Source organism: Gopherus flavomarginatus, chromosome 4 (assembly GCF_025201925.1).
Source record: "Gopherus flavomarginatus isolate rGopFla2 chromosome 4, rGopFla2.mat.asm, whole genome shotgun sequence".
Lineage (NCBI taxonomy): Eukaryota > Metazoa > Chordata > Testudines > Testudinidae > Gopherus > Gopherus flavomarginatus.
The window spans coordinates 84083469-84149009 of NC_066620.1; the positions used below are offsets into that span (position 1 = coordinate 84083469).

Consider the following 65541-nt stretch of genomic DNA (forward strand, 5'->3'; position numbering starts at 1 on the left):
GAAAAGCAACTGTGCTGGAGGAGCAAGAGATATGACTGGCTTATGCTTGAAATAAATTCTAGTAGTATCAGGAATGTCGCCACATTCACAATATGACAAACCAAAGGACACCAGTAATTGTAAAGTTAAGGCTAAAATACTGTGGCAAAGGGACATGTATTGCTTTGAAGCAGTATGTAGAACCTCTACTGGTAACAAATGGAGTTCTGCATGAGGGTCACGCTCATTACATGTCTCTGACAGGATGCAGGGCTGCTGCTAGTTTGCTGCTAGAAAATGGGATTAACCCAATTAAGCTTCTTCCTCCCCTGGCACAAAGTGCTCAAGGGCAGAAGGAGGAGGGCTGGATGCTACAAGCCAGAGTCCCCAGGGAGGAAGACAGGAAACTCTTTAAGAATAGTTTGTTGGGTGACAGAAGGCCTTGGAGCTATAGGCTGAGGTGATGGCTGAGACTGGAATTTTCTGGTTTAGATCTCTGATAACATAATATCAGCTTGCTTTAAATAGTGCACTCTGAACACATGGGGGAAATGTATACAAGAGGAACACAAATGGCCAGAAAGATGTTTGTGGGTTGTTTTTTCCTATTCTACCTGGCAAACTACTCTGTCTATTTACAGTGGCTCTAAGTACCGCAGTGGTCTGAGATCAGTACATAATGTTATGTCTTATACTGTAGGTGTTGTGATTCCCACCATGCTATACAAGTTACATATCGAAGGAGCAGCGAGCTAGGGATGCCTTTACTTCCAATTACTCTACTCTGTTTCTGTCACTGTTCTCATGGGGCTGGACTGAGGGCAGGAGTTTTCCAAGCCCATCTCCAGCCTTTGTATATCACCCTTGTCTTCCTTGTAGGATGAATGCAACCCTTCCTGTGATGAAAGGAGCACTCCAGGTGCTTTCTTTGTTGTCTGTCAAAACCAAGTCTTGAATTGGCCAAGGTCTAAGAGTGGTGTTCCCTTTCCCACCCCTCCTAAAAATGTATTATGACTGGTCCTTGCCATCCTGAGTGTCAGGGATCCAAGCTGAAAACTAGACCTTATTTTAATCTGTGACTCTCCTTACTTTATTTACCAACATAGAGTACGGAAGAGAGCCATCCATGAAAGTATAAGGAGGTGGAACGATAAGGCATAATGGAGATGCTGCAAAACCCACTGGTACATTCATGACAAGTGTCCTGCTGGGTCCTGCAATTCTATAATAAAAAATGAAGGTGGTGCTGGGGTTTGTGGGGATGGTGGCCGAGGAGAGTCAAATACCACACTACTACTGCCCTGAGAGTTCCTGCAGTAATGCAGAACGTTAATTTCTTAAAGATTCATCCAGATGGTGACACCTGACTAAGGTATGGTAAAGAACTAAATATTTACTTCACCACATATTTGGTACAGACATGGGGCTTGATTCTGCTCTGGCATCATTTTTACACTGGTGTAAGTCCATTGACTAAACAGAGTTACTCCAATTTACACTGATGTACAGGAGACCAGAATCAAGCTCCATGTCTTCACCAAATACACGGTGAAGTAAACAGGTTAGGACCTGTGTGTGTCTAATCAACATTTAAACATGCTATTACAACTTCAAAATTATTACTTAATATTTGGGTTTTTTAAAGGGAGGGGAAGGGGATTTTGTGCATTTAACATATGGTAGCCCAACCCAGTTTTATCTCAACAAAAGCATTTTCTCTAGAAGGAACTATTACATGCACTCAAATTGTCTATCAAACCCTAACTGCTAATTAAGAAAAAAAATGACTGTGAAATTGCAATATAGGAGCCATTTAATTTTACTGGAAATTCTAGGCCTTTTCTGTCAGTGAAGTAACACCTCTCATCAGCCCTGCAGACACCAGCAATGAGTCACCTCTCCTTCTTTGGTTTTTCCAATTAATGATGCAGACTGTTTTCATACACTTGCCACTGATTAACTATAGTTGACTGTTTTGTGGTTATATTTGGTTATGCTACATATAATTTAGCAAACATGTCAGACAGTCAGAGTGCTACAGAGGAGATTTTTTATTCTGTTTGTTTGATGATTTTTTTATACAAAGGTACTGTTTAATATTTGCAATGAGAAACTTCAATATCAAATGAGACTCCCAAGAGGCTCTTTGTAAATATTCAACACCATGAAATATCGCCTTCTGCTTTGTTCATGTCATACCAGCAATTACTAGTAACAACATGGCTGATTCAAGCATTATGTGCCATCTGAATGTATAACGAAAAACAATAGCAACTGGGAATCATTTTCTCTAATATAGATTTAATTATTAATCAAAGCCAAGATGTATACTAAATATTGGAAGAATTTCTTGACAGCTGCAGGAATGTAGTTATCTGTGGGATGTTTATAGTCCTTTTCATTAAAAAGAGACATCCGAATACCTTCACAGCAAATTTCGGCCATACATACTTTTTTTCCTCCTCAGTATATTCACGGCGTCCTTTCTTTTATCTAAATACAGAGCAGTCAAGAGTTTTTCTGGGAAGTTTTTACAGTACTCATTAAGTTCTAGATCACATTTTACAAATAAATTACATCTAGCCCTTACATAGTTCTATCTCTTTAAAAGTATTTTCAATAAAGACCACATAAGCACTTACTATTTGAGATGTGTTTTCACCAAAGTCAAGTAAGTGCTGTGAAAAGCTCAAATCTTAACCTCCCTGTTGATAGTAGTAACTAGTGACAATTGTGGTGCTAGTTTTTGTAACACAGGAATATCAGGAATGAGATCACAATTATTTCATAGGCTATTTAACAGCCAACAGACTGATTTTGAATAATGGTTTAAAGATTTTATTTTTTTCATCCCTTTTAAATAAAATAAAAGGACAACTTGATAACTTTTGGTTACGTTCACCTTTAGTGGATTTTAGTCAGTAATCTAGAGTTTAAAGACCCTATGCTGCTAGCAATCACTTGAGATATTCAACAAACTTTAAATACGTTTTCTGATTTGTTCTTCATGCACCCCCTGGAAGTCTCACCAGCGTCCTTCCCACAGGATATGATGTACATGTTATCCATTCATCATTACAGGATTTAACTCCATTTATGTAATCACTGATGTCAAAGAGCCAAGTCTTGATGCAAACCCATGACTTCCAAATCACCAGATTTCTGTTGTGATCTACAGTACCTGGACTTAGAAACCAAATTTTCACCTAATAGTGCATTTAACAAACACCACTAAATTGTCTTTCTTCACTACGGTTAATTACACTATCTGTGAACCTTGTATGTATCTTAATGCTAACTGCATGATCATGTTAAGTTCAATCTTATGAATAGTGAAAATTGCTTAATAATAGGTTAAAGATATTGTCTATTAAAATGTAGTCAAGGTGGGGAAGGAAATATGGAGGTTTGGGACACTCAAAGCTAATCTGGGTGAAAACTTAATTGTGTTTCTAAATGAGATTGACCCACAAGTCTGTTCAAAGTTCAAAATGATTTTTAATTAACTTTTACATTTAGAATTTAAACTAAATTGAAGCATACACTGCCTTTATAAAAATAATACTAATATAGGTGCTTCTGTAGTGTCTGTCATTCAAAAATCAAAAAGTTCTTTTCAAACAAAAATGTATGAAACCTCATAACAAACCTGTAAAGTGGGTAACTACTGTCAGACCCATTTCACAGCTGGGTTAATTCAAGTATAGATGTAAAGTGACTTCCAAAAGAAAATACAGCAAGTCTGTGGCAGAGCTGGGAATAGAAGACTCCTGTCTCCCAGTGCTCTTCTACCTGTTAGACACACTGGGCTCAATTAAGAATGAGCTATAAGGTGTAAAGTTAGAACCTCCTGCCATTTATTATAAGGGAGTTAAATGAGTGCATGTATATAGCATTACAAAGGGATCTCAAACAGGATTAAGATTGATCAATTATACTATACAAATGCCTCACAGACACATTACAAATTGGTCTGTGCTAAACACAGGTTAATTATCTTCCTGTAACAATAAGACAAACATTTAGAGCAGTGAGGGATTCTAAGTGATGACAAATTACTGCAAAATAGCTAATTACATTGGCTGAATCATTGTTTCTCACAGGAATCTTAAACAGTAAAAATACTATGCACTTTTAATGAATATCAGGCTTTTTTTATGCTTTTAAACTTTAGCAAAGTTGGTAGTGGCTCTATAAAACAATACAGCACCTCAAATAAAGTGTCTCATCTTCCTCTTGCCTTCCATCTGTTAGTGTCTCCTAAGATTTTGTCCTTAGACTCTGCACTGTCTTTCCTTCACGATCTTGTCTGTTCTTATGGTTTCAGCTCCAGCCTTGATGAGGATGATTCTCAAATCTATGTTTCTTAGAACTGTATGCCTTCTGTTCAGTTCCTTATCTCCAGGTATCTTTCTAACAACTCCTCTTGGGTGTCATTACAAGCTACCATTACAAACTCTCCAAAATAGAACTTTTTCATCTTTTCTTTCAATACTTTTCCACTCTGTCTCTTCTCTATCTCCATCAAAAATACAATGATTAAGGATTTGAGAGACGCAAAATGGGAAATAACATGCATTATTTTTTATGAATATGGTGCATGGCTCTCCTTATTCATAGACTCATAGACTCTAGGACTGGAAGGGACCTCGAGAGGTCATCGAGTCCAGTCCCCTGCCCTCATGGCAGGACCAAATAGTGTCTGGACCATCCCTGATAGACATTTATCTAACCTACTCTTAAATATCTCCAGAGATGGAGATTCCACAACTTCCCTAGGCAATCTATTCCAGTGTTTAACTACCCTGACAGTTAGGAACTTTTTCCTAATGTCCAACCTAAATCTCCCTTGCTGCAGTTTAAGCCCATTGCTTCTTGTTCTATCATTGGAGGATAAGGTGAACAAGTTTTCGCCCTCCTCCTGATGACACCCTTTTAGATACCTGAAAACTGCTATCATGTCCCCTCTCAGTCTTCTCTTTTCCAAACTAAACAAACCCAATTCCTTCAGCCTTCCTTCATAGGTCATGTTCTCAAGACCTTTAATCATTCTTGTTGCTCATGATGGAGTTGCTATGGTGTTGGAGTTAGATCAAAAGGCATTGTTAAAAGAACCAAGCAGAGAAGGTAAAATAATGGGCTAGAAAAGGAGCATCCCACCAAACAGTAAAACACAGTAGCCAGGTTTATAGCCACGAAGACGTGAAGCCTATGTCCCAACCCTAGTGAGAGCTGTTTGGCCAAGGCTGATGAGAGAAAGACCAAAGGGAAACACTAAGCCATCACAGGAGCATGGGCCTAGAAAAGGGAGGAGGGTTAGGTGAGCAAGGTGAGGCTGCCCAGAGAGAATCAATGAAAGCTGATAGGCTAAGGGGTACACAGAGACAGAGAGAGCCTGCTGCAAGCAGGAAAGTGTATTTTTCCCAGCCAGAGATGGGGATTAGCTAGGCTAACAGGAACCTACAAAAGCTGATGAGGAATGATGAAGGTGTAGGTCAGAGCATGTATCTAGCTTTTTTATTGTTTTTACCCTTTGCTCTATGTGCTTTGTACCTCTGGGGAAACAAATGAATAATACTTTGTTTTGAAGACCCTGTTTTGAGTCACTTTAATCAACTCCCTGGTCACAGGTTCCCAGAGTGAAAGGGCTTACAGGTTCCAAACGCTGTTCAGCCTGTGTCAAACCTGGCTGGGAATCAGGAAGGCTGCAACCCAGTGACCCAGTCCCAGAGCGGTTGGACTGTGTGGTTCTGCCTGGATTGAAGTGCAGGAAGCCAGCCCTGTTACCTAACAGGTGCACATGAGAGGGAGGGACTAAAAGAGGTCCAAGGTGCCGTTCTCCCTGTAATTGTGACACTGTCTCCCAGATTTACAATCACAGTGGTATATTTACACTTCTCCCCATATACTTGTCTCTACTAAGCATGCCCTTTTTTTCTCTGTAATATAGCCATCATTCCTCCCCATACCCTGAAAACCTGTGTCCAGTTCTTGTCCATCATTATCTTGTTTTAAACTTCTTCTCTAGACCTTCCCACCTCTCCCATCTTTTCTCTCCAATGAAATTCATATAGTGTTTCCAAAATCATTCTTCTCTCCTGTCACTCCAACAAAATTGCTGGCCTCTGAGAAAGCCAATGAAAGGATTCAATCTGTACTTAAGTTTTATATCCTAGTCTTCAAAATGTTACATAATCTTGGCCCCATCTGTATATTGCCTCTCATTTTGTATGCTATTCCTGAACCTCTTTCCTTACTGCTCCTTTCATTGTTCTTCTCGCACTCATGGCTACTCATTTCTATCACATTGCTCCTGTGCCAAGAACAATCACAAACTCCCTGACCTCTAGCAAGCCCTCTTTCTGCTCCTTGCTCCAGGAAAGCTTGCTACTTTCTCCTCCACCCAAATCCTCCTCCCATCTTTTCTTACTTGAGCTAGTGTTCCATGGCTCATCATGTCTTTGGCTTGTATAGCTTAGATTGTAAGCTCTTCAGCGGTTACAAAGAATAAATACTAACCCAAGACCCCAGCCCAACCAATTTCTTCTTATACTTTTTACATTTATGCTTTCTGAAGGCTAATTTCCGTTCTCAGCAGAATCACTACCTTTGGTGGAGGTAATTTATTTCTATAAACACAATAAGAGGATTAGACAACACAAGTGAAAAGAGAGTCTGTACTTTTAAAGTTGGGAAATTTCTACATATGTAGGTATGGCAGATGGCTCTGTAAAAGTTAAGCAACCTTTACCCAGATGCTGGATGGCGTAAGCAGCCTTTGAGTTCTTTCAGTATTTTATCCAAGGGCTTTCAGCTGGAAGAGAATCAAATATCCAATTCTCTTTTATGGCTATTTACACTCAGGGCCAGTGCAAGGATGTTTCGCGCCCTAGGCGAAACTTCCACCTTGTACCCTGAAGTGCCTCCCCGCCCTTCCTGCAGCAGCTTCCTCCCTCCTCCCTGAGGTGCCCCCCCTTGCGGCAGCTCCCCATCCCTCACCCTCCGCCCTGAGGCACCCCTGCTCTGCGCACTAGCACCCTGAGCACGTCGTGACTGCTTCACTTCTCCCGCCTCGCAGACTTGCGGCGCCTAAGCTGATTGGTGCCGCAAGTCTGGGAGGTGGGAGAAGTGAGGCAGCTCACCCCTGCCCCGCCTCCTCCCCGAGCACGTGGCTGCTTCACTTCTCCCACCTTCTGGGCTTGCGGCGCCAATCAGCTTAGGCGCCGCAAGCCTGGGAGGTGGGAGAAGTGAAGCAGTCACGGCATGCTCGGGGACGAGGCGGGGCAGGGGTAAGCTGGGATGGGGAGTTCCCTTGCATTTCACCCCCCCCTTACTTGCTTCAGGCAGCCCTCCCCATGCTCCCCTGCCCCAGCTCCCTCCGCCTAAATGCTAGTGGCAACCGGGGTGGCCGAAGATCCGGCCGCCGCGGTTGCTGCCGAAGAAAATGGCACCCCCCCAAATCCCAGTGCCCTAGGTGACCGCCTAGGTCGCCTAAATGGTTGCACCGGCCCTGTTTACACTGTATGCAGGTTAGATCACATGGTAGATGCCACATGATGCAACTACTGAATATTTAAAAAGGAACAATAGCCAGATTAGACATCTATAATCGATTCTGACTGCACATGAACTCACATTTAATTTGACTAAATAGATCATGTTTGAAAGTGCAGATTTGTGTTGGCTGTTACAAGTGTTCTACTTTGTGCACTAGACACCTGCAGTGATATGTGTACATTATAAAACTCAGAGATTAGACTGATAGAGCTAAGCACATGACTGTTTAAACATTTAGTCTAAGATTAAATTTATAGGACTTATCTCACTCCTATTTAAGTCAACGGAAGTCTTGTCATTGACTTCATCACGAACTGGATCAGACCCACAGTGAATGAGCACTATGGGAATATTTTAGTAAACCACAAATGTCCACATTAGCTAAATTCACTCATTTCCACCTTACTTAACATACCCAGATCATGCTAAAATAAACTAGTGCTTTACATGAAGCTGGGAGATAAATAGTTAATCTATGTAGAAAAAGGATATGAATAAAACTGTCATCCAAGCTGCAGACTGATGTTTGGAGTTGATCTTCTAATTGCACCAGTTTCTCACTTATTGCTTCACATTTTTCTCCCAGTTCTGCAGAAAATAAGTGGAAGTCCTAGGAGTTGAAAAGGAAAAGAAAAGGTGATTGCTATTGATTCCATTAGTACAGTTCAAATTCATGGCAAATTAAGGATAAAATAAATATTTTAAAACAGTAAGACTGGATGGCTCAGGGAACTGGTAACAGGATACAGTGCCTTGCATTGCTAGGGCACTTGTTCAAACCATGGTCCAGTTTGTACTGACTGAAAGCTGTTTTTGTATGATGATTTGGTGACCTAGGTGACGTGAAATGAGCTGGTGGTCTCAATCTATCTCCAAGCAGCAAAATACGTCAAGATAATTGTCACATTCAGCAGGGAATTAAATAGTCACTGAGACAGAACTGCCCTCTCACTCCCAGCCCTTCAGTGAAGGGGAATCTTGCACTGCCTATGCTGTGCATGTTCTATCGTTAAACAGACTACAGTCTCTAGGGGTACAGTTTTCAAAACCACCAAAATACTTTAGAAATCAAAGTTCTATTTTTCAAAAGTCACTTAGACATTTAGGTCCAATGAATTTCAGTGAGACTTTCTAAGTGCCTAAGTTGCTGTTGAAAACATCACTTGGGCTTCTAAGTCACTGGTATTTTTCAAAATTTTACTTGAAGGCTATAAATGTTGACATCTCTTTCAAGCACTAAATTTGCTAAAAATATTTTGAAAAGACTAAAAAATCTGGCTAAAGTGTTGAGAGACTTTTTGAATAATTCAGAATTTTGGGCGGGCTTGACATATGTACCATTATTTAAAGTTTTTCATCTTAAGAACACTGAACATGTATTGATCTTACTAACCAGGGGTGGCCAACCTGAGCCTGAGAAGGAGCCAGAATTTACCAACATACATTGCCAAAGAGCCACAGTAATACGTCAGCAGCTCCCCATTAGCTTCCCAACCCCTCACTCCCAGGACCTACCGCCCACCGGCTGCTGCTCAGCGCCTCCTCCTCCTCCCTCCCTGCACCTTCTAATCAGCTGTTTTGTGGCATGCAGGAGGCACTGAGGGGAGAGGGGGAGAGTGAGGGCATGGCAGGCTCAGGGGAGGGGCAGGAAGGGGTGGAGTGGGGGCAGAGCCAGGGGTTGAGCAGTGAGCACCCCACAGCACATCTAGAAAGTTGGTGCCTGTGGCTCCAGCCCGAGTCGGTGCCTATACAAGGAGCCACATATTAACTTCTGAAGAGCCGCATGTGGCTCCACAGCCACAGGTTGGCCACCCCTGGTTTAGATTAACAGTATTCTGCTATTGCATTACAAAGGAAAGCAAGAAAATATAAGCTTAAAAAACTAGTTGTTTCCCACAATTTTTATTTCAATCACAGTCCATTTTAAAATGTGTAGTGCTACTTCCAGTTACAGGATGGATCAAATTTTGCAATTATCCAGGTTTAGAATATTCGCTATACATATTTCCTTGCAGTGTCATTCCTCATTAGGTGAATGACAGATTGGCAAATTATCATTTTGGAAAAAAAAAGTTCTAAAATTAAATTGTAACAGTGACACACAAAAAGGGCAATTGTGCTATTTTAATCTGCACCTGCATCTACAGTGGGTGACTAGGGGCGGCTCTAGGCATTTTGCTGCCCCAAGCACGGCAGGCAGGCTGCCTTCGGCAGCTTGCCTGCAGGAAGCTCCCGGTCCCACGAATTTGGCGGCAGCCTGTGGGAGGTCCGCCGAAGCCGCAGGACCAGCGGACCCTCCACAAGCAAGCTGCCGAAGGCAGCCTGCCTGCCGCCCTCGCAGCGACCGGCAGAGCGCCCACCGCGGCTTGCCGCCCCAAGCACGCACTTGGTGTGCTGGTGCCTGGAGCTGCCCCTGTGGGTGACATGGCAGGCTCGGGGAAAGCAAAGTATACATAAATGGGTGATTAGGTACCAGATCTGAATTTCCACAGTATTGAGACAACCATGGTCATTCACTAACCGGTCAGCCTGAACTATTCTTCTCTTGCTGCATCCCCTACAAATTCATCTAAACAGGTGATGTTAATTTTACACATGCAGCTAGTGTCCTGGCTCTTATATGAGCCTCAGAATCCACAATGCCAGCTGCTGTGATGCTTCCTTAAATCATGGCATAAATAATGGCAAAGGATTCTGAGGCCTATACAGAAACCCAAGCGTTCACTAATAATAAGCTAAACCAGAAATGTCTTCCTTGAGGAAAAATAAACGGGGGGGGGGGAAAGCTACAGTGAGGTGGGTGGGTTGGGACGGGGAGCAACTGAGACAAGCTGGGGTGACCAAACAGCTTCACTGCCTAGGTTACAAGGTAGACAGGGCTTCTCTTATGCAGCATGTGTGCTCCTCTTCGCTGGGGTGTGCTGTTCAATGTGAAGTATTTTGATTCCCAACTGTATTGGTTCTGTGGATCTTTAGAGTATTGGCATAGTCATCCATGGTGTTACAGTGAATTTATACCTGTGATGAATTTGGCCCATTGTTTTTAAATTCAGAGGCAGGTGGGGAGAAGGTGGCATCTCTCTCTATTGACTGTAAACGTCCTTGTCTCAGAACTGGGTAAAGAAAATGAGTCATCCATTGAGCTGGTAAACTGTTATTCCGTACACCAGCAAGCTCTTGTATGTTTTTTTTAGGGAGAGGGATAACCTGAGCAATTTACACAACTGGAAGGCTATTATAGAATAGCTTTGTGAGAAGCATACAAGAAAAGATTGCAGCATTCTAAGTAAACTTTAGTATCTCTAATGCTAGAAAAAGAAAAAAGTTAGTAAATCATTGACAGTCATTGCTCTGAAAGTATATCTAAAAATGATGATTACCTATTGAAAGTTCCATCTTTGAATGCCAATTTTTTTTCTAGAGAAGTTAACCAGTCATAAGAAAATTAGATGTTCATATAGCCATCATTTCAAATGTGTCAATGTTGCACGTGTGCACGGGGGGCCGGGGGAGGTTGGTGCAGTGATGGTTTGCTCGGTACTATAAAGTACGAGCACTTGATTTAGCTTTTAACTAGGATTTGAAAGCTCTTAAGTGCAGATTTGCTTTGATGGATAAAACCATACGAAGGTGGTTTTCCAAATCAAGCTATCACTGTGGACTGTACGCTTAGGTAAAATAAATTACCACAGTACAGAACATGAAGAAGTGCTGTTTTAAAGTGACATGTAAACAAAATGCAGGCTCTAGTTCCATAATATCAATATATTGAGTACTTTGTCTGGATCAGACTACAGTACGTTGCTTTAATTAAGGGCTATTAGTATATTAGATTATAGATCAGACTCATGCTGCCAAAAAACCATGAGATTTCCAAGGCTGGTTTGAAAAAAATCATCATTGGAGGCAAAAGTTAAAAAATATTGTGTAGATTAAGTGATTGTATTTGAAAATGTGTGTCACTATGTTTAAGCAAAGTGATACAATAAGGTTGTGTGTTACATTGGGACGTCCCCATTTTCATATGGGTTAAGTCAAGTCTGAGGTCAGAGTGTTTTCCTAGAGTACTGCTGCATGGCCAGTTTTAGCCCTAATATCAGTCACCTAACTAGCACAATGGCTGAAAGACAGGATTGGTTTCCAGAGTCCCTTGAACCCAACTCCTTTCTAAAGTTGCCTTCATCTGTGCTTCATGGTATACGAAATACACAGGAGCCTTAAGACATCTTAACTGCAGCATTAACTCAGGTGATTGGCACCTAGGTCTGAGCATCTGGGTTGGTCTAGCTCAGCTGTGTGTGGCCACACTGCAAAGCCTTACCTGAATTACTCTGTCCTCAGTGGTGTGCACTTTCCCATGGGTGTTGCTAGGACTGCTGGGGCATATGCCATGGTTCTTGGCACTGCAGTAAACTGAGCTATGCTGTGATTCTTTCTCAGTGGATTGTCAGAGAACTTGTCTGTCCATCTGGGTTCATGGGGTAATTGTGGGAAAGCACTGGAGGACTATCAGCCCTCAAGTGGTTTAGCCTGCATCCACAGTGCAGAATGAATCCAAATGAAAGCCTCCTCTGATTTTAAGCTATCGCCTCAGACAACCCAGCTAGTCCAGGCGAGACAATTGTGTGTGTGGATGAGAGGGAGGTTGAGGGCCATACCCAAGTAAAAACCTGTGTTAACTCTGCCATGAAGAAATACACTGGTCAATGAAGAACTATTCTGTGTTGTTCTACTTCTGACAAGTTTTACTCTGTTGACAACATAGGTCATCTCATTTTGCTCCAGATCATCTCCTAAAGTCACATGCAAAAGGAGATCTTCCACCACACCCTCTCATTGTAGCTATGATCTGTGTATTAGTTGAAGTGGGCTCCTAATTAGACCTCGCTTTCCCTTTTGTTTTCTGATTCAGCAGTTACAGGAGAAAAGGTCCATCTTTTGGTATACCTGGTATTTCTTATCTTTTAGCTTTTGTGGGTAGGCAGAGGGGTCCTTCAAGCCCATGTCAGATCTTAGAGCAGCTTTTCCCCAGGAAAAAGGTGTGCCTCTCTTGGGGAAAAGGGTGCACAGACAGACCTCCCAACTGTTCTCCAGGGTCCCAGCTTTTTTTTGTTTTTATAAAAAGTCAGTGTCTAGCTGTTACTTTGTTTTAAAAAAAAACGTGAAAACATGAGCCAAGTATACTTATGCAGCAACGTCTGCCTGAGTCTCCAAAGAGCCTGAAACAGTAGTGCAGAAGTGTGAATTGTGCCATTCATTTCACTGGCTAAAACGCCAACGTCAACATTTTAAACTATTCCACTGCTCAGTGAAGCACATAGGAAAGAAGAGGAAGTATCATGTTATAAGAATCTGTACATTCTACTCGATAGGTCTGCATCCTTTAGGTAAGACTTTCACACACACCTGTAGGGGTTGGAGGGGCATGATTGGTTTCCTTTTTCTGAAATGGGACCCCTCAACTTCAAAAAGTTTGGGAAATGCTGCCTTAGAAAATTCTAATTTCCTTCCTCTTTTTCCACTCAGATGTCCTGTGTCACTCCAGGCTCTGTATATCAATGTAATCTCAAATAAAATCAACAGTTACTTCAGATTTACACTGATGTAACTAAAAATAGACTCTTTCTCCTTTCCTGTTTGCTCATTCCATACCAGCAGAAATCCTCTTTCTGTTCTGTACCAGCTGGACTGGATGTTTTATCTCTTCCTCTCTTTTGATTTGTCACTGTCACGTCTCAAGTCTGCACTGCCTGATAGATAACCTGGAGACATTTTCTGGTTATTGGCACTCTTTAGGGAATTTCCAATGTTTCCCATTTAAACTTGAGGTTTAGCTTGAGACTTCAACCCCTCAGGCTCGTCAGGATGTCAAAGCTTTTCTTTATTTATTCTTCTGACTGGCTGAGGAGGCAGAGCTTCAAACACCCTTTTAGTGTGACTTCCAGCTCTAAAATGAACTTGAGGGCAGTCAGTTTCCAGATAAATGATGCATACAATCATGTACCCGTGTACAAAAACTGTCACAGGATGAAGTGCTAGGCAAAGAAATGGCTAATGTTTAAGCTTCCTTTCCTTTTTGAGAACCAGCAGTCCCTAATACAGTGTATCCACGCATCTCAGAGTGGTGATTTAACAGTGCTGTTGGGGAAAGGGAGACTGGTCTCTGCAGATCTGTCGACATATACTGCAAGTGAAGGTGTGACTGTTGCCCGGGTAGGCATAGCCACCTTAGCTTTAGCTACAGCTACACTGCATGTGTCTTTTGGCGTTGTATAAAGTACACAGCCCCCCTACTAAGGTATAATAGCAGTGTAGCCAGTGAGGCATAGTTTAGGCAAGCAAAGACATACTGAAGTGTGTGGGTACGTACCCAAGTACATACCCTACATGGCCTTCTACTAGCCCAAGCCCTACCTCCCCAGCTACACTGCTAATTTTAGCATTGTAGTGTCCTGCTGACTGCCTGCAGCTGGAGCCTTTCCCCTCTGGGAAAAGACTCCCCCTGCAGGGACAGGCTCTGGCAGCTGGGAGGCAGCTGGGAAAGGCTCTGGCAGGGGAGAAGCAGCGGGGAAAGGCTCTGGCAGCTCCTTGTTGCTGGATCCTTTCCCTGCAGCAGGGAAAATCATACATACCCTGGGTCCTTGGAGGGCTTGTACTCTGGTTGTTAGCACATGCTGAAGCTCATGTCACCACATCTACACTGCTATTGTTACCCGTGCTAGCTAGATTAAAGCTAGTGTAGTATGCCTACCTGTGCTACAATGACACCTTCACTTCCAGTATAGATATACCCTTAATGTCTTCTAAGAGGAAAAGTAGCACTGTCTCCTCCAACTCAGACTCTTTGGTCTGTTCTTATGAAAACCATGAAACATACAGACTCCTGTTTGCTAAGTATTCAGGAAAGCAGGATTCTAATTTCATTATCATAATGAGCAACTAGAAAAGTGGTACAGCAAGGGAAAAAAAAAAAGTCCCACATCACACACTAGTGTTTGAGTAAGAAACACTATTTTCCACTTAGCTTTGGCCCCATTGATCGCAGAAAGAAACCCGCTAACCCCACTTCCCTCTTCAGTCCCAGAATGACTCAGTGAAGTCAGGTTTTCTTTTAGGTGCAACATGGAAAAAAGTGGCTCATGCCAGAAGGAGAACAGAATAAATGTTTGCAAGTTTTCACAGTTCTAGTGGACAGACTGTCAATCATCTTCTAATAAGGTAAGAAAGTATTACCTGCACTTTACAAATGGCAAAACAAAGGCACAGTGTTTAAAATTACTTGCATGGGGCCACACTGCAAAACAGCAGTAGAGCTGTGCTCAAAACTCGTAACTCCCAACTACTAGCACTTCACTCTGACCGCTATATTTGGTATCAATGGATCGAATTACTTCAGATACATAACTATGTAGTGGGCTTACTTGTTTACTCACTTATACCAGTTAAACCCCTATGTAAACTTCAATGAGTTCAACAGATCTACTCTTAACATACACCCGTGTAAGTGAGATTAAAGTCAGATCCAGTACATAAACTGCTGCATATTTTCATTCCATCCAGTTTGACTTGTCCATTTGCATCAGCGCTAAGAAACACAAACTACATGTATATTTATCTTCATTTTAGCACCCCACTTACTTTTGTTAGCAAGCATGTCTTATAATAGCAATTTTGTTCTGACTCATTACTGCTTTCTCTTGTTGCAAAGAGCTAAATAAAATTTTAAAGAGAGAATGAGCATTCAGAAAGGAATTATGAAGATGTCAAATTGGTTTGACAAGGAACTTTTGAGATTTTTCTACCATTCCAAACAAAAAATAGGCCTATGACAGTATTACTTTTGGCATACCGACAAAAACAACGTTTTGATACATCTTTGTATACTGTTCTCAAGTTCATGTGACAAAAGCACCCATTTACTTAATGCCAAATTCTTGCTGCTACTGAGTTAATTACACAGATGTAAATCTGAAGTGAGATCAGAATACACAACATATACTTAGAGGAATGATGGGCTTGTGGTTAAGGCATTGGTCTGGAACTTAGGAGAGCTAGGTTCTTTTTCTAGCTCTACTACAAACTTCTTGTTTGACCATGGGCAAGTCATAGACTCTTTCTGTGCATTGGTTTTTCCATTATAAAATAGGGATAATAATGCTTTTGAGTGTCTTGTCTATTTCAACTGTAAATGCTTTGAAATAGGGACTGTCTCTTGCTATGTGTATGTACAATGTCTAGCACAATGTGGATCTTGTTTTAGGGCCAGTAGGTGCTACTGTAATACAAATAATAAATAAGGGAAATAGAAAACTTGTGATTCAGCTGTTCAGATGAGGAATTAAATATGGGTTAGTTTGTGGACCAGTCTTCATATATCATTCTTGAGTGACTGCACTTTTATCTTGTTTCTAGGTAGAGCCATAGCACTGTTAATAACTGCTATTTTGGGGTAGGTTGGCAGAAGAGGAGCATATGAGTATTATTATGAAATGTTTCAAGATCAAATATTTGTGTAGGTTTTGAGTTTTTTCTTCTGTTAGCGGAGACCCTGTTGGTGCTCTAATTTATAATACTAACGATTACAACATTTATACAGATGCACTGATTAAAATTGTTTTGTCCAGGCTGCTTCAGCCTGCCAGTCCAGACCTATCCTTCAATAACCACATGGAAATGTGGGTTGACTCTCCTTCCGGGGACAGGGGCATGGCTGGATAGCTGCAAAGTCTCTCCATGGTCAGTTCTAAGAGGGAGGGAGTTTTCTGTTTATGCTTCTCTCAGTGTTGGGTAGGCAAAGAGTCAAATCAGGCAGAACAGCTCCAGCTGGTGTCTCACTAGTAAAGCACCAGGTGCAGGATTTAGCCTATAAACAATTAATATAACATCGGTCAACTAACCTGCTCAGTATGTTAAAACAGCTGCCAAAGCAAAGCCCCAAAATATAAATAATTGGAAAAACTGGTTTAATGACTTTGTCTTTTTTTGTAAGATAAAAAGAGCATTGCGTGTTCCAATGTATCTACTTCATTTAGAAGAGTTTCTAAACTTTAATCTGGAAAACACCCCAAAAGGTCTGCAACAAGTACTTACTTGAAATGATATTTTTTCTTGTTGATTTGCATAATGAACAGTGTGTAACTAGGTGCTCTGTACCTCACATTCATAGACAATTAGCTTAAAATGTGTTCCCCATCCAATGCAATTTTGAAATGAAATATTAATGAGAAAAATGTTTAAAAGGGCCTTAAATCCAGTCCCTTATTGCAACTTAATTAGGAGCTTGAGATTGTGGGCACTAGTGAGATGACTGATTGGAAATGTAGGCACAAAAGTACAAATTGGGCTCAGCAATGATAATGACACAGTTTTTATGATGTAGAGAACCTGGAGGCCTGAGGTATCACTAAATGCCCAAAATTTCAATAGGCAACGTGTCTACCCTTTGATGCTGTGTATCACTACCCACTGTGCTGTTTGATTTTTTTAAAAAAGGAACATTCACAAACAAGTTAATAAAGGCACCAACTTTCCAAAAATAATGTCTGAGGTTATTTCCCATCATACTGAATGCTAACCTTGTAGATAAACACTGTACTACAAAGATGGCTACAGATCCTTTGTGTCATTGCTAAATTAAAATTTAGGCTCCTAAGTGAGATCTACTGCAAAGACTCAATTTCTGCTCTATCAGTAGATTAATTTAAAAACTAATCTGAAATAATAGCGTGCAGTTATTATGGATGCACTGATAGTTACTCCATTGTTACGTCAAGTTTTGCACTTAAAGAAGGGAATCAACCTGTTTGTTACATATGAATAATACAGCCCATCCTCCCCAAAATTACAGCACTTTCTCTGAGTACGGAATTAATTTTCTGAGAATTTACAAATAAATCAGATAACTGGATCCAGAATGACAATAGATTAATACTGAGTCCTGTAATAAATTTAGCACCCGGTCCAGACCTATGACATCATAAGGGGGAAAATGAAAAAAAAATCAAATACTTCTTTCAAAATGCATTTAATTTAATCTGGGTCCACAAATTCCAATATCCCTTACTCATAATCATATGACTACTGCATGGTTTCAAGTGGGTAATGACAACACCCCTGTAATATAGTTTACCCTAAACTACTGAAATGTGTTCTCAAGCTTAACTCCATCTTAATGTAATAATATTATTAATCTGGGTGTATTATCTATATATGGGAGAGAGCGTCTTCTGTTAAAATAAACAATTCCCTCCCTAGTTTAGACAAGCTGTGTCATTGGATACCACATTAGTAGGTCATGAGAAATATACACCAAGGTCTTCACAAGATATGAGTATAAGGCAATGTATTGATTTTTTGGGGGGAGGGGGAAGAGAGGTCATGCTGTAGATAGATAGTTCCAACTGTCGTTTAACATTGAGGACAGAGTGCTGAGAATTGTCTTATATGGGGTGAGACAACTCAGCAATGCTCTCAACAAAAGCAAGTATTCTACATTTTCAAAAACAAATCCTCTATTTCTAAATCCTCTACTTGTAAAAAAGGAGGTAACAGCTAAAAATAGAGAGGGAATAGTGCCTTTCAGCATCTTTCACGCCTAGTATTGGCACTAGTAATACTTTTTTACATGACATATACATACGTATATATAGGCAGGCAAAAACACTGCCACCGACACAAACTATTCCAACCACTTCCTGATTAGATCTGCTCTGTGTATACTGCACAACAATATCTCAGAGAAGTAAATGAACTCTGCCTCATGCTCAACACAAATCCTCCTGCTTGCTGGTTACACTAATGCTGCAAGCCAGTGTAACTCTGATAGCACCTTAAGGCTTGTTTGGTTATTTTTTGCACTGACCTCACTTTTAGGAATCTGAATGTTAATGCTAGGAGACAATAATATAGTGAGAGAGATGAAATTATGGTATGGATTTGTGTGTGCAGAGAGTGTAGTTTTTGATGGCATTTATTTTTGTTGTTCCTAAAGTTGTAAGATATATTTGTGGCAGTGGTGGGAAAATTTCCTCAGCTTTCTAATGCAAAGTGGACTTATTCACCTCTCCTTCCCTTTTCAGCTGTGAGTATATAACAGACGTTGCTGCACCTGCATTAGTGTATTAGCATACTGGGCCTTAATAGATCAGAATGTTTTTCAATTTATTTTCTGTGGTTCATATTTTCTTAAAAGCCATTTTAATCCCTACTTCCAACTGGCAGACATTGTAGCTAAGTGGTACTGTATAAATATATGTTTGGTCAATTCCAGTGCAGACAGCATATTCCCTCTCTGAATTCTAGTTCAGCAGTTTGCATATAGGAATTAGTGAAGTCAACACACTCTTTTTTTGTCTATGTTGTTTTCACCACAAAGTTTCTCTTCACTCCAGTCTCAGAAGTGAGAGTCCCAGATACATCCCCAAAACCAGCCCTTCCTATACAGTGACACAGTAACAATAAGCAAGCTGTATAGTCTTATCAGGTGCACACTTTGATTAATTTGAAAACTTTCAGCACAAAAAGCCTTAGAACGATTGATACAGAAAACTTGGTGAGACATTTTTCGTCTAGGCTGAATTAGAACTGATATTTCTTTTACACTCATTAAAAACTGTTTGAAGTAATTTAAAATACAAAATGGGGTTTCCACTTTCAGACAGACATTTCAGAAGTGATGATTTCCCACCACTCAAAAATGAAGTTAATCAGAGCTGTGGGTACTCAGCAGCTCTGATGAATCACACCCAAGTATGTCAAAAAGTACACGAACACTTGAATATATGCTTAAAGCAGAGGTGGGAAAACTTTTTGGCCTGAGGGCTGCGTCGGGGTTTCCAAAATTGTATGGATGTCCACTTAGTGGAGGCTGTGCCTCCCCAAACAGCCAGGCATGACCCAGCCCTGGCTCCATCTGACCCCTCCTGCTTCTTGCCCTGATGCTCGCCACCGCAGGACCCCTTCCCCCATTCAACCCCCCTGTTCTCTGACCGCCCCAACCCCTATCCACACCACCCCCCGAACTCCCCTGCCTTCTATCTAACCCCCCTGCTCTCTTACCGCGCTGCATGGAGCACCAGTGGCTGGCAGCGCTGGAGTCACGTTGCTTGGCCGGAGCCAGCCACGCCACCATGAAGCACAGAACACTGGGTCAGGCCCAGGCTCTGCAGCCCCATCACCCAGAGCATTGCGCTGGTGGCACAGTGAGCTGAGGCTGTAGGGGAGGGGCTGGGCGCTAGCCTCCTGGGGAGAAGCTCAGGGGCCAGGCAGGACGGTCCCGTGAGCCACAGTTTGCCCACCTCTGGCCTAAACCATACATAGTGTAATCTCATACCATACTCAGACAGTGAGTTATCTAGCCACACAGTGGTCAAACTACACAAAGAGAAAACATTTCTCCATGTTACACATCCCTTAATGTGAGAGTCATTGCAGAGAAGAGGGTAGGACTGACTACTGAGAACAGGTCCAAATTCTCTCTGTGCATAAATGTACAACACCCAGGATAGTATGTGCAGAGCAAGCATCAATGTGCAAAACTGCATGCATCTATTCAAGAAACCACCACAGCTACACTAACCATTCTCATGGTCTGTGAGTGACATGACTACAATCTATCGTACTTCAAAAAAATACTGGACAGATGCAGCAGTGGTTCACCATCCATAATGGGCAGCAGAGAAAATAGTTTGTAAAGCTATCACCCCATTACCGGTGATGAGTGACCACCCAGCTACAGCAACCACACAAGCTGTGCCCCAACACTGACTACTGCCTTGCAGTTCGGTTCCAGAGATACCACATCATGGGAAGCCCTGGCTCACCCTCTGTGTGCCACTTTTGGGTCTGGTGACTTAGTTTGGATGTGCAGACCAAGATGAATGGTGGGATGGTGTGGGACTGTACTTGTCTGTGTTTGTATGTCAAAGCCTGAGTGTGTCTTGTGTGACTACTGGACACAAGAGATGATCACTGCTTGTGCATCTCACCCTCCAAACACTTCACTCTGTCAGAGCTCTCTGCATGTCTGAGTGACAGGGATTGGTATGTTCTGGCATACTGGTGAGAGGAGATGGGCTATGTGAAACATAACACAAGCAAACTCCAAAAGGTAACTAGGAACACAGCAAACGATGGCTTATCATACATGCTTTAATTCTTGCCATCCCATCAACCTTTTGCCAAGAATGAAGCTCCTGTGTGGGCATGTGGGGGTGTTTGGGAGCAGCTTCAACACGACAACATGCATCAGAGCTGCTTCTTATGTGCAGTGACTCAAGTACTAAGGTTCCCACTCAGATTCTTTGCAATTACATCACACCTTACAACCACATCTTGCATTTCTTTAGCTCAATCAGCTCTATCTTCCCACCTCCTCTGCAGTGGTACGGAATGCTGCATGTTGTGGCACATGGGCATGTTAATTACTGCCAAAATCATGCTGCAGCTCTGACCATTCTGTCCCCTCATGTTCTCTGTGTTACAGTTGTTGAAGAACGTTCTTGGAAGAGCATCCACACAGGTCTATATCTTTCTGCTGTCCTCCAGTGTTCAGTCATACAAAACACCTTGCCATGTTCTCTGAGAGAGCAGATTCCCATCTCTTATCATCTGTATTCCCTCTGTCTGAATGATACAGTATTTCTGGGCTGGGCAGGCTTTGAATATGCAAGTGTACTACTACTACTACTACACTGGCTTCATTTAATGTACCTGGGATAATTCCAATTCCTGTTGTGAGATGTTCCTGTGGGTAATGTCATCTACTGGTTTGCAAGTGATAATCTGCACTAGGCCAGAACTTTTCACAGAAATTGCTTTCTGATGTGCACATCCATTTGTGTAAAGAGTCAGCATAGCTGGATATGATTTGCAGGTGGCTCACAGTGTAAGTAATTCCTTTTTCTACCTCTGTCTAATCACCATGATCCAGCAACTGTCCTGCAGCTTTCTGTATCACTGCTGTATATTAGTCTGCTGGAGGTGTTTACATTCTGTATTGCAGGCCATATGCTGCTTGTACTATCTTGTAAAGACTCTGCTATCTTGGCAGCTGCCTGTGGCTGATGACTGGACACTGTCCATGTACCACTGTTGTCATTATTTTCTGACAACAGGTGTTTTCTCTGTCTTGGTGCCTGTGGGATTATGTACTCCTTTTGTGTGTCAACACTGTTCAGAGGCACATGCATGGCTTTGTCCTGATTCACAGCTGAGGCCGATGGCATGAGAGGCAGTTTTCATCATCTCAAACTCATTTTTTGCTTAGATAACCTTCATCCCCAAAAGCTTCTTTCTGCGCATGCCGCCATCATGCACAGCTGAACTTTCTCCGGCATATCCAGTCTCATGGGCGTGATCTCACAGTCCGTCTGTTCACAAAGACAGTAATTTGAGTTCGTCTCTTGAGGTAGAGTATCTTGCCTGGATTTTTCCAGCTTCTATGCAGCCTTTGGATTTAACTGGTGGTAATACATAGTGGCAGCTTGTCCAGGTGGCTACCCCATATTGCAACAGTTCATTTTTTGAATTTGCATGGCTGGGCAGCAGGGGGTACATATACTCATATATACTACTATGGAATGTGAAATAAGGTTTACTTCCTGTGTAATTAATTTGCTTGCTGGAAGTGGTGCATATCAATTAAACTTTCTCAATCTGTAAGCTTCAGCCCAAGGTATCCCAATGTGGAATTGGGCCATGGTGAGTTTATATTACTCTCAAGGGCAATAGGTGTAACTACGGATTTCTTATCTGACCACTCAGTTTATAGCCAAAAAGAGGTTGTCCTCCCATTTTTTTTTGACAGGAAATGTATCTCAAACTACTTCATTATTTTAGACTTTGCTCAAGGATACAAACTGTATGATCTGACACCTTTATTTACAAAATGATGGCAAAACAAGATACCAAACATCCAGGATTTGTATCCAGATAACATTTATATTGAATATCTATACTCCAAACATTTATATACTTCTGAAAGGAAAAATAATTTGTTCAAAGGGATTCAAATAGAACAACAAGGTGTAGTATAAGTAGAAGAGGAAACAAGCATTATGATTTTGCTCCATGTTAAAATATCATTATTGTCGTACACTAGAGTAAACTAATTATCACTAGCTGTCTATTTCTCTGATGCATTAATGCTATTTCTTACATCTGTGTTAAAATCACTGCCTTAGGGTCTGATCGTGCTTCTCCTGAGGTCACTAGCGGTTTTCCCATTATTTTCAATAGTGGAAAGATTGGTCCCTTCATTTTGGTTTTGGCCTTGCTTTCCTAAATATCTGCCCCTTATTCTGCAATTTTCACCTAAAGGTGAAAAAGATGTATCTGTTTTAAAGGAATCCCAAGGAAGTTAGTACAATTTCCCCCAATCCTCTTATGTTGTCTAGAAAGCACTTACCTCACACAAATGATCATCTGTACCAAATGAAATATCCTCCACAACCTGTTAGGGATATGTCATAAGATAAACATAATACATTATGTATAAACACGAGGATTTTAATGTAATTGTGCAGCAGCAGTATAGCATAGTAAAAATTACACAGGCTGAACTCTTATATTGTTTTGCAACATAAATATAAAGAAAGAGGATAGAAGTCAACAAAGGAGAAACCTGAAAGCTATTTTCCATAGAGCTTATTATGGAATAGCAGCCAGGCCATATTTCAGGCTACAGTTTCTGTTATAAACAAGCGTGATTTTTGCTCCTCCCCCTCAAATCTACAAACAAACAAATATCATCTTCAAAACCAGTAGATGGAATCTTCTATCAAGTTTGTAAAGAACAGTATAAGTTCAAAAAGTGTATGTGGAAAGCAAAACTTGTTCTAACTTTTTTTAGCCACTCTGTAACAAAAAGCTGAAAGAATGAGAGAGGTGAAATGTAGATTATTAGATTTATTTGGTCAATATATTGTACAAAGAACGAACAATTATCAGATTAAACTCTAATTTATAAATTAAGATTCTCAGCCCCAATCATCTACGTGACACTGCACAAGTACATCCTTGTGCCAGTGCAGCGTCCCACTGATGTCCCACACAGGTACCATAGTCTGCACATACAGATTCTTTTACAGGCATGGAAGACTTCCCTGAACTGATCCATAAGGCTACTATCTTCACCTTCTTCAAGGCACATTTCTACTATGATACAAGAAATTAGAAAATATTTAAATAGATAGGCTGAGGGGTAGTTGGGGAAGTCATGAAACTGTAAAATTAGATACTAGTATCTCACACACACACTATTTTTAACTCTGTTCAAGTGAGGGCTACAGTTAGTGTTTTGACAAAGCAACACACAGTATCAGAGACCTGTATATAGGAAACAAATGATAAAACAGAGAATATTCTTGGTGAACTTTTCAGAACTTCACCTCTACAAAGAAGGGAACTCTGCAAAGACATTAACTCTGTCTTCAGTTTTTGTTTGTTGGTTATTGCATTTTTTGGTTTTTACAATACTTCATGTTCTTGGAAGGATTAAATTTTATGAGATACAGATGTCTTCATTAAAAAGCTAGTGTTTACCCAGAGATAACACACAGTGGTATCTGAAACTTTTCAGTATTTCCTTATGGTTAGACTGGACAATGACATCGCTGTGTAGTAAATGTGGGTAAATACTGGCTGTACAAGGGTGACCTGAGCACTGTATACAAGCCTGTTGTTACAGAATCCCTTTGCAGGTTGGATTAAGGATATAGAAAACATACTCAAACACTGACCTTCACTGATGCTCAATGTTGACATTTAAGGTAGATAAATTTAAAGTCTCCAAATGATTTTTGAATCTCTACAAATACAACATTTAATTAAACTAATATGAAAGTACATTTTGTTTAGATTTCTAAAAAAGTGTTGCCCTTTGCATCTGGCACATTAACTTCCTGGATCAGAGGGTACTTTAATCTATGGTAATGTGTTGCATCCCACTGACAAAGGCTTTATTGCTGACTGCTATCACCAAATTCTGACAAACACTATATCACATACAGTTTTTAACATTTGTCATTTTAAAAGTATACTGTTGTCATTTCTTTTTTAGTGAGAGTCCATTTCAATATCACAGAGTATTAATATCTCAAACATAGTTAATCAAACAAAATGCTGTGTAATTATATAGCACCTTTTCAACAAGGCTCTGAAAGCATTTTACAAACTTTCTTTACAGATGGGAAAACTGAGGTACAGAGAGGAAAGGTGACTTGCTCAAGTTCAAGCAAATTAATAGCAGAGCTGGAAGAGAACCTGGCAACCTGATCTCTGCTCTAACAACACACACTCTGTTTCAAGCACTGAGATGGAATTATACATGTTACAAATGACTGATGTGGTAGCTACCAAACATGTTGGCTTACCAAAGGTAATACTACTGCATTTTGGTTTTTTTACCTTGAAACTTTAATCATCTGAATTCTCTTGAAATCTAGTAGGTGTTTCCTTCCTTCATAAGGTTAAAGAGGGAACACTGCACAGCATGCCAGAAGAAGAAGAAAAAAAGGACAGGTCAGGAAATGAAACGTGAAGGTTCATGGGTATACATGATCGTAGGGATACCAGATGTTAGGGAGGTTTTAACACACACAAATCTACACAGATATTAGTTGTCAGCAGTGCCTCTGATGTTGCTTACTAGGAAAATATCAACAAACAAAAGTCAAAGCAAGGACACACAAGGAGAGATGCAATGTGCAGATGTTAATATCTTGAGAAATGAAGTGTTATTGTATATAAGGCCGAGTAAAATCCTGGTATAATTCAGAAATTACCCAGAAACAAACTATGAAAAAAATTCCAACCTCCTCCACTTCTAAGAAACCAGAGTAAAAATACCTGTAGTCAATTTAGAGCTACATAAAATTTTAAGGAACAAATCTAGGACCTACTGGGACCATGGCAGAATCACACCCAATTGCCATGATTGGTTTGGTTCCTTCAGACTAAAGGTGGCTCCATGTTGTTCTTTCTTAATTCCAGCAAGTTAATTTTGGTTCCTGATAGAAGAACCATACCTGAAGTTGCCAGAATCTGTCTTGGCTCTGTCTGGTGCAGGAGTACTTTGGCTTGGTTCAGACTGATTAGTGTTGTTTATGGATTTGTTCCAATGAGTTAAAGAAGACTGCTGTTCTAATTAGCTGTTAGTAGTTCCTGTGGGGTGCCATTTATTCTCAGGTGTTTTTGGCTGTTCCAGGATAATTCTGTCTGGTCCCATCTGATTTAGTTCTGGCAAAAACCAGTAAAGGTGCTTTTACCAGCAGGGTTGTCATGGATTATAGATGTTTTCCCAGCTCTGCAGTTGGTTTTACAGGGGAAGTTTGTCAGATATGGTTATTCGGTGATGCCACAGGTAGTTTCAAGAGTGCTCTGGCAATTTTCAGGGAGTTTATTGTCCCATTAAACACAGTATATTTAATTTTGAGTTCTACATATGCAGGTTAAAAAGAGAATAGTATTTGTGAGGATCACTGAGTCTTCAGTGTAAGTACAACTATAATATTCCAACTGTCTTAAGAAATACAGGGATAAAGCTGTCAGATAATAAACTTATGATCGCACAGGAAAGTAAGATATCTGGAACTTTGAAAGCATGCAAAGCCTGAACGATCATGACTGAGCACGTGATATTCTGTGATCTACTGAGAATATATCTTACTTTAAAAATAATAATAAAATAAACAAGTGTTTATTGTCAAGGAGCAAATCCAGCAGGATCATGAATGCCTGGCTGTTCCCCTTCTCCTGTTTCAAACCCCTTTTTCATTAAGAATAGTCTTTAAGTTTTTAATGAAACCTGTGAGCAAAAGTTAATCGTATGTAAGGAAATTGTATTTATAATACATCGCCATGAACCCAGGACCCAGTTTACAATAATGTTTTGTCAGAAATAACAAGATAAATGACTGGAAGTGAAAGTATATGAAGTAGTTATTGGTAATACTGACAAATGAACCACTAGAATTCCAGCCTTCAACCCCTCACTCATAACATTTCAGTATAAAGTGGAACAATTGCCAGGCTGCCAGTGTATGTGTGTGTGCATATGTATTATTATATCCTTTCTGTCATGGTTTTGAATCTAACAATTCTGCAAGCTCCAAAACAAATGATGCCTCTGTTCCTTTTTTTTTTGGAAAGAAGTTAATATTCTTCAAAGGATACCACTCTTTTTTTGATACCCATAGCCTAGAACAGAGATAAGATAGTTAAAGGGGGTCACCCCCATAAAAGTGAGCTCAATCTTATCAAGATATATATCTTAGAAGGACTCCATAAGGACACAAAGAATACCATCAAATAATTTGGTAAATGCACGTTCTTCCTTAAGTGAGTATCTAAAATCTCCATCCCTTGTCATATGATAAATTATCATGTGGTTGATTACTAATGATTATCATTATGCTGTTCCCTAAGAGATACCTTAAAACCCTTTCAGTGGTCAAATGAAAGAGTAACTAAAAGGTATACAACCTATTTAGCCATAGACAGAGCTATTTTTAAACAACCACAAAAGTTCCACAGTTATACATCATGACATAAGGTTTAAATGCTGGAAAAGAAATGCCAGACCTCTTAAGAAAGTGCATTTACTGATGAGAGGACTTGCTTCCTTCCTTTACCCAGTTTCTCTTTCTCAAATTATTGGCATGGCTATAGAAAGGTGTAATGTTTTTATTAAATATTCCACCCCATAACTGGCTGTTAGGAGGTGTTTGTGAAACATATACTGCACAACATTCCTGTTCAGATGCTACTAGCCTGTTATGCTACTGTCTAAACCACAGCACCAACTGAGAAAATCGTGGTAAAATTTGTTTTCAGTCTTGTAGCTGTCTTGGTCCCAGGATATTACAGATTATTGTAATGAGCCAGAAGAAGAAGAAAAAAAAATGTGAAAAGCACCTTCAAAAGATGAGTCTGGAAACTTAAGTTCATAACTGTGCTAGACAACAAAAAATGTGATTGAATAAAGACACTGGATTTATAGCTCATTACAACAATCTGTAACCCACTAACCTTCCTTTGTCACACAACTGTAGAGGTGTAAACTATACATTTCACCTTGAATGGTCTCTTGCAACAGGTGTTAACTCCTTATCTATTCCACCTGTATTTAGCTGTGATATTCTGAGTACCTTTCCAAAAAGAGCTCCATGTAAGCTCGAAAACTTGTCTCTTTCACCAACAAAAGTTGGTCCAATGAAATAAATTACCTCATCCATTTCGTATCTCTAATATCTTGGGACCAACACAACTACCACAACACTGCAAACAACCAGGAAAGATATCAGATTTCACTGTCTGAAATGGAAATTCCACAACATGAAGAAAAAGGAAACCAAACTTAACAGCGTCCTCTACTTCCTGAGCAAATTTAGGAGGACTCCCAGAGGACTAACCATCCATAACCCTCTGACCACTTAACTACACGCAACTCTAAATATGCTAAAGAACTCTGCAGAACGACTTCAGAAAAACTGAGGAACCATCTCCAGCACCTCACATATTCCAGAAGGGACGCCCCTCAAATAAGAAATCATCACATGCTCCCATATGCTGAAAAGAAAAAAAATCAGGAACCCTACCTGGAAATCATGCAAGAAAGCCAAAACAATTGTAACCTCACCCCCACTCCATCCAACACAAAACCAAAAAATGGAAATAACTACAACAAATCCACAACCTATAGAACAGCACTTCCAGGAGAAACCATGACATCAGGACCCACCAGATGGATACTAGGTGACACCCCAACATCATCAACTTATCAAGGCTACCTTTTACCAGAGCTGAATTATCTACTTTCCCAGGGACTGAACTTCTGCCCCACCACAGAATTTGATACCATACTAACATGTGAGAACTAGAAGAATTATTTCACTGATTCTTCCTCAAAGAACTAGTTCACAACAAAGACAATACTGTTCATAGTATTGTCCCCAGTGATGGTTATAAGAAAAAGGAATCATCTGACCGGACATCCCACAGTGGATGAAACCACACACTTGATTGCTTCAAGGAAAAATTGGACTGTGAAATCCCAAAACATCATATCCACTACAATCTCTCCATTGCGGAGAGGACAGCTATACAGTCCCTGAAATCCAACCACCAGATAGTGATCAAACCAGCAGATAGAGAGACATCATAATCCTCAAATGTGATGATTATGTCAATGAGGCCAACCGACAACTCTCTGATGCCACCTACTATAATAAAGTAAGAGAAGACTCCACACCACAATTCACCCAGAAATGTAAGGATATCCTCAAATCCTTCCCAAAATAACTCCAAGAGAAACTACAGAACCTCATACCCCTTGAATCCACTCCAAGGACCTTCTACATGCTTCCCACTATACACAAACAAGGGAACCCACACAAACCCATCATATCTGGCCATGGCATGCTTACTGAAGGAATATCGGGACTCAGAGAAACCATCCTCAAACAACTCACCACTCAAAAGTCCAGTTTCCTACAGGACACAACTGATTTTCTCCAGAAACTCTGCAACATTAACGGCCTCACTCCAAACACCATATTGGCACAATGGATGTCACCTCCCTATATACCAACATCCCTCACAATGAGGGAATTGCCTCTTACCTCAAATATCTACAGGACAATGGACAACACTCATATCCACACCAACCTCACCCAATTCATTCTCACCTGAAACATTTTATGATCAACAACACACACTTTGCCCAGACCATGGGCAAGGGTACTAGGATGCCTCCCCAATATGCCAACCTCTTTATGGACCACCCCAAAGAATAATTTTTGGAAAAATGCATCATGAAACTAGTGATAGTCCTGGGATACATCAATGATATTTTCATCCTCTGGAGAGACAATCTAAACTCCTCTGTAGATTTCCACAACTTCAACAACCACTACCCATCCATCAAACTCTCTCTATAACACTCTCGCACCAGCATCAACTTCCTGGACACCATGATCAGCTTCAATAATGGAACCATACAGGAAACTACATATGAGAAACCCACAGATCACCACACTTACCTTCACAGCTCTAGTAACTACCCCAAATACCAATAAATCTGTTATCTACAGCCAGGCACTCAGATACCAAAGAATATGCTCCAAGGAGAAAGTCCAGGATATGCACCTTAATGCATTTAAAACTGCCTTCACCAAACAATGACACTCCAACAGAGAAATAGCTTGCATGATTAAATGAGCCATCCAAATATCCTGAGACAACCTGCTTCGATACAGGAAAGAAAACCCCTTTGCCTGCACATCTGTACTTATCACCTGTCACCCCACCATGGAAACCATACAGGGTATTACAACCCATACTCAATGGGGACCACATCCTGAAAGAAATCTTTCCTCAAACCCCTCTTCAGGACTTCAAACAATCCTCCAATGTCGCCAGTATCAGCAGAAATAAGCTCCCCCCAGAACAGGACATAACAACTCAAAGTGACAACAGACCCTGCCATAACAACAGATTCAAAACCTGCAGACATATCTTCATAGCTATGATTATCAACACCCTCCACAACACACCTTTCAGGATCCATGGGTCCTACGTATGCCTATCATACCATGTGGTTTATTTCATGCAGTGCACTAAATGCCCCAACAACAACTATGTGGATGAAACCAGACAATCACCGAGCTCTTGAATAAACACACATGGAAAAATAAGACAAAAACACCACCATATTGCTGGTGGGTGAACACTTTTCATAAAATTATCACTCTAAATCTGACCTTTCAGTCATGGTCCTCAAAGGAAACCTAAACATCATCTTCAAAAGATGAGCCTAGGAACTTAAATTCATAACTCTGTAGAAACCAAAAAATCATGGACTTAATAAAGACACTGGATTTATGGCTCATTAGAACAATCTTTAATCTTTCTTTGCAATTCCAGAGCAATTTGGTTGATTTCAATGGAGTTAATCCAACATTTATGCTGCTGCAACTGAGATTGGAATTTGCCTCTACTAGCCTTGACTGTAGAAGAATCAGTCACAGTCAATCTCAAACATCCCTAGATTCTCAGTTGTACTTTTGGAAGCAGTTAAGCTTTACCTAAGCAACAGAATTGCTGGCATTATCTTTGCAGATTCACCAAGAACAGCAGATAAAATTAAAAATCACAGCTGGCCATTTAGGATGAAAATGCCCTCTGTGTTACAAGTTGTCCAGCTATGTAAAACATTTTATTTTACAAAAGGTTGAAATTACCATTCACAGCCTGATTCAGAATAGAATTTTACTAAACCAGATGGGAATTTACAGTAGGGTAATGGCCTGACTTCTGCTAAATCTCAGTCAATAGAAATGCACAATTAAATATCAATTTTCTACGTGGTTCAAAGTTCAATGGCTGTTAACAGTAAGTGCTCTTAAGCACGTTTAATTTTTGACAACAAAATTCTAAAGAAATAAAAACAATGCATGTCATAGGGTTTTGGTTTGTTTTTTTTTTGTCACATTACATGGTGTTGTTGGATGGTATGACTCTTTAACAGCTTGCTTATCCTTGCAGTGCTGTTAAATGATTACTGGGTAGTTGTAAATATTTAAGACAGAAATTCCAAAGCAAACAACAAAACTTAAAAGAAATACGTCAAGTCCTTTAAGCCTCCTCATTTTTTTCCTTTTTAATATTTGATGCAAATTGGAAGTCTGCCAGCATCTGAACTGGAAAGACACAGGACTGGTCTACAGTAGGGGGTGGGGTCGATGCAAGATACGCAACTTCAGCTACATGAATAGCGTAGCTGAAGTAGAAGTATCTTATTTCGACTTACCTCCCGTCCTCACGGCATGGGATCATCAGCTGCAGCTCCCCGTCGACTCTGCTATCGCCGCTCGCTCTGGTGGAGTTCCGGAGTCAACAGGAGCACGTTCAGGGATCGATATATCACGTCTCTGCTAGATGAGACGCGATATATCGATCCTCGATAAACCGATCGCTACCCACCGATCCGGTGGGTAGTGTAGACATACCGTTAGACCATTTCACTGACATTAGAGGACCCTGCTTCTCCTCTCCCTAATGCTAATGTAAATCAGGAATAAAAAGTCAATTAAGTCACACTAGCATGAAACTGATGTAAGTGGGAGAAGACACAGTTGATAATTTGTGTTAAATCCATAAAGAATCTTATGAGAATCTTTTCTCCCAAAAATCAATATGTACATTACATATTCTTTCTTTCTTAATTTCGAAAAGATAGATGGTGAAAGGAAAAAGGATTCAGAGAGTTTTCATAAAGCTATTTTATTTTTGTCCTTCTTTGAGGCCAAATCTAAAGTTAATTCTTAATCTGCTTTGCTGACCCTTAACCCTCCCTCTCGAAATGAAAAACAATGACATCATTCAACAATCTGCAGAAAACTCTAGATACCTCTTTGAGTTCACAGCATTTGGTTTGAGCAGTGGGGTATGGAACAGCGCCCTGCTCTGTGCCTTTTGGAAAGTGGCTTTCTTTTCCTCTCTCTGTGTCCGAACAGTGATTATCAGCAGCATCCATCTCATCTGTTCGGCCCTCTTCTCCCTCTGAAACACAGCAACCAGCTTCTTTCAGCTGAAACCCTTGGATCAACAGCTGACAGGCCTCCAAGTCAGCTTCCCACACTCTTTCGAGCAGCTGGTTCCCACAGCTGAAATAAAAGCCAGAGGAAAATAAAAATTTGTTTCAGGGAGAATAGTTCCTAACACACAACTTTTTTTTTAAACCTAATCAAAAGGGCAGGTCAATGCTTTCATAAAGAGGTCAGCACTTTTTAAAATGGTAATGAGTTATTTCAAGCTGAGAAGCAGTAGAGGGATTTATCTACTGCACAGTGGATGTCAAGAAAAATCTGTAAAAATGCTATTACCTTCTGTGGTGTGTACAGTAGGTGGATTAGATCCCATTCTAATTTTACTGAAGTCAATAGAAGTTTTGTCATTGACCTCAATGGGAGCAGGATCAGAGCCTTACTCATTCCCAGTGGCTTTATATCTGTACTGTAAAAAAGTACTCATATAATTTTCCTCAAGTTGTTCCGAGAGAGAACGTTATCACTTCAACTAAAATATTATTTGCTGCATTAAATATGTTGGTCAAATTATACTTTTAAGAATATAATGTATGTAACTTTTCAGATTCCTGCTAGAGTGAAACAGACAAAAATCTAAAGCATCAGTCAATCAAGTTTTATTAATTAAATTAGAGCTGTTTTTACTCTCCCTCAGCCTTCTCCTATCTTTTTTGTCTATTTTCCCCAACCTCTCTTTGTGGTATTGTACTGTTTCCTTTTTTTCCAGCAGGAGGAGGAGTGGAAAGGAGGTTTCTGTTTAGAATTTCTAAATATTTTGCACATCTGTATCTTCTTTCAATCAAAGATCTTTAAGTGCTTTATGAATATTACCCTGAAAACCCTTCATGTACAGTTCTTCAGTTGATGTCAATGAGAATTCCATGCATGCAAGGTTTTGCAGCATCAGGTACTTAAACCTCTCAGTACCATCATGACACACAGGCATATATTATCTTCATTTTACAAATGCTGAATCCGAAACACAGAGAGGTTAAATTACTCGCTGAAGTACAGTGAAGTGAGTCAGTGGCAGAGAAGGGAATAGACCCCACAAGTCTCGACTCCCATTTCACTGCTTTAATGTCCTTCAGATCTATCAGTTATAAGTTAAAAAATTTAAACTAACCAAACTGCTATTCCAACTTTCTTGACAAAATTAGATATTTGATTACCACAGATATTTAAAAAGAACAGGAGTACTTGTGGCTAACAAATTTATTTGAGCATAAGTCTCTAAGGTGCCCCAAGTACTCCTGTTCTTTTTGCGGATACAGACTAACCCGGCTGCTACTCTGAAATAGATATTTAAGATTTTTACTCTGAACACAGAATAGATTAAATTGCTGTTAGTAATAAAATGCTTATTTGAGTGACAAATTTTGACTTTGAACAACTGTATTTTTTACTGCACAAATAAAACTTACCAACCCAAACCTGAAGCTGAAATATTTTCAGAGTACAAATATGAATAATTGGGAGTCAGAAATGGAGCCACTGGATTAGTGCTTACAGTTTGTATGAATGCATATTTATTTAAGGTGGAATGTGACATGAGGTCTTCAAATTGCTGCCTCAATCCCAATGGGTTCAGAGCAATGCTAATTAGAAAGGGGGGGAAGGGGGAGAGAGATCTTCAACACATGCCACATGAGAATTCTGTGTTCCTTCCAGTCAACACTCCACCTCCAAGTAAAGTAAAATAAAATAAAATAAACCCTACTATTTTCTGTACTAGATGGTGCTTGTCACTACAGAGTAATGGTTATATAGTTAAAAACTTTCCCTGTAGGTATACCTCTGAAAACTTTCTTGCCCCTTACAAAAAGTTTGTCAGCACCAATGTATAGTATTTTATGAGATATTCATTTTAGACAACTCATGACTTGACCTGGAACTTCCAACAGGTAGCCCACTTTGATTGTTCAACTTAATAGAAAACTCCATTGATACAATTAGGATAGAAATAATGATATATGCAATAATTACTGCCAGAAGAACACATGGTGTTTGAACTACTATAAAGCAGCAGTGTCTTGGGCACATGTTACTCACCCACTACCCAAGTCATTTGGTCAACATGAGTTGATCATGATTAAGATTTACACAGATTTCAGCATTCCAAAAATACTGTACATGTCTTTAATAGCTTTGGGTGTATTTCAAGGACATTATTATTTTGCCACTATATTAGTAAAACTCTGTTACTTCCTCATGTATCCCTAACTAGGTTATCAAATATGAATGTTAATAGACTCTGTGTTGCTGAACTTTTCAACTGAAAGCAGTAAATGCACAGATGTTTTGAGTCTATTTAATTCTTCGGGCTATACTTCCATAATTTTTTAATTTAAAATTACTGAAAGTTTAGGGGCATTTTTTAAACAAGTATTTTGAAAATTGCAAACAGCAAACACAAAACCCCATGCCAAATAAATAAAAAAATGTTTATGTGGTCCAATTTTTTGAATATTTCAGCATTTTAGATAGATAATTGAATTATGGTGTTTGGCTAATTCATATTAAATCCACTTTGTAAATGCTTAAGTTTATGGATGTTTGTAGTCCTAGTGAAGTGGATGAGACTACTCTTCTTCTTAAATTAAGCACAGTATAACTCTGTAGGATTGGACCTACACTGTGAACAGGTCAAGATTAGGTCACACTTTATATTGAAGTTACATTTATAAATACATTATTCAATATTAGTAATTGACTAATAGATGTTATATATGCATGTTACAGACATAACAGTATGTATTAAGTACATCAATCAAAGGTATAACAAGAAACCTGTTGATTTGTTGGACTTTATAACAATCTATAAGAATTGATTAACCATTTATTAAAACATATACTAATCACTTACTGATCCTTTATAAGCTATTTATAAGTGTATTTATATATAAAAGCATGACCCAAGATTATATATATAAAGGGAGATTTGTCTACTGAGGCTTCTTTCCATCTTCTATTAAGTTTACAGGCTATTTCTCCCCTCAGTCTTCGTGCAAAATTCACAGTGATGTCAACAGGAGTTCTGCATGTGGCTCCTCAGCAGAATATTGCTCTAAAACTATTTAGAGTATTAGGTGTAAGTCCAGGAAAACAGGTTTCCTACTACAAGCACTGCAGACACACACAAGTCATCTTTGGCTCTTGCACACTTTAGCCTAAAGGAAAACATATGCCCATGTAAGTAAGAATAGACAAAATATTTTTATAAAAAGTAACAGGCGCTAGACAAGGTGGAAACATTTTTTGTAAATCTCCATGCAGCTTATCTCAGGGATGTCTTCTGATGATTGAAACATGAAAAAAATGACTCATGATCCACAGTGGCCAAAACATTGTTTGTGTAGAAGACTGTTCTTTTAACTGACAGAATGAACCTCTGTGAGGAGCCATATCATGAAAGCCAATAAAATGAGACTGAAAATGAAACCAAGCATAATAAAATTCATATTCAATAAATACACAAGCAAAAACTTTCCAGCAGTGGGAACATAAATTAAATAGAAACAAATAAATGTGTATCTTGAACTGATTCCTAACAGTAAAAAGAGTTGCCAACTCTCCAGGATTGTCCTAAAGTCTCTAGGAATTAAAGATTAATCTTTAATTAAATATTATGTCATGTGATGAAACCTCCAGGGACATGTCCAACCAAAACTGGCAACCCTATTGGGATCAGGACTAAAGTTTTGATTCAGGAAAGCACCTACGCAAGTGCTTACTTTATACACATGAATAAGTCCCATTGACATCAAAGGGATGTAAACATGCGTACATCATCAAGTGTTTTCCTGAATCAGGGCTTAAGTGCAGGCATCAAGGAAAAAAAGCTTAGAATTAATGACATTCAGGAAGATGAAATATGTTTACTATTGATTCATCCTACACACAGTGTATGCCTTGGAAAAGACAGTGGGTCAACAATTTCCCAGTCTGCAAGCCCTATTCAGGATGCCTTATTTACCCCCTGATCAAGAAAAACTTTAATTGATATTAAGAGTTTTCCCTAGGTAAAAAATGCCTAAGGAGTGATGAAATGGGTCTGACAGAAATAACCTGGGAAAGTCATTATAAAGGATACAGGATACCATTTAACATCAGAAGGAAATATGGTCTAGTAAAAAGGGCATAGGATTGGGAATCAGGACCTTTGGATTCTATTTCTAGCTCTACCACTCACCTACTGTGTGAGCTAAGGAAAGTCACTTCATCTCTCTGTGCCTCTGTCTTCCTGCCCACTGTTTCATTTATTTAGATTCTGCTCTTTGAGGTAGAGAGCTTTCTCTTACTGTATGTCCATACAGTGTCTAGCTGTCTCTAGAAAGGTAACCACCCTAAGGGAGGCCAGGAAGAAGGAGGGAAAGAAAATCAAGAAAAGTAATGCTTAAGCCACTCAAAAAACCCAGGAAGACCATATTTTTAGAAACCCAGCCTTTTAATGTAGTTTACCATATTTACCATTAATGTTATGTATTAATAGCCATGTTTATACTTGAACATTGCTTAATCCTTCAGAAATTTACCCTTACACCTGTTATCTCAAACATTTGTATCTAGATTTTCCAGCTTTATTTGCTTTTGATTCTTTAACATTCACTCTGCCACTTTAGCCTCCTGCCCCCGCCCCCCTTGTATTTTTTTTTTGATGCCTACAACTTTCCACTGTTCATCCAAACCCGCTCTGTAATGTTCCATCATGCGACTGGATCACATGAGGCTTAGTCAGTCAAGGTCCCCACAACCCTATTTTCCCTGTCAGCTCTGGGTTTAGGAATAATCTGGTAGAGAAGATACAGCTGCAGCTGTATCTCCTTTTGTGTGTGCCAAACCACAGGACTCAGCTGGCACACACAAAAGGAGGAAGAGAAAAAGAATATAGTCTGTGAGGAATGGAAAACTTGGACTCAGTTCAAGCAGGGATATTGGTTTTCCCTTGCTCAGACCCTAGAAAGGGCTTTGATTTTGACTAGCTAGGGAAGAGAACTTTGGGTTGGTTGGGTTTTGTTTGTTTGTTTTTAATTTTGGGGCTGGGAACTTCTCTCACTGCCAATGAGAAAAGCCTGTTATACGCACCAGAGTCTCAATTTCACATTTCAATGCCTACTAAAACAATGTTATATATTTCATCTCTACGGCCACCAAGAAAGTTGGAAATCTTGTATGTTCATTACATACTTTACTCTATACTGATGTTCCCAGAGCACCAAAACCTTGTTTCTGCTGCTCCCTTGTTTCCAAGCTTGTTAACAATCCTTGTTTATTCATGAGTACTATTAACTCTCTTCTCCATCTAAACACTTTGCAATTTCAGTCTTTCCTCAACAAGGTTCAAGCAATCCTATTTCTTTTATTCCAAGATTGCTTTTTTTTTTAATTTCTCCTCCCCCTTTGACACTTATTCCAAATCCTTCTAATCAATTATTTCTTTTTCCTCTATTCTCCCTCCTCTGCCTTCTTCTCCTTGTACCCTGGGACCACTTGGACATTTGGTACCTTAAAACCAGTTCCTCCTCCTGACCTACCTCATTCTCTTACTGCATACTACAACATCGCTAATGTACCACTGTCAAAACCAACTTTTCCACTGGTACCTTCTTACTCCTCCATTCTCCCCATCTTCCACTCCTGTATTTCCTTTGTATTTGTAAAATCTTCTATGGACTTGCCTCTGCCTACTTCATGGACCTTACCTCTCTTTACCCACTCCCTGCACCTTCCCCTATTTAACAACTGACCCCCATCAGGCCTTTCACTACTGGTAAAGAATGTTCTTTCTTGCACCTCTGGCTGCTAGAAATAGCCTCCATAGCTCTTCATTTCATATCATATCTCAGCTGAAAACAATTTTTCCAATTTACTCTCCTTTCTTTCTCCCCCTGCTATTATTCATTATTTAGTGCTGTACTTTTATTATTTGAAGTAACTCTGTAAAACTTCTTGCGATTAAATTTGTATGAAAGACGGTGTACAAGATAAATGTGTATTGTATAAATGACTTTGATTAGATCTAAATTACATGATTTACATATATCAACAAGTATTTTAGTTGTAAACAATGGTTATTGGAGTCTTATCTTCTTGCAAAGGACTCTGCATGTCCTTTACAATGCATATAAAGAGCTACATATATAAAATATTGTTCAATGAGATGCACCAAAGAACGCTTTTTTAACCCATATAAAGAAATTCCTTTTAATATGCTAAGGTCTTGCCTACACAGGGTTAATAAGGAAAATTAATCCAAATTAATTAAAGTGTGAATTTAAAGTGGCTTCGTTAAACTGCATTAAACCTTTTGACAGGTTTCAGAGTAGCAGCCGTGTTAGTCCGTATCCACAAAAAGAACAGGAGTACTTGCGGCACATTAGACACTAACAAATGTACTTGAGCATAAGCTTTTGGGGGCTAAAGCCCACTTCATCAGATGCATAGAATGTAACACACAGAAAGAAGATATTTATACACAGAGAACATGAAAAGGTGGGAGTAGCCATACCAACTGTGAGAGGCCAATCAACTGAGATGAGCTATCATCAGCAGGAGAGAGAAAAATAACCATGGAACTGATAATCGAGATGACCCATAGAAGGTGTGAGAATATTTTAACATGAGGAAATAGATTCAATTATTGTAATAACACAACCATTCCTAGTCTCTGTTCAAACCTAAGTTAATTGTATCTAATTTGCATATTAATTGAAGTTCAGCAGTCTTTCTTTGGAGTCTGTTTTTGAAGTTTTTTTTGTTGCAAAATTGCCACCTTCAAGTCTGTCACTGAGTAGTTAGAGAAGTTGAAGTGTTCGCTCACTGGTTTTTGAATGTTATGATTCCTGATGTCAGATTTGTGTCCATTTATTCTTTTGCATAGAGACTGTCTGGTTTGGCCAATGTATGATGGCAGAGGGGCACTGCTGGCACATGATGGTATATATCACGTTGGTAGATGTGCAGGTGAATGAGTCCCTGATGGCGTGGCTGATGTGATTAGGTCCTATGATGGTGTCACTTGAATAGATATGTGGACAGAGTTGGCATTGAGCTTTGTAGCAAGGATAGATTCCTGGGTTGGTGTTTTTGTTGTGTGGTTGCTGGTGATTATTTGCTTCAGGTTGGGAGGCTGTCTGTAAGCGAGGACTGGTCTGTCTCCCAAGATCTGTGAGAGTGAGGGATCATTTTTTAGGATAGGTAGTACATCTTTGATGATGCGCTGGAGAGGTTTTAGTGGGGGCTGAAGGTGACGGCTAGTGGCATTCTGTTATTTTCTTTATTGGGCCTGTCCTGTAGTAGGTGACTTCTGGGTACTCTTCTGGCTCTGTTGATCTGTTTTTTCACTTCAGCAGGTGGATATTGTAGTTTTAAGAATTAAACCTTCTGTTGACATTTTCAAAGTGAATTGAGCTAAACCAAATTAAAACCACTTTAATTCTGACTATGAGGATCTACACTGGGATTTAATACAGTTGAGTCTGATTTAATACAGTTTAACTAATCCAATTTAAAAATCCATTTGTATTAACTTTCCTAAGAGTTCCCATGTAGACAAGCCCTCAGAGTGATTCTGAATACAAAGAATTTACATAGGTTTATTATTGTAAATTTATTTCACAACTGCTATAAAATTAAGGACAAATTTTTCAAACATATCTAAATTACCAAAACAGAATAGAAGACTAAAGAATGTGGAATGGTAAACTAAATGCATGTACCCATTTTGTGTGTATAGCAGCATGTTTGTATTAGCAGCTGAGATGCACACTTTTGAAAATTGTTCCGCGAAGGCCACAGCCTTATTGTTCAAAGCCCAGAGTCAATGCAGAAATATTTGAGTGGGGAAAATGCACTGCTGGACTGTAATGCAGGAATAACATGGGTAAGTGGCTCCTATTTTCTTTCAACATTCTATCTCTCGTTCTCATCTTCTTTTTGCTTCTCTGGATTTTGACTTCTAGAACATTTTCATGATTGGAAATATGTGCATGTTGATAGACTTAAGTGATTAGATTTAAATTGTACTCCTCCATGTAAATAGCATCCCCATGCCCATCCCCACCAATTTATATGGCAAACATTTTCAAAACTGGGTCATACAATTAAATCCATATTTTAAAAACTTGTGCATGTGTCTATATTTCACGAGACAACTGAATATTGTAAAAATTGTAAAAATTCTCAATCCTGGAAAATGCATAGTGGAAAATATCAATAAACATTCTGTGGTGGTGGATGAGGTTCATTTCTCAGACCTTTACAGTGAATAATAGCATTAGTTATTTTACTTGTGTATAGCATTTGTTTAGAATTTTTTTTGGTCAAAATATTTACAACTTTGTGTAGCAGTCTGCTAACAATATTAATACTAAAAGCTGCAGTCCCTCACTGTGCTGTCAGTATACTGAGTACACACTGAAATACGAATGGCTGGCAATACTTTCTACCAAATGTTTAAAAGATTAAACCTATCAGCAACAGCCATTATCCACAATTTCTCATAGGCTAGGATAAACATCACCTATTGCATCCACAGTCTATAGTATTTAAGAGATGAAATCTAAATTGAAATCTAAAAAGAGCCTGATAATATTATTTCCTTTTTTCTCCTACCCATAAAAGGATAAGCAAACTAACATCAACATCTTGAGGGCATAACTGATTTCTTGGATTTTATGTGGCCAGATTATGTAACTACTCTTTCTGTTCAAGAAAATAAAGGAGAAGTCAATTTTTTTTATTGCTGAAAACCAATAATGGATATTTTATTATGGTTATTAAAAAACAAGACAGTACAATACTAAGCAATAACAATTAGAAAATACACTTGTACAGGAGTCAGAAGGGAAATTAATTTCTGTTTTCTTTTCATCTGCCAGCTATTCATTTTATCTGGCACAAAAAACTTTAATCATGGCCTGTCATTTTTCTATCAATATTCAGTGTCACTGTGTTATAGTTAAATTATCTCTGCTGGAAACACAAAATGATAGACTGCTGCAGTTTACTGTTTCCACTTTGATTCTTAATGCAAGGTGGATGTTGTGATGGAACTGACATTGCAGATGCAGGAAATTAACTAATTTACAAAGAAATAAGTAGCGAGCACGTACTACTCAATTTAGTGCCTCTACTTACTGTACAATGTTTTTACCGTATTATCTAATCTATAATGTACAGAATTTACTGCCTCTTAAGAACTAATTTTTCTCTTTGTGAAGAAATGGAGAAATATAGTTTCTACATTAAAACTTCTACTGTAAATAGCCCTTCATAAGGGTTAAAACTTAGCTTTGGTAGTTGAGCATATTATGCAGTTTCTCAACCCTATTTTACCATTCATCTAATCTGTTGAAGTACCTTCAAGTTTGGTACTAGCACAAATAAGTTCATTTCCATGTAACTTGCCTTTGGATCCTGTGATAATGGTTAAGCCCCATAATGTCAAAAGTTGAGAGTTTTGTTTCTCTCATTAGACAGCTATGGCTGAGATGAGATTTTTTCTATATTATTTAATATATAAATCAGATTTAAATAAGAGGCCTGATTCAGGGAAGCATCTCTACTCAGGATAGCATTTATGCATGCTCCTAATATTGCCTTAAAAGGGATGAACCGAAGCACATGTTTAAATGCTTTCCTAAACTGGGACCTCAGAGCGTATGTGAATGCCCTCAGCTTCCATTGACTTCAGCTGGAGTTGAGGTTGCTCAACCATTCAGAAACACTTATGATTTCACAGGCACTGCCAACTCTACTACCAGAAAATTTCAGTTTCCAAACTTCTGCAACTAGGAGAAAACACAGCATTTGAGATTTGGAACCAGATTCTCAGATGATCTAAATCAGCACAGCTCCACTGAAGTCAAAGCAGCTATGTCACTTTACACCAACAGGAAATCTGGCCTGACATTTTGAAACACTGTTTAGGTTGTACAAGAGAGAATGAGTGCTTGTTTCTTTTAACAAAATGATATGCATAAGGAGCCTGTTCCTCTCAACTCCAGTTACAGTCACTGTGGGTTGCAAGTGCTCAACAGCACACAGGAGAAGCTCAGTACACAGACCAGTTCAAGTTTTTTCTTTAGAACCATCATGTTTTTCAGGTTTGCTTCTTGTACATACAAATACACATTCTACAAAAAGCTCCCTTCTACCAGAGTTATAAGTTACAAGTGACGGCAGTAAATGTCAATTGAATTTGTGATGTGCTGAATGAACTGAGTTTATTCAAATGAATGACTAAAAGACAGGAAGAAGAAATGCCCTTTGGTTGAGCAAAGGCTTGAAATTTGGCAAGGGGTGGTCTTTGTGTCAGGGATGTCTCCCACTCTATATACTGGCTTCTGGATAGGACAGAGAGTCAAGTTCAAGGTCTTGGTCCTTATTTCCCAGGTGCTCAATGAACTGTACCCAGAATATCAAAAAGATCACCTAAAAGCTCTGGGATGAGGCTTGTGGTTCACAACTTCACTCCTCAAGCACAATGGAACTTTCTGTCACAAGGGAAAATCATAGAAGATTAGGGTTGGAAGAGACCTCAGGAGGTCATCTAGTCGAACCCCCTGCTCAAAGCAGGACCAACACCAACTAAATCATCCCAACCAGGGCTTTGTCAAGCTGAGCATTAAAAATTTCTGTGGATGGAGATTCCACCACCTCCCTAGGCAAACCATTCCGGTGCTTCAATACCCTCCCAGTGAAATAGTGTTTCCTAATATCCAACCTAGACCTCCCCCACTGCAACTTGAGACTATTGCTCCTTATTCTGTAGCCTGCCACCACTGAGAACAGTCCTAGCTCCATCCTCTTTGGAATTGCCCTTCAGGTAGTTGAAGGCTGCTATCAAATCCTCCCTCACTTTTATCTTCTGCAGACTAAATAAGCCCAGTTCCCTCAGCCTCTCCTCATAAATCATGTACCCCAACACCATAATCATTTTTGTTGCCCTCCACTGGACTCTCTACAGTTTGTCCACATCCTTTCTGTAGTGGGGGGGCCAAAACTGGACACAGTACTCCAGATGTGGCCTCATCAGTGCCGAATAGAGGGGAATAATCACTTCCCTCTATCTGCTGGCAATGTTCCTGCTAATCCAGTCCAATATGCCGTTAGCCTTCTTGGCAACAAGGACACACTGTTGACTCATTTCCACCTTCTTGTCCACTGTAATCCCCAGGTCCTTTCTGCGGAACTGCCTCTTAGCCAGTTGGTCCCCAGCCTGTAGCAGTACATGGGATTCTTCCATCCTAAGTGCAGAACTCTGCACTTGTCCTTGTTGAACCTCATCAGATTTCTTTTGGCTCAATCCTCCAATTTTTCTAGTTTACTCTGGACCCTATCTCTACCATCCAGCATATCTACCTCTTCCCCCAGCATAGTGTCATCTGCAAACTTGCGGAGGGTGCAATCCATCCCATCATCCAGATCATTAATGACCTGGCTGAAAAGCTCATCTGTGCAGGAGAAGCAGCTCTCTCAGGACTAGTCTAGACTATGGAATGAATTCTCACAAGAACTAAGGACCATCATGAACCTCACCACCTTCCACTCCAAGTGCAAGTCCATTTCTTTACTCTTCCCTTCTTCAATATAAATACACAGCACTGTGTACATTAAAAAAAAAAAACTAACAAAACACTACACCGCACACAGAATTGTCCCTCTGGAGAAGGGACATGAGAGAAAACAAACCACAGGTGACCAATATTAGTCACATTGCTTAATGCAATAATGAAAGGTGCTCAGATACTATGGTAATGAGCGTGGTATAAAAGCCTATATAGCATTGAATACCTGGTGACCTTAAGAGCTTAATCTAAATTTAGACCTAAAATATATTTATTTAGATAAAAGAATACCACATTCTAAAATGTCTAGTATCTCTGAGTTCATTGGGCCACACCATTCAGATTACTCCGATCTGTTAACTCATATCACAATATCCTAACCTGGCATAACAACAGCATTTAGAAGCATCTGAAAAATAAAGTGTTAAGGTAAAGAATTGGGGTGTGTGTATGTCAGAAGATTCTAACAAAATACACCACTTCTGCCTTTCCCAGTAGTAATTTGAACATTTGTGTATTATGGGTATTTTTTTTCACTTTAGTTAACAGTGCTGAAGTTCTTGCAGGAACTGGCTAAGTTTTAAATGGGACAACTGCACCCCTTTACATGCTGTGTACCTCTGAGATATGGAGTTGATTTGGGGCTTTGAGAATATGAAATCCTGTAATAGGAATACATGCAATTTTCATCTGTAGTCACTGTTAGCATACAAATTCCTTCTATGTTCATACATAAATTCACATAAACTGTAGGTAGAGACTACATAAGATAGTAGCCAGCTGCTCCTTTAAAAGGAAACTTGTCACTAAAATCCTTCACTATCTGTCTTGGACAAATCAAGAAAGAAGGTTCGCAGAATGGATTCTCCCTAGACTAATGATTGGCAACCGGTTAATGAAGAATATAAATTGGTGTCCTTGGATTTAGGTTTCTTCATGGAATTCATATAATTCAAATAAGTAGAAGGAGGTAAGGAAAGAGGAAAGTAAGCAAATGAGAAGGATAATGCAAGGAAAATCATACTCCATCAGTTTCCACATATGGAAATGGCAGTATTGCAAAGGAAGCGCAATAAAAGAAAATTGCTTATTCTCAGGTAAACTAAGAGGATGTAGCAGGAGAAGGGCTACAATGACATTAATTGACTTTAGTAAATTGTTGAATTGTATCATTACTGGTGCAATTGTCAAGAATTAGAGAACAGCACACAGATTGAAATGGAGAGATATGGGGTATTTAAGGAAGGATGGGAACATAATAAACAGCGACTAACAATTTAGAGGGATTGTGAACTTTCAGGACTTTTTCTTTTTAAGGAATGCTGATATTTGCTGTTGCTTGAGGTAGAATCCTATCACTGCCCTCTGGCTGATTTTGACATTCTAGGTATAAAATGACTTGAAGGGAAGAAGAAAAGCATGAAGAAAATACATTTCATTTCATGAATAAGAACAGAATCCCTTTCCCAGTAACCTTGGCATTAGCAATGTCCCACTGTAAGTCAGTCTTAAGAGATGAACAATCAAAGAGAAAAGATAAGATAATTTAGTACAGAAGCCTGGATAAAGTCCCAGCTCAGATGAATTCTGAATTATTATGGACAGAGAGCTAGTAAGGGCTGAATTATTGTATTTCACCATTTCAGAAGTTTTAAGGGACACTGGCAAGGACGACAAGCCCAATTTTGACATACTTTTTTTCCTCTTTGTATCTGTACAAAATTTTGTCTTATTGCCAAGAATTTTTTAAGGTACAGATGTTTTCCTCCCACAAACAAATGCTTTCAAGCTCTTTTATTACTTAAAAAAATAAATTGGAATCAGCAGTCCAACATTCATGAACTGGAATAATGGAAAACAAAAATCAAAGGCACAATGAATGTGTGGAGTCTGCGATGTTAGGGGGTCTTTCTTCACTTTCTGCTGTTTTATGTAGTAGCTAAATATTCCTAACAAAATGTTCCTAGCATAATGCAAACCATAGCAATATTGGTTTAATATCAGATATTAAACTCTCTAGTGTCTGAAGTAGAAAAATAAAAGTATTAGTCTGTCTCCCACTCCTGGATAACTGTCAGCCTGAAGGCCCTGCCTCCTCTCTTGCCCTGATGTCACATTACACTGAAAACTCTCCCCTATCCCAGACACAATCTGAAGATTCCCCCTACCATTTACACAGGTTACCCCCTACCCACAGCAACTATTCTCTTCACCAGTGGTGCTCTAACACATCCTCACCACCACAGGGGTGTGGGAGTAGGGGTTCCATCACTGCAATTGTTTTCCTTTCTGCGGGCATTCATGGGGTAAATCTCCCTCTTCCTTACGGTCTTGCCTGGTGCTAGGTGTGGTACGTATTTCCTCCTCACACTGTGTGGTGCACTGGAGGGAGGAGAAGATCTGGTGGAATTTTCATTTCTGCTGGATGAGAGAGTAAACATTAACTCTGCTCCCTGCTGAAAGACATGAGGGCAGGAAGAAACAGTGGGTTGGAGAAGAGAAGCTGCTTTGCAGCCCATGATGTGAATGGGTTGACTGGCGCACTCTCCCAACATCTGACAAACTCCACCACTGAACATTGCCAAACTCTTATGCCAGGGACAAGTCTCAACTAACTTTGAGCTCTGGTACCCTGCATTTCCAGAGGGATGGTCTCAATCCCTACCCTGTCTGAGCCGTGGAAAAACTTTCTACACCCAAACACACCAGTAACAGCAAAGATATTTTTTCCCATCCATCTTACCCAATTCACCTCAATGAAGTATTACCTTCAAAGTTCCAGTGGGACTATTTAAATTACAAACCTAATCTACTAAGCATATCCTAGTTATTGTACGCTTGCAGGACACTACAGAAATCTTAAAATATATTTGGGGCTGTCGTGAAGTCATCCCAGAAATAACATTGTGACAAATGGCTATTAATTTTGTTGTAATTTTAATATTCTATTATTCTTTTTGAGCTAAAATCTTCACCTGAGCCTGGGATAAAAGGGTGACAATTAAGTGAATGAAGACAAAATTCTACACCTCACATGCAAACCAATTGAATACAAGTGGTGAGAAAGATAAAGACATTTAATTAGCTCAGGGCAAGAGTCATCATCTTTGGAGGCCACAAATGAATAGACCATTTAACTCCCAGCAAAAATAAAAGGTCCTTTCATGCAGTAGAAGCTTGACAGATTTCACTTGACTAGGCTGGAGCTTGTTAGAGACAGGGGATAAATTAAACTGGAGAATGGCAGGTACCGTCTGAGTCCCCCCTCTCTCACACAATACATAGACATACCATGGCTTCCTAGACACAGGCGTTTAAATGAGAACTCAAAGAGAATGGACTGTAAGTTGAAAAAGAATCTTATTTTTTGTAAGTAATAGTTCTGCCACATTAACAAAACCTGTTGGCTACTTTTCTGTAATGCACTTTTCTGCATAACCCACTTTTATTGTGCAGAGTTCTTCCTTTGTGTTTGGCTTTTAACAATCATTCTTTACATTATGGTTGTGCACAGAGGTCCCAATCAGGTTTTGGGCCCCATTATGCAAATAAATATTATGGGCCAGATCCTAAACATTGAGGTCAATGCTCCTACATAGACTTACACCAGCTGAGCATCTGACTATATTTGGAGATGTGATGGGAAACTGTACCTCCACCACTAGACCCATCAATCTGTGCAGTCTTTCAAGCATCAGTTCTCACTTTAGTCCTTCTCAACACCTACATGCAGCCACTCAGTGAGCTATTCAGATGACATGGGCTCAAATGCCAGCATTATGAAGATGACACATAGGTCTGCTATCCTTCACCACTTATGACCATTCCAGTGTGAGGGAATACGTTTGTACAATTCATGAATTCTGTGAGAGATACCCTATCAGTCTGTGTCAGGCTGCAAACTCCATTTTGAATGTCCAGCCTTTTGCCTCTTCTCGCTCTGTTTGCCACCATGTTGAGTTTAAATTCTAAACACTGTTGACAAAAGAACAATAATAAAGGGCAGTTGACTAAATACCCATTGGTTGGAAATCTATTTATTCTACACACTTACTGCCCAGAAGAACTGGGTTAGCAAGGGGGAAGTTATATTGGCAACAAAGTCACATGTGGGGAGTGATCTCTGCTCATGTGAGAAGCTGACATTGGTATCACCTGACACAGAGAGCTGAAGGTTTTAAAAGGACAGAGGCTGGTCTGCTCAGGTGCCATTTTCTCCAGTTCATGAGAGACCACTCTCCATGTGACTCCCTGCATTGCCTGCCTTCCTGGACACCAAATGATCACTATGACTCACAAGGGACGAGTGAAATAGAAAGGGACATGCATATAATGTTTATTGTTTTGTATGCTCTGTACTTCCTAGGCTTTGGCTGATTAAGCCTAAAAGAGCATAAATGTGTTAGACTCTGTGAAGGGTGCATGGGTGTGTGTGTTCACTGCTTCACAACTGCTGCATGTCTCTGAGGACTCATCTACACTGCATGCTTCTTTTGGCAGTGAGTAGAGTATATACCCGGATAGCCCCCCAGCACAGGTATAAACAGCAGTGTAGATAGAGGGACAACTTAGGCCAGTAAAAAGCCATTCCTGAAGGGGGTGAGTATGTACGCAAGTACACCCTACACACCTAAGCTGTCTCTCCCATGTCTGCACTGCTATTTTTAGCAGTGTAGTGTCCCGTGGCCTCCCTGCTGCTGGAGCCCTTCCTTGCTACAGGGAAAGGCTAAGGCGGCAGGATTCAGTGATGAAAGGCTCTGCCAGCTCCCCGTCACTAAAGCGTACCTCTGCCGCAGGGAAAGACTCTGGCATCAGGGAGCTTGTGAAACCTTTCCCCACTGCAGGAGCCTTTCACTGACGTGTGGCTACACACTGCAGTGGGTACACTACATCCTTTTCACTAAGGAGCGTAGGTACATGTACCCACACGCTGCTAACACTGGTGTGCAGGGTAGATGTAGCATTAGAGTTAAACTGTAAACAAGAAGCTTCACACATGTGGGAGAGGTGTATGTTTAAGTAACTGGGAGATCTTGGTGACCAGCACTGGTCTGGGTCTTTGGTTAGGTGAGCTAAGGAGCGCCATTTCAAATAATGGGGAGAAGACTGAGAATCAGTACCCAGGAAAAGGGCCAAAGGCGCCAAGGAAGGAATCAGTGCTGCGAAGTGCTTGAAACACCCTTGGAATCCAGAACAGCAGAGACTTGGTTTCCCCTCACAGCAGTCCTAGTAAGTCACCAGGAGCGGGGATTTGCAATTATCTGTGATACCTACTGCTTGGATGAGATCAGTTCACAGATGTAGAATAAGCTGGCTAAAGCTGAAACTGAGCAAGACAGAGGTGATGTTGGTGAGCAGGTGAAATCACACTGAAAAGTTTGCAGCCACAGTACAGTCTCCTTTGATTATAGATACATACCCACAATTGGTCAGCTTAGCCTGTAGTGTAGAAGTAATCTTGGATTTCTCGCTGACACTAAGCTCTCATATAGCAACATACACAAGTAACTCTTTTTATCATCTCTGGTTGGTAAGGAGAATTCACCCTATCTGGGTGGATGATGACCTAACCTCAATTATTTCATGGCACTGTCACTTCTTGGCCGGACTGCAGCAACATAATATAGCTGCCCGTAAAGCCTGCAGCACTTAGGAATCTCCAACTAGTACAAAATGCTGCAGTGCACCTCGTCAGCAACACAAGCTACTGCAAGCATAACAAACCGGTCCTCCAATTTCTAGCATGGCCTCCCATAGGATTTAGAGTCAAGTTCCAGGTCTTGTTCCTTCAATCAGCTCCATGGCTGGGCTCACCTAAAGCTTCAGGATGGAATCATGGTCATCAACTCCAGTTCTCAAACACAATGAGATTTTCTACCAGGAGGTTAAAGCTTGTCTGTGTGAGAGAGAGAAATTTCTTGGGGGCCAGTCTGAGACTGTGGAATGAACTCCAACAGGAACTAAGGAATATCAGAAACATCACTATCTTTCGCCCCCAGGGTAAGGTGCATTTCTTTGACCTTGTCTTCTCTAACAAACATCCAGTTTAACAAGCAATCCAGATCACTCTGAACCAGTGATCTGTCCTCTTCATTATTTACCACTCCCAAGATTTTTGTGTCATCTGCACACTTCATCAGTCATGACTTTTCTTCTGTGCCACTGATAAAAATGTTAAATAGCACCATGCCAAGAACTGGTCCCTGTAGGACCCTCATGAAACAGACCCCACTCTATGATGATTCCCTTTTACATTTTGAGACCTATCCGTTAACCAGTTTTTAATTCATTTAAGGGTGCCATGTTAATTTTATCTTGTTTTAATTTTTTAATCAAAATGCCCTGTAGTATCAAATAAAATGCCTTACTGAAGTCTATTACATCCACACTATTACCTTTCTCAAACGAACTTGTAGTCTCATCAAAGAGAGATAGCAAGGTAGTTTGACAGGATCTATTTTCCATAAAACCATGTTGATTTGCATTAATTACCTTACACTGGTTTAGTTATTTATTAATCGAGTCCCATATCCACTGCGCTATTACTTTATCTGAGATCAATATCAGGCTCATAGGACTATAATTACCTGGCTCATCCTGTTTGCCCTTTTCCAAAACTGGCACAAAAGTAGCTTTCTTCCAATCTTCTGGAACTTCCTCAATGCACCAAGACTTACTGAAAATCAACATTAATGGTCCAGCAAGCTCCTCAGTCAGCTCTTTAAAAACTCTTGGATGCAAGTTATCTGGATCTCCTGATTTTAAAAAGTCTAACTTTAGTAGCTTCTGTTTAACATCCTCCAGAGATACTAGTGGAATGGAAAGAGAATTGTCGTCACCATATGATCAGACTGCATAATCTGTTTTTCCTCCCAAATACAGGACAGAAATATTTATTGAACAATTCAGCATTTTCTGCATTATTATTGATAGTTCTACTATTTCCACCTAGTAATGGACCAATTTAGTGATTCAACCTAAATGGAGCACAAGGTCTGGTCGAAGAGGTGAATATTGCTGAACCACTTGGTAATAGCAACCATAATAAAATTAAATTTAATGTTGGGGGGAGGTGAATACCAAAGGAATCATCACAGTAGAATTTAACTTTAAAAAAGGGAATTACACAAAAATGAGGAAGCTAGTTGAATGAAAATTAAAAGGAACTGTCACAAAAGTGAAATGCTTGCAAACTGCATGCAACCATTTAAATACACCATAACAGAGGATCAAACTAACTATATACCCCAAATTGAAAAAGTAAGAAGACCAAAAAGATGCCACTATAGCTAAACAGCAAAGTAAAACAGGTAAAGGCAAAAAGACATCCTTTAAAAACTTGAAGTAAATCCTACTTTGGAAAATAGAAAGGAACATAAACTCTGACAAGTCAAGTATAATTATGCAGGCCAAAAGAGAATTTAAAGAGCAACTAGCAAAAGATTAACAGCAAACAAAATTTTAAGTACTTCAGAAGCAGGAAGCCTACTAATCAATCAGTGAGGCCACTGATGATCAACATGCCAAATGACAACTCCAGGAAGACAAGGCCATTGCAGAGAAGCTAAATGAATTCTTTGCATTGGTCTTCACTACAGAGGATATGACGAGTTCCCCACACCTGAGCCAGTATTTTTAGATGACAAAAATCTGAGGAACCATCCCAGATAGAGGGTCAGTAGAGGAGGTTTTGAAACAAATTGATAAATTAAACAGTAATAAGTACCAGAACCAGATGGTATTCATCCAACACTTCTGAAGGAACTCAAATATGAAATTGGAGAACTAGTGACTGTTATATATAACCTCACGCTTAAAACAACATGTACCACATGAATGGCAGGTTGCTAATGCAACACCAATTTTTATAAAAGGCTCCAAAGGCAATCTTGGCAATAGCAAGCCAGTAAGCCTAACTTCAGTACCACGTAAATTGGTTGAAACTATAGTAAAGAATAGAATGATCTGACACATTGAGGAAGAGTCAACAGGGCTTTTCTAAAGGGAAATCATGCCTCACACTCTATTAGAATTCTTGGTGGGAATCAAGAAGCATGTGGAAAAGAGTGACAGTGTACTTGGACTTTCAGAAAATCTTTGACAAGGTCCCTCATCAAAGGCTCTTAAGCAAGGTAATCACTCATGGGAGAAGAGGGAAGGTCCCCTCATGAATCAGTAACTAGTTAAAAGATAGGTTACTAAGGGTAGGAATACATGGTCAGTTTTCAAAATGCAGAGAGATAGATAATGGGGTCCCCCAAGGATCTGTACTAGGACCAGTGCTGTTCAGCATATTCATACATGATTTGGAAAAGGAGGTGAACAGAGAGATGTCAAAATTTGCTGGCGACTCACAATTACCCAAGAAAGTTACATTCAAAGCTGATTGCAGTGTGTTACAAAGGGATCTGACTAAACTGGGTGAGAGGGCCATAAAATGGCAGATAAAATTCAGTGCTGATAAGTGCAAAGTAATGTATATTGGAAAACATAATCCCAACTATACATACAGAATGATAGGGTTTAAATTAGCTCATAGACTTTAAGGTCAGAAGGGACCGTCATGATCATCTAGTCTCACCTCCTGCACATGCATGCCACAAAACCACACCTACATACTTCTGTAATAGACCCCTAACCTCTGGCTAAGTTACTGAAGTCCTCAAATCATAATTTAAAGACTTCAAGTTACAAAGAGTCCACCATTTATACTAGTCCAAGCCTGCAAGTGAACTGTACCCCATGCTGCAAAGGTGAAAAACCTGCAGGGTCTCTCCCAACCTGACCCAGGGGGAAATTCCTTCCCGACCCCAAATATGATGATCAGGTAGACCCTGAGAATGTGGGCAAGACCCACTAGCCAGACACCTGGGAAAGAATTCTCTGTAGTAAATCAGAGTCCTCCCCATCTAGTGTCCCATCACCAGTCATTGGAGGTATCTTATGCTAGCTGTCACAGATTGACTAAATTCTATTGTAGGTAGTCTCATCATACCATAAACTTGTCACGCTCAGTCTTGAAGCCAGTTAGGTTTTTCTTCCCCTACTGCTCTTCTTGGAAGGTTGTTCCAGAACTTCACGCCTCTGATCGTTAGAAATCTACATCTAATTTCAAGTCTTAACTTGTAGATGGCCAGTTTATATCTATCTGTTCTTGTGAACACATTGGTGCTTAACTTAAATAACTTCTCTCCCCTCAATAGCCAAGAGAAACTGGAACATGTTTGAACTGCAGCCCTGGGCTCGAAGGGGTGCCCTTGATTCAAGTTTATTAAAACCCAGGAAATTTGTGCAGCTCTGGTACAACCCAGGATGTTCCAGAAAGATATACCGCTCTGCCCTAAACAAGATGGATTGATTTAAATCAAAGCTTTTTAAATCACTGATTTTAATCATGATTTAATATCAGCAAGCAGGAAATCTTGATTTAAATAACTGATTTTAATCTTGTTTTGCATTTGTACGTTTTAGTTATTTTCCTAAAGATTAATTCTCATTTACTGATCATTTAAATATGCTGATTTGCAACTATACACTACATCTATGCACACTTATTTAAGTAATTAAAGCTTAGCTCACATTTATTCAGATTCTTAATTTTTTATATTTTATACATTAGAAAATTCTGAATAGTACATTTCTTATTTACTGGATAATTGTTTGTGTCTAGCCGTATGTGGATAGAATTTAAGTCTCAATTAAAATTGAACAGAAATAGCCTTTCAATGTTTTTATTAGTTATCAACATGTTTTGCATATTAAGCAAACTGAATTACTAAACCAAATAAGAAAAACCTGTAGTTAGTGAATTGACTTGATTGTTTCCTAGTCACTATGTCCTTCACGATTTTTGAACTAGTAAATCTCATTCTCTCACACCTGTTTTTTATTCAGAGATTGGAAGAGGAAATCATTCCTGCTTTTTCAACTCCTAATTGGTTTAACTTTGAATGTACTAATAATTGAGCTGAAGTAGCTGAATACACTGAAATAAATAAATTATTTTCTCTGAGGTTACTGATGTCAAAAGTTGATTTGGCATTTCAACAAATCCAGGTTCCAGGTTGCTTAGCCAGTGACTGCCACCAGTTTAGTGGTTTTAATTTTTTTTAGAGCTTGGCAGCAAACAGATAATGCTTACTACTATTTTTTTAATATTAATTTAATTAATTTTAATAGATTATAGTAATGTTTAGGCCTTAGCATAGGTTGCCATAATTTCATATTTAATTATAAATAAGTTTGGTTTTAAAAATATACTTTATTTCATTTCAATCAGATATTTTTTTTTTAAATCACCATTTTTTCCCACCCTGGCCCTAAGGGTAGGTAAGTAATGAAGGTGAAACCAGGCTTTCTGTGAAGTAAGCCTATTTTTATATGCATCTATATTTTCCCCTCAGTGATGTGCACAGAGGATGAAATATAACAAAATGAAAACATGTAAAGATGCAAGGGAGAAAATCCAACACAGAAAATGGAGATGAAAGGAAGAAGTGGATACAGAAGACAAGCAGAAACACAAGAAGAAAAGAAAGAAAAATAACCCAATAGAAGAAAGACAAGAAGGAGAACGAGGAATATCCAGAAGAACTAAACTGAGGCTGAAATCAAACTGCTGAAGATAAAGGTAGGAAAATGGGGTGGGGAAAGAAGTTTTCAAGAAAACAGAAGAAAAGGAGGAAAGAATGACTCATATTTCAGTGGGCTCACATTTGTTTTTACAACACTTAGTTTTCAAAGTTGATTTAAAGAGCAGATGATACCTCCTCAATAAGGCCAAGCAAATATAGCAAAAATTATTCAAGAATATTCTTGTGAATAAAACCTACCAATTCACTTTGTCACTATTCATAACCCCTTTTTTCTTAAACATTTGGATGAGCTTTTATTCCCAAGAATGTTTATGGAAACAAAAAATGTCATGAACATTCGCAGGAATAAATATTCCAAAGAATGCTTACAAAGGAAGTACTTCATTGGCCATTTGGAATGATTCATATAATAGGTTAGTTGAACAGTTATAAAAGTTTGCAAATAATTTGTGAACAAGAAAGGGAAAACAACTCTGCTAATATATCCTAGATTGCTACAATTTTTTCCTCCTAAAGAAATCTGTATGAAAACAAGATTTTTATTTACAAGTTCATATGCTCTTGCTGCTGTTTACCTACTTGAAATGATAATCTTTCAATTCATGACACCATAACCTTTTCCACAGCAAACAATTGTAATGTCACAAACAGAGAGTTATATTTCAGAGTAGGAATGAACATCATGAGCAGATGAGCCCGTAAGAAAAAAATCCTCTTTTCATGACACCATCTCACACAAGATGAAGACAGAACAAAGCAACGGAAATAAATATGTAATACAAAAAAAGCAGAATTTATTCTCCATAGAATGGGCTTCAATCTTCTCAATGTGGCTTTAGCAGCACTTCAAGGCTTTTTAGATCAGTATTTCAGGAGCCAACGAGTTTTGTTCTTTTATTGGAGCTCATCAGCTGCAAATAACTGTCTAAACAATGTCTTAAAATCAGAAAATTTTTAAATCACAGTAAAATATTTCTGTAGCAGAATGCTTTCAGATGCCATGAAAAGGTGTCATCTTCTATTCATGTCATAAACCTATTTTGTAAGTTATGTATGGTATTTACTTTCTATGACAGCAATTGCCACTAGTATACTAGATTTTCAATATAAAAGATAGTTATATGGGGCTTAACCCCTGCAAAGCTTAGTTACAGAAGTTACATAGTTATTGACATTTGTGGTCCATTGAAGTCAGTGGCTGCCTTCAGGTGGGTAGAGACTACTCAGGTAAGTAATAGTTTACAGCTTTTAGCCCCTGGTGTGACTTTTTTTGTTTTTACTTTTATATGCTCTCTTCTATATTCAAAACCAGGAATATAGATGTGAAAAGTAGAGAAAGCATAACTAAGGCCCTATCTGAATTGCAGGATGATTGTCAAATAATTGCAGCTGAGTTTCAGACAAGACACGAAAAATCGTGGAAAAGTAATAAGGAACCTTTATTAATTGCTGTAATTTGGAAAAGCCAGCGAAGACTTATTTGATTAAGAAAAATTTGTTGGAATAATATGAACACTCAAGTATTATGTTATGCCTGCTAATTTTTTTTTTGATAACCAGACATTTTACTGCAACTATATTAGTCATTAATGCGTGAGACTGACAGTCCAAGCCCCAGTCACAGTCAGCTTGGATAAATAGGGTTCCACTGTACTAATGGGGAAAAGGTGTGTGTTGCAAACCTGAAAATGTATGCAAAATTGTGGACTGTGCAAAATAAGCTAATTAAAATCAAAATTGCAGTGGAAATCTAGTATTGTGGGATCTTCAATTTCCGCAATATCGCAAATTAAGTGGGGCCTTACGTATCACATATCTCCCACTTACGGCGCACACAAAAAAGAGCTCTGTGCATTCAAGTCTTTCAGTTTGTTCCTGAGCTCTAAGATCACCAATGATATGAAACAGCAGTATTATTAGCATGCTAATCTCAGTATGCCACTTTCAGAATTCTCAGATTCAGCTCTGGTACATGATGTCTATCTGAACTGCAGTAACTTTTATTAAGGCCATGCTATTTGGCATATAAAATGACAGAATGTGTACAATAGTGTAATAATTTTAATACTGTTTTGAGATATTTTTAATTTTCAGAGTATTATGGAATGCAATGTGGTTGTAATTAATCATAACTAGTCCCTGTGCAGCAGGATGTTTACTGAGCACAGAGGGAGTGTCTCAAGGGGTTTATCCCACTGAAGATGAGAATTTCAGATAAATTAAAAACACCATACTCTAGGAAATCATCAGTTTGGTCTCCAAAGTACATATCCTTTACTCTGCAGCTCCACGGATATTTTTCTGATAGCTCTAGGTAATGATATGTCCCCTATTACCAGAGTAAATGAGCACCTTCTATTCCGTGAAATATTTCCCCCTATAGCATACAAATCCCATGGCTCTCTGTAACATTCTTTCAAAAGGGTGAGTTTGTAATTAAAATCTTTACTTGGTCTAATGGTTTGGTGAAAAGGGTGATCCTTACATGGTGTGAAACATTTAGGGGACACTCGTAAAATAAAAATCATATTCAATAACAATGGGACGTATTGTTCCCTCCACTTCTATGCACATAGATGAAAGGTGTTCAGAATACTGGCCAACAGTGACTGGCAAACACATAAGGGATGAAGTTGGGAAAGAAGCCATGGTAACATCATCCCCCCTGGCTCTACGTGTTATGGGGGTAAGGCTCGACAGGGTGGGTGAGGAATCTGGGGCAGGTCACTCTACATGGCATCATCCCATGTCAGACTCTCACCGGTCCTCGCTGCAAGCTTTAAAATTCCCTCAGAAGGAAAGTAAAATACAGGGAGTTGTTTGGTGGGAGTGTGAGGACATAACACAGAGGGGCTAGTCTTCTGCATGGATACCACGGCTCAACCCTCTGAGGATAGCCTAGGAACCTTGCAATTTCCCTGCAGTTTCTGGACATCCATACTTCAGAGAAACAAACCTTCTGCCCCATATTTGGTCAGGCAAATTCTGCTCCTTAAACCACATGATATATTGGGAACTCAGTGAGGGGAATTTTATATTTTCCTGCTCTTGTCATGGATTTTTCTACAGGACAGCCCAATCCAGTCCCTTGTAACAGATGAAGACAAACACCTTAACTCCCATTCAAGTCAATAAGAGTTACTGGATGCTCAGCACTTTTTAAATTGAGGCAACTTATTTGTGTGTCTAAATATGGGCTTAATAGCCTATCTTTAGGCACCTAGGTGTGAAAATCTTAGCCTCGTTTACCCATTTACGCAAGCATGGTCATTTTGATTTATTCAGCTTGCATAGTGAAAGAGACTATTCAGCTTCTACTCAGTGTCACTTTCTGGTTTTCATGCATTAGCAGAAAGTTGTTGTAAGTTTCTGTTTCTAACCTTATAATGAACCATTTTAAATCCCTCAAACGATTTCTATCAATTATAGTCATGAAAACACTCCCATTTATATTTGATTTTGTAAATTCCCTTAAACACTCATCAGAATTAGAATTGAGGCCTGTAACTACTGCAGCGTTTTTTTATTTCAGCAAGCCTAACACTGCGCTGCTATCCCTCCTGTATTGATCATGTACATTATGTAAAAATGACTAAGCGCTGGCCATCTGAACAGCTAGGCTATAACCAAATTTGTTCTGAACTAGTCAAATTCAGATCTTGAGGTACTGGTCTCCATCCTCCACTTTTCTTGGGGATGAGGAAGTACCAGGAATAAAATCCTTTCTCTACAAAGTTTGGTGGAACAGGTTCAATGTCCCCTAGTGTTGGAAGGGATTGTACCTCCTGTCTTAGGAGACCTTTGTGAGAAGGATCACTGAAAAGGGGCAGGGAGGAAGAGTGAACATCTTAAAGTATAACTAATCACTTGCAGATATATACGAACAGGTGAAACATGCTTTGTGTTAGACTGTTGCTCCTTTAGTAAATATGAGTGCAGGTTATCCTTAAAACACCACGCACTCGTCATGCTCCATTAAGCAAGCAGCTAGACAAATGAACACAGTCTTACACCAAAGTAAGACTGCTATCATTACCTGTACTGTCTCCAGGAGTTGACAAAAGCCACTATTAAGATAAAACAAACACTGCTGAATGCAGTGGTGGATTTAGAGTTAGTGGGTCCCCGTGCGCAGCTTCATTTTTGAGCCCCCCCACCTCCCCCAGTACCCAGCCAAGAAAAAGAACATTATCTCTTATCTCTCCACTGTTTTTCATTCTTTTTTTCTTCATCCACCTCCTATATTATAAGTAATAGGAAGTTAATTAAAAAGTGAGGTACCTTGATTGTTTTTGTAGTCTAACATTTTTTCCCACAGTCCACTTGAAAATTGCTGAGGGTTTCGGCAGACCAATTAATGATCTTTCCAAATGTTGTTTGTACTGTTAGCTAACTGCTGTAAAATGCTTTGGATAAGAGTACTTTATAAAAAACCTTAATAACCTTTCCTCGGTCCACCTGAATGGAGGTCTTGGACCACAGTTTGAGACCTTCTGGTCTAGATGAAAGCTTGTATTTGCATTACGCTAATGTGAAAAATGTGTAAAAATAAAAAAGTACAGATGATGCATGAATGGAAAAATAAAAGTTAACTTCCTCTGAAGAAACTTATTCAATTTGAAAAAAAAATTCAGATAATTTTGTAAAGAAAAAATGTAGAAAAATGCTAAGACATTGTAAGTAAAATTTGTAAAGAGGCACCTTCAATTGTCAATATTGTGGAACTTGTCAAATGTTCCTGACTCATCGTATTTCACAAATAAGTTTTAACTTGTTGCAAAACAGGAAAAGAATGTTCACCAGAAATATTTGTGAAGGGTATTGTTAAAAATATTTTCAGAATGGTTTCCACATTTGGAAAGGTTGCCTGCAAACCATTATGTACAAGTCTATACAGATCAACTGGTAATCTTGAAGCACAGATCTCATCATTTTTGATCAAGTGAAACCTTTCATTCATTTTATCATCAAAAAGATATGTGTCTATGTCCTCTTGGTAGAATTCACTTAATTTCTTACCGTAGTGACTTTTAGCATTTTCATCCATACTTCCGTCAAAAACATGCAAAATAAATCAAAAGTTTTCTAAAGAAATTCACCTCTACTCTGCAATTGCACTATTATTGTGTCACAAATAATATGGACAGTCTCAACAATGATCGTCTCTTTCATTTTTAAATTGATTTCATTGTCTCTAGTTTCATGGAAAATTAACTTCCTGTTTTTTTACGCTTCTCATCAGATATATCAGAGGAACCTATATTTTCTGTTAATGTTAGTGCCTCTGCTTCCACCGAGCTACAGTCATTTCGAACTTCCATGACAAAACTTTTAACTGAGGCTAACAATTGTGCAGCATTCAATAGATGTGTATCAACCTTTTGCAGCGATTTGCTGATGGCATTAATTCTTTGAAGTAAACAGTTCCACAAAAAAGCAAAAACAGCAATATCGTACTTTTCAAACTTTTCTGCTAAGGATTTTGCTTCAGTTTTCACACTCAGTTTTTCAGAATTTAATCTGGCTATGTCTAATAAGGTTTTCTTTATATCATAGCAGCTCATTTTCAAAGCCAAAACAGCATCTGCACAAGCAGACCACCTGATGTCACAAATTCTTTTGACTGTCAAATGTGTTTAATTTGCCTGCTCCAAGAGTGATTGTAACATACTCCACCAATGCATGGAAACCAGAAAAAAGGCATACATGTTTTGAACGAAGTAAAAAAAAAAAAAAAGTGCAGCTCCCTCAGAAGATTTGGCTGCAGCGCTGCAGATTAAAGTTAAGGAATGGCTGGAACATGGTATGAGTAAAGCAGAGGGACTTGCATTGTTCAGTCTTGCCTGTAGACCTGAATATTTTCCTGCCATATTTGCAGCATTATCAAAGCTCTGCCCATAACAATTTTTGATGTTCAAACCTAAATTTGCAATGATTTCCAAAACAATGTCTCTAGACATTCAAAAGTGTGGGATTTTAGCAAGACAAAACAAAGAAATCACTCTATAACTTCACCATTGCTGGTCACATATCTTAAAATTAATGTTAATTGGTGGTCTACATGACTCACATATGGTGTTGAATTGACTATTATGGAATAGTACTTGGCATCCTTTACTTCATCAGTGGATTGGTTTCTGAGCTGCTTTGCCATTATAGTGATGAATTCATCATAGGTTTGGTACATTAAAAAGTTGGTCTTCCGTGAGCCACTATACTGATGATTTTTCAAATGTTCTTTGATAAAATCATCAAATTCACTAAGATATTCAAGGCAGGTTAAAAAATTACCTTTTTGATTTGACAATGATGACTCATCATATCCTCTTAGAGGTAGTCCCAAAGAAGACAGCAGTTTGACTGTGGCAACAACAGGTCTCATCACTTTCCTCCAATAAGAACACTCCTTTTCAAACTGAGCCAATAACACAGAATCAATTCTTCCAGATAATTTACACTTTTGAACGAACTTACACATAGCATTAATATAAGGTCTGGAAGTTTCATGATCAGCAATGTGTCATGCAACATTTCTCCAATTAGAATGCTCACTGACTAATGTTTGTTTTCCTTTACTATGGTCAGGGAATAATTTGCAAACATAACAGTAAACTGCCTTAGTGGTTTCCAAAAAAAAAAATCAGCCAAATTCTCATTTCTGTCATCCAATTTTTCTTCATCCTCAGAAAATTGCACTCATGAAGACCTCTAAATTGCTTTCGTCCTGCAACCTCATACTCGTCTGAAATTTTCCATATTGCCTATATTTTTCGGTTTATTGACTAAGAAATATTCTATCATATCCAATGAAACAGATTGTTGCCATAATGCAATGTCTTCAGGGTAGGTTTATTCCCTTACTTAGACAACATTTTGTAGTTCATTGTCACTTCAGAGTCCACTTATTCAACTTTTGCAGTCGTTGTGATATCCCCACAACTCGGCAAGTGACAAGATAATTCAGATGTTTTCTCGCCCATAGTTTTTGATGAATGTCCACTATTCAACACTTCAAGCTTTTTAAAATAAGATGATGAACTGCCTTTTTGCTTAGCTTCGTCTTTTTGCCTCACCTTCATTTTTTTGTGTTTTTGACCGCCAGACTCAAGTATCGCTTGATTATTGCTAAAAAACTGACCTTAATTTTAGGCAGATTAAAAATGTCTGAAAGAGCAGGGGCATAGCCAGAGGTGGGCCTGGGTGGGCCGTGGACCACCCAATTAGTTTTAACCCAGTTAATCCCATGTTTTTAGCAGGCTCTGTAAAAACGGGATTTTGAACCATTATATACTAGTGACAAATCACTGGCACTGTTGCAAAGTGTGGGGGAGGGTGCTTTTATTCAACTGGATAATTGGTCAAGCAGACAGACTGATTGGCTAATGATGATTTCTCTTAGTTGCTGTTATGCTATTGCCAAGACAGTGAAAAAATGGTGAAGCAACATTCTTTGCTAGACGACTTCAAAACAACACGTTTAGAGGGCAGTTTGCAGAATACTTTTGCAGAATGCAGAAAGCCTGGACCACTTCACAACTTGCAACCCTTATTAAATTCAGGCCTTGTCTACACCACAAAGTTGCAGCGCTGGTGAGGGGGTTACAGCACTGCAACTTAGGAGGTGTACACATCTGCAGGGCATTACCAGCGCTGCAACTCCCTGTTTGCAGCGCTGGCCGTACACCCGGTCGAACCTCGGGTGTAGAGGATCCAGCGCTGGTGATCCAGCGCTGGTCATCAGGTGTAGACACTCACCAGCGTTTTTCTTGACCTCCGTGGAATAAGCAGGTATCCCAGCATACCTGAGGAAGCCTGTCTGGTAATCAAGCAGGTATCCTTCCCCGCGGTTTGCTCTCGCGTTCCCTGAACCCCCCCGCAAGCAGGTCTCCTTCCCCGCGGTTTGCAGGGGGGTTCGGGGAACGCGAGAGCAAACCGCGGGGAAGGAGACCTGCTTGCGGGGGGGTTCGGGGAACCCCGGAGCAAACCGCGGGGAAGGAGACCTGCTTGCGGGGGGGTTCGGGGAACGCGAGAGCAAACCGCGGGGAAGGAGACCTGCTTGCAGGGGGGTTCGGGGAACGCGAGAGCAAACCGCGGGGGTCTCCTTCCCCGCGGTTTGCTCTCGCGTTCCCCGAACCCCCCTGCAAGCAGGTCTCCTTCCCCGCGGTTTGCTCTCGCGTTCCCCGAACCTCCCTGCAAGCCGCCCAACAGCGCTGCAGTGTGGCCACATCTAACACCACTTGCAGCGCTGGTTGCTGTAAGTGTGGCCACTCTGCAGCGCTGGCCCTATACAGCTGTACTAATACAGCTGTAACAACCAGCGCTGCAAAATTGTAGATGTAGACATACCCTCAGTCATTTGTCAGATCTGGGCTGCATTTTGGGGTCCCCTGTCGTTGAGGGCCCCGTACCACTGTACGGTTTGTTTCACATAAATCCATCACTGGCTAAATGGAAATAAAGCAAGACAAATAGCAATGGAGAATCACTTAAAGGAGAAAGGTTGTGTTGCATTTGTAAGGTTACAGGGTGCTGCATCATTACCAATCAACAATGGCAAAACACATTCCCTGCAATATTTCAGCTTACTAGCAGTCATATTCATTTATTATGCCATTTGTAGAAGAAAATAACTCAGTAAAACTGCTTTCTGTAATTGTCACCAGTTATCCTTTAAAAATGTTATTCTCCAAAAATGATTTTACAATTTTTTATCTGAGAATTAGAAAAAGGCCCTATTTTCTATGATGAATAGAAGTCACGGAATAATCTTTTGAGGCTTGGAGTACTGTACAATTACATTACATTCACTCAGCTCAAGAAATGTCATCTTTACATCAACTGATACAAAAAAATTGTTTCCTCAGGCAGTTGTGAAAAGGGAGTTAGGTAGGCCATATGACATCTTGGCATGCATCATAGCATATAAAGTATCTGCTATTCACTATTTTGTAACTAATGTTCTCACAGATGTTTTATGACTAAGGGTGGCTGGGAGGGAAAAAAAGAGCAAAATGTGTCACTAGTAAGGTATAATATTTTGTCTAACCTGCATTTACCTTTACTGCAGCAGAATTGTTAAGTGAATCAACATTAGTGTATTTAGAAACAATGGATGAGATTTTGTGCTGAGTCTCTTGGAGGTACAGCATACAACTCACAGCATTGGGGAAGGGAGGGCAAAGGTAGCTTCAAGTCACATTAGCACACTTCCACATCGGAACTACTCAAGAGGCTGAAACAGCCCCCAACATTATTCAGGCAGGCTGAGGATTATTCTACATTACTGCAGCCCATCCTGTGCTCCCTAGAATGGCCCCCACTTTGGGATTTGTGAGGGGACTTATTTTGGTCAGCCTACACCTAGCCAATGCAGTATCTCCACCAAGGGAATCCACGACCAGCAAGCTGTGGGGCTTTGTGTGCAGCAGCATACAGAAGCCATAATGGGAGGGAAATCTCATTCACTACGTATATAAGAAGTTTGTGCATGAAAACCCACTTTGATAGAAGGCGAGTTCTTTTTAATTCAGCTGAAGAGGAATGACTCTGCATGTCTAAAAAAGCAAGACCAAAATTTGAAAATCTGGGTGCCTAGAGCTAGGCTCCTATACTTAGGCACCTAAATAAGAGGTGCTTTATTAACAAAATGGCTGAAGTCTGCAGTCTTATGCTCTTACCAATATAGGCTCTGATACTTCAGGTTGTTACACATGGACCCTATGTCTGAGCAGAGCCCCTCTGACCTTGAACAGGGCTTCAGATGGCAGGAGTCTGCTAATGCAGAACAACTTGTATGATAGGTGACCTAAAGTATAGCAGACAACTTTGACAACTTTTTGACTTTAAAGTAGTCTAGTTATTTAACTAATAATGGAGCTGGTTACTGGGGTTTGTGCTATTACTATATTTAAATTTTCCATGATATTTCTGGTTCTCACATTCTGAATATGTTGGAAAGGATAAGCGATGGTATTACAATTTTTGGGTTCTCTTGACTTTCTATTTGCTTTCTGACTTGCTCCATCAAGATATATTTTCTCTTGGTAGATGCTCCTGCACAGTAAATCTATCATTAATAATAGGCTGTAGATAAGGAAAGACTCATGTTAAAATACAGTACCATCCAAAAAAAATGTTTAAGTATGCCATAAAACCTGGTTGTCATGTGGCAAAACTTATGGATTGCAATCCACAGACCAAGACGACGACATTCTTGGGCTGATTCTGACATATTTGCTCAATTTGGTTAATGGTTTGAGGTTTCATAGGTTATCAGTGACGGACAGGGATGTTAGAAGCTGCTCTCATGTATCATAAGAGCTGGTACATTCCAAATATTTTTATGGACACCACTGAAGACTCATTATAAATGTTTGAAACAACAGATGTCTAGAGATTTTCAGTTTTAATGGAACTTTTAAAAATAAACCTTATTGTTTTTTCACCCTGACTCTTATAAAGCAGCTTGCACCTTTTAATGATACTTGGCTTTCATTAGCATGAAAAGTCACATTTTAGAATTATTTAAATATTTTACTTGACATTTGACTCATAGAAGCATCAGTAGTGACTCCACAGTAAAGGCTGTGTTGAGATTTTCACTTAAAGCAGCAATCAAATCCATGGTTCATATTTTAATTATTTAATTTAGTTTACAATTTGGCATGACTTCATAGGCTAATTAAATTTTCTATGTAATTTTTTTTAGTGAGATATTTACTAACTTTTACAGAGAAAACATTTTTTAAATGTTCACTTTTTGAAATTCTACCTTGTTTCGCAAAGTTCTTCAGGGTATTCTAATTATCAGCTACAAACTCCAGCCATTACACACATACGTGTTATAATACCTTGTACTGCTTACAGTGGAAGGGAGGTAGCTGAGGTTGAGGCTAAGAAGGGGAACTAATGAATGAGACAAAGATGGGTGCTGAATATATTAGTGCTTATTTCCTTCTTGTTTATGGCTTGCATTGGTAGGATAGATAACCTAGCAACCTTAGCTCAAAGTTAATGAAGATTTTTGTGTGGAGATATATATTTTAGTTCTCTTACACCTGAAAGGAAGTTTCTCCCACTCAAGCAGTCTGAATGAACTTTGATAGAAGGTAGGTTCTTTTTAACCCAGCTGAAGAGGAGTGACTTTCTCTGCATGCCTAAAAAAGGAAGGCCAAAATTTGAAAATCGGGGTGCCTAGAGTTAGACTCCCATATTTAGGGACCTAAATAACAGAGGCTTGATTTTCAAAAGTAC

General features: G+C 39.5%; 1 protein-coding gene across 1 annotated transcript; it reads right to left on the minus strand.

Annotated features, from left to right (window-relative positions):
* Positions 1–4366: 4366 nt before the first annotated feature.
* LOC127050062 (disrupted in schizophrenia 1 homolog) lies at positions 4367–59335 on the minus strand. Its single transcript, XM_050951596.1, has 5 exons — positions 59184–59335; positions 31946–32201; positions 22943–22987; positions 7952–8146; positions 4367–4498 (listed from the first exon to the last, which is right to left on the minus strand). The coding sequence occupies exons 1-5, from the start codon at positions 59333–59335 to the stop codon at positions 4367–4369; spliced, it is 780 nt and encodes a 259-aa protein (XP_050807553.1).
* Between the last annotated feature and the right edge of the window lie 6206 nt (positions 59336–65541).

Coding starts and splice junctions, on each gene's coding strand:
- LOC127050062 (XM_050951596.1), bottom strand. CDS start 59,335: ATGGATGAAAATGCTAAAAGTCACTACGGTAAGAAATTAAGTGAATTC. Junction 22,988..31,945: donor AATGCTGTGAACTCAAAGAG/GTATCTAGAGTT, acceptor TATCCCTAACAG/GTTGTGGAGGATATTTCATT. Junction 4,499..7,951: donor TTTATTTTAGCATGATCTGG/GTATGTTAAGTA, acceptor TTTTTGATGGAG/ATAGAGAAGAGACAGAGTGG.